The sequence below is a fragment of the Gymnoscopelus braueri genome, assembly GCF_963280865.1.
Source record: "Gymnoscopelus braueri genome assembly, chromosome: 19".
Lineage (NCBI taxonomy): Eukaryota > Metazoa > Chordata > Actinopteri > Myctophiformes > Myctophidae > Gymnoscopelus > Gymnoscopelus braueri.
Window position 1 is genome coordinate 40,964,038 of NC_137621.1, and position 72,089 is coordinate 41,036,126.

At 41.9% G+C, this 72,089-nt stretch overlaps 3 protein-coding genes and 1 pseudogene across 6 annotated transcripts; 1 reads left to right on the forward strand and 3 right to left on the reverse strand.

The window, feature by feature from the left end:
* The first annotated feature begins 7,577 nt into the window (after positions 1-7,577).
* On the forward strand, positions 7,578-10,813 carry LOC308074801 (phospholipid-transporting ATPase ABCA3-like; annotated as a pseudogene). Its single transcript has one exon. The product of its transcript is annotated as a phospholipid-transporting ATPase ABCA3-like (transcript).
* Positions 10,814-16,351: 5,538 nt separating this feature from the next.
* On the reverse strand, positions 16,352-17,458 carry LOC308074802 (fMet-Leu-Phe receptor-like; the record flags this gene model as incomplete). Its single annotated transcript, XM_080414301.1, has 1 exon — positions 16,352-17,458. The coding sequence occupies one exon, from the start codon at positions 17,456-17,458 to the stop codon at positions 16,352-16,354; it is 1,107 nt and encodes a 368-aa protein (XP_080270427.1).
* A 7,672-nt stretch (positions 17,459-25,130) lies between these two features.
* LOC308074803 (C3a anaphylatoxin chemotactic receptor-like) lies at positions 25,131-26,282 on the reverse strand (the record flags this gene model as incomplete). The annotated part of the gene is made up of 1 exon (XM_080414302.1): positions 25,131-26,282. One exon carries the CDS (start codon positions 26,280-26,282, stop codon positions 25,131-25,133), a length of 1,152 nt encoding a protein of 383 aa, XP_080270428.1.
* Positions 26,283-33,800: 7,518 nt separating this feature from the next.
* On the reverse strand, positions 33,801-54,422 carry mocs1 (molybdenum cofactor synthesis 1). 3 transcript variants are annotated; one of them, XM_080414506.1, is made up of 12 exons: positions 54,083-54,422; positions 51,446-51,581; positions 49,663-49,830; positions 46,436-46,600; positions 42,311-42,372; positions 41,039-41,150; positions 40,898-40,923; positions 40,336-40,446; positions 39,815-39,935; positions 38,272-38,319; positions 35,098-37,880; positions 33,801-34,604 (listed from the first exon to the last, which is right to left on the reverse strand). In XM_080414506.1, the coding sequence occupies exons 1-11, from the start codon at positions 54,347-54,349 to the stop codon at positions 36,754-36,756; spliced, it is 2,343 nt and encodes a 780-aa protein (XP_080270632.1). In that variant the 5' UTR covers positions 54,350-54,422; the 3' UTR covers positions 33,801-34,604; positions 35,098-36,753. The 3 variants fall into 3 exon arrangements, with proteins under 3 accessions (XP_080270632.1, XP_080270631.1, XP_080270633.1); XM_080414505.1 differs by having other exon boundaries at positions 40,811-40,923; XM_080414507.1 differs by lacking the exon at positions 33,801-34,604 and having other exon boundaries at positions 37,743-37,880; positions 38,257-38,319; positions 40,811-40,923.
* Positions 54,423-72,089: the final 17,667 nt, after the last annotated feature.

Sequence of the window (72,089 nt, forward strand, 5' to 3'; positions counted from 1 at the left end):
TGTCACGATATGGCTCTGATCGGCCGCAGCCTGGGTCTCTGTCCTCAACACAACATCCAGTGAGTATCTGTCGTCCTTGTCCCCTTTATGCCCATATTTGGAGATTCCTGATGTCATCAGTATATGCCCATATATGGGCATGCCCCCTTTGGTGCCCATATATGGAGCTGACTCATGGTTTGTTTATGGTTATCTTGTCATAGTGACGTGGTTGTTGTGCCACACATTCCTGGTCCCTCCCCTGCAAGTCATAAATGGGCAAGGCTTCTCCTTTCAGCCAGCAGCCAGCTCAGGTGTTGCTGGTCCTAATCAGCCCAGCTGGGCTGCATGTTGACCAGCTGGCTGATCTCAGACACATTACAGAGAGTGTCCTTCACAATTACCATGTGATAACCGGTCCGTATTTGTTCTTCAGGAAGAGAGGCGCGCGAGCCGCAGCACTGCAGCTCTCCTCCGGCCATGATGGCCAAGTGGTCATCCTGTCGTTCTGCCTTTCACCCTGTCCCTCTGCCTCGTCCATTAACTCTTTGACTGCCAGAGTGATAGTGTAATAGTGTCAACCCACAGCCAGAGAAAAAGAGCAATTTTTACTGTACCAAAATCATGAAATATTCTCTGTGACCTCCGTCCGGCCCTTGCCCTTATATGACCTGCAGGGGAGGGACCAAGAACGCGTGGCACAACAACCACTGCCACGTCACTATGCCAAGATAACCATAAACAAACCACTTTACAAACCATGTCTGTTTCTGTCTGTCTCTCTTTTATGCCCATACAGTGTGGGCATAAAAGGGAGACACACAGAAACAAACATCTCCATATATGGGCACAAAAGAGACATAGACAGACGGGTACTCTGTTTCATGTCATGACTTTCACATGTGTCAAAAACCGAACGTATACGTTCTCGTATTGTGAACTTGTAGGTCGGCTATTTTCAAATTGCCTATGTATAAAATTGGGCTAAAGTGTTGTATGAAATGTATGTTTTATATAATATAACAATTAATATCTGCAAAGTAACTAGTAACTAAAGTCCGGGACTTGTCAGAATCTAGTTGTATAACAAGACCAGGAGACCTGGTTCTGCCAGACCCAGAATGAAGTCCTAGTAGCTCCCAGAGCTTTACTTAATTACATACTTGTGACATAATAATGATGTCATGAATAGTTCGTGACGAAAGGGGACGAAAGGGGGACAGACTTTTTTGGCTGGGGCCGGGGGACAAAGTGACCATGCCCATGTATGGACAGACTTTTTTGGGGGACAGATTTTTTTTTGGCTGGGGCCGGAGGACAAAGTGACAGACTATTTTTTGGCTGGGGCCGGAGGACAAAGTGACCATGCCCATGTATGGACGAAACAGGTACAAAGCCTCATGTAAGCCCGACCCCATATTTTCATACAACTAGATTCTGCAAAGTCCCGGAAAAGACGCGCTGTGATTGGCCAGTATTCAGGAAGTTTGCCTTATCCCAAATGGCACCCGAGATACAGACGCCTCAGAGCCAGAGGAGGCCTTTATATGTCTATCCATAATGCAAAAGAGATACGCAAAGACCCGCCCTTGGAAACGCCCCGACTGCCTCTGAAACGCCCCGACTGCCTCTGATTGGCCGCCAACAAGAAACACGCTGATTGGCCACTTTCAAGAAACCCTCTTAATGGCCGTCTTCAAGCTTCCAGGCACTTGTCAGAAGTCAGAGTACCGTATATCCATTTTGTCACAGTCACGTAGCTGACTCCTGTAGGTCAGGAGTAGTCAACAGCAGTTTGAAAACTGACTCAGTAGACTCACCTTATGTCTACAGTATGTCTCACCTCAGGTACTATGTGTAAATGTCAGTTGGCAGAAAAAAACACTATTTTTCTTTTGTTGCGATTGTTTTATTTTTATTATTTGATTTATGTATAATTTTGGTTATTGTCCATGGTTTGTGTTGATTTCCATATTATTAGTGTGGTTGCCCTAACAGGGCAACCAGACTATAGTAATCCTTACACTTTATCATTATTGTAGATAAACTTTAGTTTAGACCGTCTCTCCTCCCACAGTTTTTATCCCCCAATGTCGTGCCATATGACCGGGAATCGTGCGCTTGTATTTTGCTAAGAGATTGGTTAAATAGTTTAATTGATATTGATTTATTAGTGCATTAAATTTCCCCATCCGCTTCAATGAAAAAGTGAAAAAACTCAAATTCAAGTATTTTTTTCTCAGAAACCGTAAAAGCTAGAGTTACCAGATTTGGAGGGGAGGTTCATAATTTAGTCCAAAATTATTGAAAAAATAATTACACTAATCGGCCACATCGTGGCGCTATAACAGCCCCCTTTACGTTTTGGCCTATAACTCTTGAACCGTAGGTCGTAAAATCAAAATTAATTTTTCCCTAGATTCCTTGGGTCATGACGCAACTCCCCATTTGCGTCAGGATCGATTTTCCGCCATTTTGAATTTTCTTCAAAACACACTTTTAGCTCCTCCTCCCACATATTTTCTCCAAATTTCACAAAAATCAGTACACATGATCTCTGGACCCATGCGATAATCTGGACCGAAACAGAATTTTGATAGTCCATACCGTTCGTCCGTAAATGGCTTCCAAAGTTAGTGGAAGGGGCTCTTACAAAAAAGGCCACAAATCACGAACGAAACGTCCAGTCAATCCCAAATTTGAATCACATGTCAAGGGTGGTTTACTCAACAAATCCCCAAAAGTATTTCCACTTTGATCCATAGGGGGCGCCACAAATGCTCAAAATGTAACCGTTTGATGCAAAAACCTTATTTTGGGGGGATCAATCCTCTCAAAATGAAACGCAAGTGATCTCAGGAGTTACGTGACAATGTAATTGGCACAGCCTCCGACGGTATTCCTCCCAGCGTATTCCTCGAGTCCCGGCGGCAGCGACCCGTGACTAGCGTCGGTGCAACCACACTCTGCAATTGCCCTGAATTGCGACGCGTCTAGTTTTGACTTAGTATTACGTGTGTTGTGTTTATTGTCTCCGCCGGAGGTGGAGAGTATGTTTTCGCTTCGTCCCGCCGTGTGTTAGCATGGCCCCTAGCCAAGCTAACATTGGTCAAGCTCCACGTGACACGTGTCAATATGTTGACACCAATGCCTTTGATTGGCTAGAGGGACGCATGACGAAATAAAATCCTATAAATAGGTGTGTCACTTCAAAAGGCCATTTATGGCTTTTGAAGTGAGGTAAGACAGGATCAATCAGTCTTGATTGGAACAGTACCTTCAAGTACAAATCACCCGTCCGTGCGTGTGTGTGTCCCTCTTAGAACACCTACCATTGGTCAAGCAAAGGCGCAGAAGGCCAAAGCTAAGAAAGCATACTCATCTACAACAGTAACACAGAAGAGGACTATAGAGTTGAATTGATCCCACAACAAGGCCGAAGTCTGACATAGATCAAACACACCAATCAACTGCTGAAACTGTTCAAGACAATGAAGATGAAGAAGACAGACAAGCATTTGAACAAACCAGTCAATTACGACGACTCCCATATGACACATTGCTTCAAGAAGAACATTTTTTAGATGCAGACACTACATATTCAGTCGCCCCTGCAGAACACCAAAAACCACGCGCATTCTACCAAGACGACCCATTCTACCAAGACGACTGGTCTGCTGGCGGAGACTTGTGCTCCGAGGAGCACATTTTCTAGTTAATCTTTTTGCCTTGATTTTAAATAGTTTTCAGTCTTAAGCATTAATATACGGGGCGCCGCCATGTTTGAATCAGTTGTTGACTAGGCAACGAACTCTGGCCAATCAGAGGCAGGCGGGCGTTTCCAAGGGCGGGTCTATGCGTAACTCGTTTGCATTATGGATAAATATACGCGGTGGGGAGCCCCATATCAATGAGTTTCCTGGTTTCCTGGTTTACCAGCGTTGCCATGTCTGCTTATAATAAGCAATTTGGGGTGTAGTTGCTTAATTGGGCTAGCTTTCTAATGTTTTTTAAGCCAGTGGTTCCCACATTTTCTCCTGTCAAGCACCCCCAGATTAATAAGTATTTGTCCGCAGACCCCTATTTGAAAATATGTGGTGCCATGGACCCCCATACAAGATTTGTGTTGTATGTGTTTCAAAAATATTCAACATATTTTACTTTTTTCCCCAATACTTTTTGAAAATAGCAGATCTACAAACTCACAATGTGTTTTGATGTGACACATTGTGGGCTTGTTGATCTGCTATTTTCAAATAGCCAAGGTACAACTGAGCTTAGTTACTTCTTCTGGGCTTGTTTTTATAGACCTGGCCGCTTGTTTCTTTTGCAAAATCTGGCAACACACTGATTACCTGTATTACACCACCTGCAATAGCCTGCTAGGAAGGAAGCAATCTGGGAACCCACCTCCAGTGGTGCGACTATGTTTTCATTCCCACTAACAATATTTCTCCACCCACGGAACACTAACACAATTTCTCCCAAAGAACATGGATCGTTTTGGCACCCGATTCGAATGCTATCAATGCATTGAATGGGGAAATAGGCGAGTTTATTAGACCTTTGAATGGGCGAAATAGGCGACCTACTTACCTACCCGCGATTTATCAGACCATTCATTGGGTGTTATCAAGACATACTGATCTACCAACGGAGATGACTTTAATAGTTCAGTTTAGGTTTCGGTTTTGGTTTCGGACCATGACGGAGGCGCAGTCACAGGCGAACTGTCACCCCGTGAAGGACCACCGAGGGAGCTAAGGCGACCAAGTTGCCGTCCTGAACGGTGTGACGTTCGCCTGTGCCTACTCAGCGCCGTTCGAGTTATGTACCGATAGGCACAGAATCGTAAATATTGTTGTGGGGACTGCTCCGCCTCCAAGTAGGTCAGTAGCTCCTGAATGAATGGTCTGATAAATCGCGGGTAGGTAGTAGGTCGCCTATTTCGCCCATTCAAAGGTCTAATAAACTCGCCTATTTCCCCATTCAATAAATTGATAGCACTCGAAGCCGGTCGTTTTGGTTATAAGCCCACTTGTTTCTATGATGAAAGAGCAAGTTAAAATGTTACTAACTTTCCGTGGTTTTGTCTGCTCCGAGGACGCTATTGTTAAATGAGTTTTGGTTTGTTTCCAGTAGGAATTGAGCGGCACACATGTAAATCCCGGCCACTACATTTGATTGGGTAAAGCGCGGCCTGCTTCCTGATCTAAAGGCACGCCCACGCCACGCCAATGTGCACGGGTTGTCAACACGGCTACCGATCTTGAGAGATTAGGAAGGAAGTGAACAGATATTGAATGAAGCAGCACACAGAAAAAAACTCAATGGCGCCCCCTGTAAGACGCAATGGCGGTGCCCTGGAGTAAGGTGAATACAGTCAGTAACCGACTCTTAAGTTCTCATGAATTCTCTCGAGTTTGGTTGTGTAGCCTGATGATGGTTGCAGGCCCAAAGGACATCAATATCCTACTTAAATACCTCCAAAAACCGAATCATATGTAATGTACATGCACACTATTATAGGTTATTACAGTTATAGGCCCTAGATCTCTACATAACTGAAACTTGCTTAAGATCCATATACACAAATACAGGGACACTTACATCACATTTATTGTCTCCGCCAGGCCGAAAGGCATGGCGAGAGAGTATGTTTTACCCCCTGTCTGTCCGTCCGTCCGTGTGTGTGTGTGTGTGTGTGTGTGTCCGTGTGTGTGTCCGTCCGTCTGTGAACAGCTACAGTAATCTCCCGCACCGTTGGCTTGATCCCAGCAAAACTGTGCACACACACTCCCTGGATGCCAATTCAGAACCTCTGACCCACATTTTTCACATGGGCCTGTTATAGCGCCACCAGGAGGCCGATTTGTGCAAAACATATTTTTTGACAGCACTCCTACAGATTTTGTCCAAACATCACGCAAATCGCTACACAGTATCTCTATAGTGATGTGATCAACACGGATCGGTCTGATTTTCCATATTCCATCCTGCTTGGCTAAGGTTGGCTTCCAAAGTTTGCAGGATTGGTCAGTTTTGAACTGAATGCCTCAAATCATGAACGCAGCTTGCTATTTCTGTACAATTTCACACGCACATTCCCACTAGGCCGAGGAAGAAATGCCACTTGAAAATGTTCAAATCAGCCTCATGGTGGCGCTATAAAAGGCCGATTTGCGTTTTTAACTATAACTGCACCGATCTGTGTGAAACTTTGCATGCATACTCCCTAGAGGCCAAGGAAAAACATCTGTTTTTCACATTAGCCTTTTATAGCGCCACCAGGAGGCCGACTTATGTAAAACATATTTTTTTAGATTAAGCCTTCACATTTTATCCAAATTTCACGCAAATCAGTACACATGATCTCTATAGTCATGTGATCAAGATGGATCTGTTTGATTTTTCATATTCCATCCTGATTGGCTAACATTGACATCTAAAGTTTGCGGGAGTAGCCCGTTTTGAACAAAATGCCGCAAATCATGAACGCAGCGTCCGATTGCGGTGGAACTTTGCACGCACATTCGCGTTGAAGAACAAACGCCACCCTTTTAACATTGCCCTATTATAGCGCCACCAGGAGGCCGATGTTTCTTTTTTATATTGCTCCTACAAACATCATGCAAATCAGTACACATTATCTCGAAGTGATCAAGATGGATCTGTCCCATTGGCGAATTCCGAACATTGCTGGCCCACAATAACCTACTTGACCTGGCGGAGACCTGTGCTCCGAGGAGCACTTTTTCTAGTTTAACATATAACACCAAATAGAGCTGGTTTTAGGTGCTTTTCACACATGGAGCGACAAAACGCCTGTTTTCTTTCTTGGATGTGTGAGGTCGCATTGCACTCCTGGTGTGAATAAACATGTTTTTGAAAATGAATCACTCACTGAAAATGAATCACTAATGGCATCTGTCGCAACCGGTGCGAAAAAAACAACAACAAAAAATGTTGTAAATGTTTTAGATGTGTGCTGGTCTTTTGAATTTTTAACTTTTTCTTTTTCTGTTTTAGCCCTATACCTCTTTAGCTCAAGAGACTTTACCTTTTGCCAATCCTGCCATAGTGAATAATAACATTGCTCTCAATGACTTGTTGGCCTAAAAACAGGTTACACAAAAAATTATAAATAAAATACGTTGTGGCTGTGTGTTCAGTCAAAGTAGTATTTCTGCATGAAAACGTTTTGATGTCCTCTGAAGACAGGAGAGAAGTTATAGATAAGAGTTATCCTCAAGAGGACTGGAGAACTGGTGATTCCTCTTCATGGCTGGCTGGCTGGCTGGCTGGCTGGAGAGAGAGAGAGAGAGAGAGAGAGAGAGAGAGAGAGAGAGAGAGAGAGAGAGAGAGAGAGAGAGAGAGAGAGAGAGAGAGCTTAACAAGGCTTCTGTTCAAACATAGAAGTTGTGGGTGTGTCAGTTGTGCTCAAGTACTGTATGGACATGCCTGACGTCACAAGAATACTGGCATCATCTGTGATGTCAGTCGGCTAATAATGCTTATTATCGATCAAGTGACAAGTGAAACATATTTCCTTACACCATTAACAAGAAAGCGACAATTACATAAAGGACGGCAGACCGATGAGTCTCACGCAGCAGCTTGGTTTGCTGCTGTGGAAGAACTATGTGCTGCGGAAACGTCGGATCCTGGTGACTGTGTTGGAAATTGCCTTGCCTTTGCTGTTTGTAGGCATCCTCATTTCTATAACTAATACTAATGTACTAGCTTTTCTGCCACTAATGCTGGTGCTCAGCTTCAGCTACACTTCGGGCAACATGGTGGGGGCCGTGGTGCAGGAGAAGGAGAATAGGCTCAAGGAGTACATGCGCATGATGGGTCTCAGCAACTGGCTCCACTGGAGCGCCTGGTTCCTCACGTTCCTCCTTGGCCTCTCCATCTCCGTCTTCTTCGTCACTCTGCTCTTGTGCATTCATGTTAAGGGCCCCTCGGCTGTGGTGAGCTACAGTGACCCCACTCTGGTGTTTGTCTTCCTGCTGGCCTTTGCTGTAGCCACCATCAACTTCAGCTTCATGATCAGTACCTTCTTCTCACGGGCTTATGTAGCGGCAATAGCAAGCCCCTTTATCTACATCTCGACCATCTTGACTAGCATTGGGCGGCTGTGCCATGCCGAGAATATATCTGGCTGCCTTATTTCCAACGTGGCCATGACTATGGGAGCTGAGCTCTTTAAAGAGTCTGAACGAAATCACACAGGAATCCAGTGGTCCAACCTGTTTGAATCTGTGAACTTTTTCCGTGAAAATTATGTCATGGACAAATCATTGTCCCTGGCCCAGGTCCTGGGGATGCTGCTGCTGGACGCCTTGCTGTACGGCCTGGTGGCGTGGTACGTGGAGGCCGTTTTCCCTGGTGAGTACGGAGTACCGCTGCCGTACTACTTCTTCATCCTGCCCTCCTACTGGCGCAGCAGCCCCCGCGCGGCTCCCGTCAGTGGGAACGAGGAAGAGGAGGTCGCTGGGAGCGCTGTGAAGGGTGAGTTCATGGAGGAGGAACCGACCGGACTGGTCTCCGGGGTCAAGCTCAAACATCTAACCAAGGAATTCAAAGTGGGCAACGAGACGCTGCAGGCTGTACGGGACCTCACGGTAAACATGTTTGAGGGACAGATCACTGTACTGCTGGGTCAAAACGGGGCCGGAAAGACAACCCTGCTGTCCATGCTGACCGGTCTGTTCCCGCCCACCAGTGGACAGGCTTACATCAACAGTTATGACATCTGTCACGATATGGCTCTGATCCGCCGCAGCCTGGGTTTCTGTCCTCAACACAACATCCTGTTTGATGACCTGACTGTCAGCGAGCACCTGCTCTTCTACGCACAACTGAAAGGCTTCCCCAGAGACCGGATCCCGGCCGAAGTGGATCACATCATCGGAATCCTAAACCTGGAGGACAAGTGCCATGCCCGCACAAAGACCCTCTCCGGTGGCATGAAGAGAAAGCTGTCGGTTGGCATTGCCCTGACCGGAAGCTCCAAAGTGGTGATGCTGGACGAGCCCACATCAGGCATGGACTCCTCGGCGCGACGCGCCACCTGGGACCTGCTGCAGGGGGAGAAGCACGGGCGCACCATTGTGATCATCACGCACTTAATGGACGAGGCAGCGCAACAGGGCGACCGCGTGGCCATCATGGCCAGAGGAGAGCTGAAGTGCTGCGGCTCGCCTCTCTTCCTCAAGAACAAATACGGACCGGTTACCACATGGTTATTGTGAAAGACGCTCTCTGTAATCTGTCTGATATCACCCATCTGTTCCACATGCACGTCCCTAACGCCACGCTGGACAGCAACGTGGGAGCGGAACTCTACTACATATTGCCTAAGGAGAGCACCGACAGGTTTGAGTTGCTATTTGCTGAGCTGGAGGTGAAAAGGGAGAAGTTGGGCATCGCCAGCTATGGAGCTTCTGTAACCACCATGGAGGAAGTATTCCTCAGAGTAGGGAAACTGGTGGATTCCAGTTTGGACATCCAGGCCATTCAGATGCCCGAGCTGCAGTACCAACACGGAAGGCGCTCTCAGCAGAAGACCACAGATGACGCCGGCAGCACCAGTGGAATGACGGACAACACAGACCTCACAGACAGCCGGATGCTCAGCTCAGAGGATTTCTCCAACATGAAGCTCAACACAGGGCTCAGATTATTCATGCAGCAGTTCTACGCCATGTTCCTAAAAAGAGCACTATACAGCTTGAGGAACTGAAAGGCGGTGGTGGCCCAGTTCCTGATCCGCCTTGTCGTCCTGATGGTACTCCTCGTCTTCATGGCGTACTTCAACATTGCGGGCTACCACACCCTGGCTACGGGCCTTGTGATGGTGGACAACGCACTGTTCAAACTTGTGGCAGGGCCCGATGCTTCCGGCAGTTTGGGGACTCTGCTGGCCGTGGACCGGCTGTCTCTATCCATGGGGAAAGGAGAGTTCTTTGGTCTGCTGGGCTTCAAAAACCGCCACCTTTAAGATGCTGGGGACGAGAGCATCACTTCCGGGAGTGCCTACATTGATGGACACGGCATCCTGAGCAGCATCAAAAAAGTGCAGCAGGGCATCGGCTACTGTCCCCAGTTTAACGCTCTTCTGGACCACATGGCGGGAAGAGAGAAGCTGCGTATGTACGCCAGGCTCAGGGGAACCCCAGAGAAATGTGCGCCTGGTTGTGTGCAGAACGTCCTCAGGTCGCTCGAGCCCCATGCTGACAAACTGGTCGGCGCTTACAGCGGCGGCAACAAGAGGAAGCTGAGTGCAGGAGTGGCTCTGATTGGCAGGCCTCCGGTCATCTTCCTGAACGAGCCATCCACCGGTATGGACCCCGTGGCTAGACGACTGCTGTGGGAAGCCGTCACGCGTGCCAGTGAGTCCGGCAAGGCCAACATGGAGGAGTGTGAAGCCCTGTGCACAGGCTGGCTGTTATGGTCTACGGTCAACTGAAGTGTCTGGGCAGTCACCAGCATCTGAAGAGCAAGTTTGGTGGCGGCTACACCCTGCTGGAAAAGGTGGTTGGCAAAGGTGGTGCACTACGTAGAGGTGGACCTGGAGGAGGAGAAGGAGAGCAACCTGCAGCGCTTCAAACATGTCATTGAAAGCACCTTCCCAGGCTGTCTACTGAAGGATGAGCACCAGGGCACGGTGCACTACCACCTGACTGACAAGGCCGTCACCTGGGCACAGGTGTTCGGGACAATGGAGGTGGCCAAAGAGAAGTACTGTGTTGAAGACTACTGTGTGAGCCAGATATCGCTGGAGCAAGTGTTCCTCGGCTCTGCCCGGTTCCAGCACTGCACAGAGTAGGCAGGACGGTATAATGGAAAATATATGAAACTAGAAAAAGTGCTTCTCGGAGCACAGGTCTCCGCCAGATCAGGTACGTTATTGTGGGCCAGCAATGTTTGGAATTCGCCAATTAAGATGGAATATAAAAAATTCGACAGATCAGTCTTGATTACTTGACTATAGAGATAATGTGTACAGATTTGCAAACGTTTTTTGCAAACGTTTTTCTTTGGTGAGTGCGCATACAACATTTTACACAGATCGTGCAGTTATAGGTAATAACAAAAATCGGCGATGGTGGTGATTTGAAAAATGTCAACTGGCATTTCTTCCTCGGCCTACTTTGGGAATGTTTGCAAAATTTCACGGAAATCGCTGTGTTCATGATTTGAGGCATTATGTTCGTAAACAGAGAACTCCTGCAAACTTTGGGAGCCAATCTTAGCCAATCAGGATGGAATATAAAAAATCTTCAAAAGTTTTGTTAAATGAGTATTAAGAGATACTGTCTACCGATTTGCTTGATGTTTGGACACAACCTGCTGGAGTATTGTCAAAAAATTGTTTAGCGAGTGCGCATGAGCAGGAAGATGGTGTAGACGCACATTTCACCGGCTCACACTAACAACGTTCAAATTCCAACTTTTGCCCTGTTTATTTATCTACAAAGTTACTTTTTTGTGACTAAATCGTTGTTGAAACCATTAATCAACCTGCACGATGACTGGGGGAAGATCAATGAGTAGCAAACAACAACCCTGCGCTTGCAAAAAGTCGGAGGACGACAACAGTGAGGCGGCCCCTGTAACAATGGCGGATATATCTGCATTACTTGACCAACACAGAGCGGCGCTTGCTTTGGATATTAAATCAGCGTTTGATACTCTGGAGAAGAAATTAGATGGCATAAAAGCCACAGCCGACAACCAGGGTCAGTGTATATCAGATCATGAATCTAACGCTGAGGCAATTGCCCAACGTCTTGAACAGCTGGAAGCAACTAATACTGTGCTACAGCAGGACAACACATGGATGAAAGCTAAACTTTGACGTAGTAGGAGACAAAACATTCGCACCGTGGGCTTGCCAGAGTCGCTTGAAGGACCGCGACCAACAACCTTTTTTTCTCACAACTGCTTGTGGATGTTTTTGGAGACCAGGGCCCTATTTCACGAAAGCAGAATTAGGGGTTAAGCCTGGATTTAACACCTATCCTGGCTTAATTCAGCCAGGATTTGCGATGAATCAGTTTCATGAAAGCTAAATTATCTTGCCAGATTAGCTTAGCCAGTTCACCCTGGATAAGTTTATCCATGCCTAGATTTCACGAAAGAAAATTGACGCAATCCTACCTTAGTTACCATGGCAATTTAGCTGTGAAGTTAGCCTGGTCAGGACCAGGCTAACAGCCAAGCTTAATTAATCCAGTGCCTTGTTCTTCAAGTTTTGGGAAATAGCTGCTAGTCCAATGACTCCAATCGTAAACCAATGACTTTTTCCACAGTTAATTCAACACATGTTTGTATATGGACTCATTTTAATGACCCTGCATTAAAATAAAATGAAATAAATACAATAAGATATAATCAATTTAATTATATTACTGAAATAGTGTGTGACCATGAATCATAACTGTTTCACAATGACTCATGTGATATGTCATTGTCACTCTGTTAACACTATAGTTCATATTGTTGTTATATGTTTGATAATATATTACAGATTTTCTTTTATAGTATAAGAAATGTCTGGCATATATATATATATACAGTATATATATAAATATATATATATATATATTACACACACACACAGAGGGGGCCTCACTCCTTCTAGGAGTGACAACGGGTCATTTTCAAAGCTTACCATGGCTTGTGGTGAGGCCAGGGTAGACTGGGACCTCTCCTTATTCCAGTAGCGTCGGCTGTTCGTTGTCAACACTGGCCTCCTGTGACGACATACTCCTATACATGGCTACACTGTTAAGGTCAGTGTAGAGTTCTGTCTAGGCTAGAAGACTTTCCCTATTAAAACAGGTTGACTAGGAGCTGACCCCGTTGAAGAGGGCAAGGAACGGCAGTGAAGGTTCGTAAAGGCTCTGGTAAACTAAACTAGAAAAAGTGCTGCCAGACCCCTAGTGGTTGAAATCTGAAGCTTTTGATTGGCCAAGCTTCGCGTGACGTTTTAGGAAAAGAGGTCTGTGGTCGATACTGCTGTGCATTCCAGTTTTAAGCTCCCTTGACACTCAGCGATGTCAGATATGTCAGCCATGCCCAAATATGGAGTTCCGGATCAATCTTGCCCAAGGCCACTGTTCTCAGACTGGAGTCTAAGTTCTTTGATTAATGAACTACAGTATAGCAACCTGATACAGATGCCGTGAAAGGCCTTTTTAACAGCCACCCCAATTCCTTAGGGATATCCGCACTCATGACTTATGGGTGGACGATAGGTGGGTGTCACAGACGTAACACGTACTTTAAACTATACTGTATTTGAAGGCTGCGTAGCATACAAAGCCTTCTATCTATCCTCTGTTCTTGCCCAAATATCATCAATATGAGAGCGTACCATGATGTGCCTGCAATTGCAGTGATGTCAACTCTTAATGGGTTTCTCAACGTCGGGTCCAGGCACCACCAGGGGTCCAAATGGAATCTTAAGGGACTGTAACTCAGAGTGTACAAATTGAAGCCAGAGGTCCATTTAGTTCCATTTGTACATTGTGCACTCTCAGAGTTAAATAAGCACTGAGGATTTTACAGTGTATATTGGGGTCCAAGAGATATTACATGCACCAAATGGTGGCACATCAAACAATATATATATATATATATATATATATATATATATATATATATATATATATATATACAGTCTGCCAAGTTCCCTCCCCATCACTGCAGTTGTTGATGAGACAAATACATACTTAAAGGATCTACACCATGAATTAAAAAAATATATTTAATATTTAATATCATATTGTTTATGTCCCTCAAACGTTTTTCAAAAGGTCTGAGCCTAAATCAAGCCTCAGATATACTCATTCCAACTAACTTCTCTCTGGCTTATAAAGCACTTTCACCTGCAATACCACATTGTCCTGTTTGGCACGGGGCGCTATTGAGCCAGTTTGTATAGAGCCAGTATCTCCTGGTTCTGTGTGGAAAAAGTAAAAAAAAATATATATATATTTTGTTTTTAGTTGGAACTGAAAAAACGGGAGGGATTTTACCAGACGTGACGTCACGTCTGGGTGAAAATCAGTTTGGTCTGTTTTGAGACCAATTTACAGAAAACCCCAGATATGCTGTGAAAGCCTGAGTGTTCAAACTGGTGTAGTCCCTTTAAAGCCACAAAATGCCATTCAGTTTCATGAACGGTACACAGTTCTTGTCAAATCACAAAAAAATGTTTAAAGTATTATTATTAATAAGACAGGCAGTTGTGTGGATTCTATGTTCTAATGGCCTGACAAAATGAGAAGAAATTAAAACACTACTCATTTCTGCTACACTCGATAGTTTCAGCAAAGACTTATAAACCCTATAAATTTAAACCCAATACGTGTAGGTGTGCTGTTTCACCCCTTATAAAGCATGCCCCGCACAGAGAAGTTTTCAACTGTGACACTATCAACCTCTCTGTTCAGGAAACACACAAAATGCAGAGTTCTATTTATAGTAACAACTGGAACCCCCCACAGAATTATACAGCAGTATTTATACAATGTTGATTATATCCGACAAACCTAATATGGTGTAGCTTCCCTAATGGTTAAAACACTTCAGCTAATGCCCTAGCAACGGGTCATGTGACAAAAAATGATCGACAGCTAGCTTGCAAGCCAGTGAGCAAGAGGAAGTTGTGGTTGCCAGCAGCATCAGGTTGATGATGCTGCTGGCAGGTTGTTGACTTCCTTTCCCACACCTGCGTTGTCGTCCACCGCGCTTGTTCCTCCGCTTAAGGGCACTCAGCACCTCCGGGGTCAATAAAGGCCAGGGATTGACGTCTAAGCCTATCCATGTATCTAAGCCTAACCATGTCAATGTGCATTCAATGTATGCATAGTGTGTTGGGGCCCTGAGACAGTTTCAGGCCCAGGGGCCCATGGACTCAGGATCCGGCCCCGTCTACGGTTCAAGACTTAGTCCAAAGCGTAAAGTGAAACAGTTGCACCATCTGTCGTACAAACTCTACCCCCCCTCCCCCCACAGCTTCCTCATGTCCTGACAGCTGCACCCAATGGCTGACACAGCTCTGGGTATAGGCAACCCGGCCTGGTGGAGATCTGCCCTGAATATACTGTAGGCCTTATAAATATGGCTAAACAATTTTCTAGTTGCAAATAAAGCAAAATGCAATGTGCAGCAGCATCATCATCATCATATTCCTGCCAAATACAAATCCAATGGCCAAAACAAACAAACAAACATAAAACTAGAAAATGTGCTCCTCGGAGCACAAGTCTCCGCCAGCAGACCCGTGCTATTTTAATAGCACGGGTCGTCTTGGTAGAACGGGTCGTCTTGGTAGAATGCGCGTGGTTTTTGGTGTTCTGCAGGGGCGACTGAATATGTAGTGTCTGCATCTAAAAGATGTTCTTCTTGAAGCAATGTGTCATATGGGAGTCGTCGTAATTGACTGGTTTGTTCAAATGCTTGTCTGTCTTCTTCATCTTCATTGTCTTGAACAGTTTCAGCAGTTGATTGGTGTGTTTGATCTATGTCAGTTTTCTCTAGTGCTACATAATGTATTTGATCAAGGCGGCCAATTGTTACAGTATTAAGACTTCGGCCTTGTTGTGGGATCAATTCAACTCTATAGTCCTCTTCTGTGTTACTGTTGTAGATGAGTATGCTTTCTTAGCTTTGGCCTTCTGCGCCTTTGCTTGACCAATGTTAGGTGTTCTCAGAGGGACACACACACGCACGGACGGGTGATTTGGACTGGAAGGTACTGTTCCAATCAAGACTGATTGATCCTGTCTTACCTCACTTCAAAACACGTAAACGGCTTTTTGAAGTGACACACCTATTTATAGGATTTTATTTCGTCATGCGTCCCTCTAGCCAATCAAAGGCATTGGTGTCAACATATTGACACGTGTCACGTGGAGCTTGACCAATGTTAGCTTGGCTAACAATGTTTGCTCACACACGGCGGGACGAAGCGAAAACATACTCTCCACCTACGGCGGAGACAATTAAATGTGTTTTGTACTGTATACAATTACAACTCACACCTGAATCAAGAAAATGAAGAATCAGCTTTATTGTCACAGGTTTACAGGTGTAAAGAAGTGGGTGATGTAGTTTTGCGTTAGCTCCATAATTTTGCTGTTGATTCAGAAATGGAGAAGAAGAAAAAGGAAGGAGGACAGGGAGAGGGAGGGCAGGGAGGGAAAAAAATCTACCATTAAAGAAGCACGTCATAGAGAACCTCCAAACAATACTGGTTTTAAAACTCTAACTTCAACATTTCAACATTAACTGTTTCAATCTCTGAGAATGTACTGAGAAAAAAAGCCAAATTAAAATCAATTCAAAGATAACCCTAAACCTGTGCCTCAGACAAGGCAGTCTCTGGACTGGTGGCCCCTGTGTTGGTGGAAGTGTTGGTCTGAGGCAGCTCTTCAGTGAAGGCGTTCTCCAGCACTTTTAGGACAGATCTGCAAACTTCATTCTTGAAATCCTGACCCATGAACACGTACAACAGCGGGTTCACGCAACTGTTGATATATGCCAGGCAGAAAGTTATGATGCTCACATGTTTCAGTGTTTCACTGTACTGAGTGTACCCTGCCGCCATGAAATCCATCAACCGAATTTGTTGCATGATGTGATAGGGGGCCCAGCAAAGGAAAAATGCTGTGATAACAGCTGCTATGATTTTGAAGGGACGACCTGATTGGCTGGCCAGCGAGCGATTCCTCCTGATCCGGTGGATGATGACAGAATAGCAGGAGACGATGACGGTGAAAGGGACCACGAATCCCATGAGGAAGCGAGTGATGATCATGGCCCCATATCGAAACTTCACCAACTTCACCAACTCTGCGGATGCATAGACGCCATTATCGGTGAGTGCAAAGTTGTTGCGGCACTTAATGGTGTCGTCATCAAGGGAGTATGTGTCCCTAAAGATGAAGTAAGGGGAGCTGAGAGCCAAGGCCAGTACCCAGACACCCAGACTCACACAAGACGCCTTTCTGACGCTGCGGTGGTTCTTGGCCCACACTGGCAACACCACACATACACATCTGTCAACACTGATGACCATCAGAATGTAGATGCTGGCATACATGTTCAGGAAGAGAACGGTGCTGTTCAGTTTGCACATGAATTTACCAAAAGGCCAGAAGCCGTCCAGAGCTCTTTCTGTGATTCTCAGGGGCAGGAGGGCTGTGAAGAGGAAGTCGGCCTCAGCGAGGTTGAGGTACCAAACGGTGTTGATGGTTTTCTTCATTTTGAAGCCCGTCACCCAGATGACAACTCCATTCCCCAACACGCCAAGCACAAAGACCAGGCTGTAAATGACGAGGCACACGATCTTGACAGATTTTTTTAGTTGTTCATCCTTGATATTATATTCAGAATAATCTTCAGAAAAATAGTCCTCCACCTTGACGTCCTGCGAGCCATTACGAACAGACAAATCCATGCTATAATCTCAATCGTCCTAAAAATAAAAAAAAGGTACATGCTTTGTTTCATTACACCATTTCTTAGCTGTCTTAATTTCTACCTACATGTATTATTATCCTCTAGGTAAATAAGACTATTACCATTTATGATTACTTAAATACTAGTCCACAATACAATATTTATCACTTATATATATATATATATATATATATTATTATTTTTTAAATGACTGAAATGTGTAGGACACAACTTTTCGCTTCACATTTGCGTGTCATGAAAGAAATCCTGCACACTGTCTTCACTTACAGCAGTAGTTTATTACAACGTTTTGGTCTAAACTACCTTCATCAGGTATCCCCTGATGATACCTGATGATGGTCATTTAGACCGAAACGTTGTAATAAACTACTGCTGTATAGGCCTGACCTCGATTAGTCGAATAGTCGAATAATCGATCGAGGGAGTCTGAGTCGAATGCAAGAAAACGTTTTTCAAAAATATTTTTTGCATTATTCTGAGAGATTGGCGTAATTTGTTATATTAATTAACGAATAGTTCGAAAAAATAGGATATACATCATGATTTATTGGGAGAAACCAAGCAAGTATATGTTAAATCAGACATTAAGCACCCCTACAGCCCAAATGGAATGTTCCTCTATTGCATAACATGTTTTTTGCATGATTCGACTGAGAGATTGGCAGTCGAATCAGACTGATGACTGATGCCAAACTGATGCCAATCTCACTCGAATTATGCAACAAAAATAAAAAATAAATCAGAGTCTACTATAGAAATCCTTAGTCGGGGACAGGCCTACTGCTGTAAGTGAAGATAGTGTGCAGGATTTTTTTGTGACTGTATAAAGAGAGAAAAGAAAAGCTACCTGTTTCAAAGTGTTGAAGAGATGTCAGCCAAAGAAGTGTCTTGTTCAAACTGTGGTCAGTGAGGATCTCACATCACCCTCTAGCATCCTGTGGGAGGTGTCCTATCGTTGCCGTCAGGCAGAAACCTCTTACAGTATCTCCATATTTTTCATATTTTCATTAAATTTTTTGTGTAAATGAATGCCCTACTTTGTCATACTACAGTGTCACACAAAAGTTGTAAAACAGCCTAGATCTAGATCTTCTGTTTGTGGACTTTTTGGTTCCACTTCTGAAATTCAGGCTCTGGAACAGGGGGTCTCATTACTCTAGAAGGCCCCCTTGACTTTCAGGCCCCTGGACCCGACAAGCCTGTTCAAGTGCTGCCATTTATAATTGAAAAAGCCTCTTTAGGCACCATGCTCAATAATAAATGACTATGACCAGGTGGAATGTTTTTTTTTCTTCTGCTTTTCATAATAACGGTATAACAAATAAAGATTTGTATAACTGCATTATGACAGAACTGGTTGTGGCCTGATTTCTTACTCTAGCACAGTGTTTCTCAAATGGGGTTATGTACCATAGGGGGGATACTTGAAGGTGGAACATGAAAAGAAAAAGTATTTTAGGGACCAGTCGAAATTTACATAAGGGGGGGCATGGAGGAAATGTATGTGCCCTGATCTAAAATGCCATGACCCTCCCTTTGACAAAAAAAAAATCAATGACCCTCCCCAAGTGATTACAAATAAAAGAGTAACCCTCCCCGCCTAGAAGTGTCACGATATATTGTGTCACGATATTATTGTGTCACGATATAGCCTATCGTGGTATTAAAATGTGATGATAGGTATTGTCATGTCATACTGTATCGTAATATTTTTTTAATTGTTTTTTTAATACAAAAAAAACACTTTCTTTTTTTGCCGGTGAAAGTTAGGAGTTTTTACTGTATGATATGAAATGTAAAGCTTATCATAATCATAGTAATTATTAATCATGTCCTCCATCATATTCAAGGTATTTTGGAGAGAAATGAAACAGACTCCAGTCAGTCACTTTCAGTTTAAAGCACTGCAGAGGGGAGGTGTTGTGTGTCAGCTGATGCTCGTTGACGCTCGTTAATGTGACATGCATCTGCACTCTCAAATAGGCCTACATCTAATCTAAGATTGTATTATACTGTATCTGGTATTATAGATGTTTTTTAGCTGTTGGAAATAACTAGGCTGCACTTGGTTGGTAAAGTCCAGATGACAAAAATATGAGGTTTGTGGAATTTATAGTTATGCAGTCTTATATTATATTATATTTGTTATATTAGTGTCTATCTATGTCCTCTGAAACAATGGGTTTATAGTTAGTGAGAACTTCACTTCTCCATTAAGCTTGCACAAATGTATTTATTTGTGTACAAAGCACTTTGTAATTGTTTCTAACTTGCTTTATAACGTTATTTATAAGATGATGGCCAATGTTGATGATACATGAGAAAAGAACATTAATAATATATCATATCGATATCATGCCCAACATCATGTATCGTATTGTGAAATTCTTGACACCCCTAACCCTCCCCATCAAATACAACATGACATTTAAAACTGATATGTCCAATGTTTTGCTTTCCACATTGATTAGAACATTGCTGTAGTGTAGTCAGTCTTGCTAAATGCACAGTGTATCTGTAGTAGTGGTAGCAGAATGGATAGTGTTCTCATCTTACATGTGGGAAACCCATTGAATCCTGGTCAGATTGAAGAAAGTTGAATATTTGGTAACCAGTAGTTTAAAACTTTTGTCACTCTGCCCTTTTAATTATCAACTACAGTGACTACAACTACACTGTTGCCTACATAAAACAAATTAGGCTATCAATTATGGCCTGATGCTTCTGGTTTTACTTGTGGAGCTATAGGCATCTATACACAACTGTCCATATAGATCCACATTAATCACATGCACAGAATTACTTCAAATGATTATGAATATCCAGTTATAGTAGGCCTATTTATAATGCATCTCTCCAATAACGCCTGTTGAAGTTTTGCTTAATTGTTCAACCACCATCGTTAAGACGCTGAATAGATTTGACTGGGTCGTTCACACTCGCTGTGCGTTGATGGCTTGTTAACGACCGTCATTGATTCTAAATAGGCAAGGTGTTACTTGATTTGAATTCTTTGTATCCTTTGAAATGGAGAGGGGTCATTGACCACTGTTCTGCTGTACTAAAAAGGTATATAAAAAACGGACTATTTTATCAATTCAAAATTGCATGACCCTCCCTTGGATTCAAAGTAAAATTAGCTGACCCTCCCTTGGACCAAAATTAGAAAGGCATGACCCTCCCCTATTTTCCTCCATGCCCCCCCTTATGTAAATTTCGACTGGTCCCTTACTGACTAGCACAAATGTTAATGAATAGAAAGCAATACGTATTTGCCATTATGCTGGTTTATTTTGATCATACTGACTGGACTTTTGATGTCAATATTTTCTCAGCAAAATGTAGTCGTACTTGGATTCAGAATCAATGGAAAAGGGGGACTTTCCACAAACAAGTTTGAGAACCACTGAACTACTTCACCAAAGTGAGTGATACCCACATCCACAATACTAGAGGGAGCGACAACGATCTGGTACCACCCACTTATAGAACAAACATGGGTCAATTTCTCTTTCTACTGCACTGCCACCAAAGTGTGGCAAAAAAAAATCCATCTTTCAGGTGGCCAAAGGGGGAGGTAAACTCACTTCTCCCATAGAAAGGTGATGGCATTCACCTTTTTCCTTTTTCTACTCTGTACATACAGTATGATGTTTTATATTTGTTGATATTGTATTTTGGTGTTATTTCTCATGCTATGGCTATGCTGATGAATTGAATACATAGGACCACAATGGAAACAAGTCCCCAGGATGTTTTTGTGTTATCCGGTTAGCTCAAATGTCTTACAGTACCTCGGGCTGTTTACATTTCTGTAATAAATATATATATTGATTGAATAAAGTATTCAATCAATCAAAGCATCACTGGTCTATTACCGACACCGAGCCAACTTGAATCTGCTACTCACTCGGCTGAGTTGAAATTTAACAAGAACCAGGATTCAAAGTGGAAAAGTAAACTTCAGGGAACATCCTAGGGCAGGGGTTTCCTAACGTTTCAGCTAGCGACTCGAGACCCGAGAGACACCACATTTCTGTTTTGGGTCGAGACCCAAACAGAAATGTGCTGTCTCCTGGAATCCTAACCCTACAAAAAACACAAAAATACATTAAAATACATCACTTATGCCCCATTTCAAAAACTGTGAAAATTGCTGATCTACAAGCTCTTTGCTATTTTCACTGTTTATTACATTTTTGACATTTATTTATTTGAAAAATGTATCTTTTTATTTCTAAGTTAAATTATTGTTAAACATAATCATTACTTAATTCACAAGAAGTCTACACAATTAGAGAATGTAGAATAATTGTTATTTTGATCAACGTTTGCCTGTAATCTCTCCTATTGGTACCAACATCAATACAGAGAGGGGAGAGAACAGGTGGTGGAGGTGAACAGACCCCCCCCCCCCCCCAAGTGAGCTGTCACTTTCCAGTGATTCCAGCAAATCGTTCCAGTGAAAAAATGGCAACTAAAGTAATCTAAAGTGATCTCCTCTGGTCAGTAAGAATGCATTGAGGACTCTAGCAGGGGCACTCATCCAATGTCACTTCGACTACGCATGCACCTCATGGTACCATAGCACCACAAAGGCCTTAAAAACAAGGCTCCAGACATCCCAAAATAAACGAGTCAGGCTACTGCTTGGCCTCACATCTACAACTCATTTAAGCCCTGCTCATTTTGCTAGGGTGGGATGGCTCAGGACAGAGTACAGCAAGTTGCAATAGGCCTGGTCTACAAGATACACTACACCACAAAGACAACCATGTACCAGTGTCAAACTACTTAAAAAAAACGTCAATGACGTCCACAATCACAACATCAGAGGGAGCTCCACAAATCACGTTCAAACCAGATTTGGCTCTAACAAGGGATTACATTTGTTCTACTGCTATGCCACAAAAATGTGGAATGCCCTACCAACAGTTATTAAAACATGTGAATCCTTACTCTCCTTCAAAACCGCTCTAAAAGAGCACTTACAGGCGGCTGCAATTCGGAACTTGCCCCTGTAAAAAATGTCAAAGCCTACGCCCGCCCCCGAACTGTTAACTGTACAGATTTATTTTTCTCGATTTCTACCCATATGTTTTTGCATAGTAGTGTATATTTGTCTGTCATTAAATGTTTCGATGAATTGATTATAAAGCCATTGTGCGTTCTTGGGTTTAAAATCCTTAACATACCTTGTATTGAACTGTACTTCCCTGTGCTTGTCTTTGCAAACTGTTAAGCAAGTATTCAATCAATCAAACAGCATGGAATTGTGGACAAAATCGTATCCAACGTCAACAAAAATATTCTAAGTTTTGGGTCAGAGAGGCTAAATCTCATCAAATGGTGGTCCGTGCCGAATAATTAATGGGCCTTGATATGAAAAGGGTTGAAAACCACTGGCTTAGGCGGTGGTCCAGAACCTCCAGAAAAGGCTCTGGCCGTGGCCCAAAGGAGCCAATTGATTGCCATGGCAAACCCAGCCTATAAGCTTGATTTGGCAAATTCCCCACACCTGCCATTTGATTACTTGTCTACTTTCAACAGTGAGTTTGCACCCTTCCAATCTGGGAACCCATTGCCAAATGAAAAGGAAAAACAGCGCCCTCTGCTGTTTTTTACTATCTCACTTGGCTCGGGGAGGAAGTCGACATAGCACACGTACGCAAGGAAACCGGGGTTTTGGTCTGCCTTCAGCCTTTCACTTCCGGTGGTGCGACTATGTTTTCATTCCCACTAACAATATTTCTACACGGAACACTAACATAGCATGTGAAGAGAACAGTGTAGACTAGGAACTGACTCCTTCCTCAAAGCAGCAGCTTTGATTAATGAACTAGAGTATAGCAACCTGATACAGATGCCGTGAAAGGCCTTTTTAACAGCCACCCCAATTCCTTACGGACATCTATACTCATGACTTATGGGTGGACGATAGGTGGGCGTCACAGATGTAACATAGTTTAAACTAAACTGTATTTGAATGCTGCGTAGCATACAAAAAAATCTAGTATTACAAAGGCCTGGTGTAAAGACATTACTTTGGCTTTCTATATCTATCCTCTGTTCTTGCCAAAATATCAATGTATGTAATTGCAGTGATGTCAACTCTAAATTGCATTTGCACCTATTGCACCGTTTCTCAACGTCGGGTCCAGGCACCATATTATCATTCATATTTTTCCCCATCTATTCCCATTCCAATTGGGAATTTTGTTTCCTATAAAAGCAAATAGACAGACAGTTGTGTGGATTGTATGTTTTAATGGCCTGACAAAATGAGAAGAAATTAACACTATTAATTTCTGCTACACTTGATAGTTTCAGCAAAGACTTATAAACCAAATACATTTAAACCCAATACGTGTAGGTGTGCTGTTGCACCCCTGATAAAGCATGCCCCGCACAAGATAAGTTTTCAACTGTGAAACTATAAACCTCTCTGTTCAGGAAACACACACAAAATGCTGAGTTCTATTCATAGTAACAACTGGAACCCCCCACAGAATTATACAGCAGTATGTATACAATGTTACATTGTATACATACGGATTACATCCGGATTACATCCGACAAACCTAATATGGTGTAGCTTCCCTAATAGTTAAAACACTTCAGCTGATGCCCTAGCAACGGGTCGTGTGCCAAAAAATGATAGACAGCTAGCTTGCAAGTCAGTGGGCAAGAGGAAGTTGTGGTTGCCAGCAGCATCAGGGAGCAGAGATGGCTGCAGCAGCAGACTGTTGACTTCCTTTCCAATGCCTGCGTTGTCGTTCACCGCGCTTGTTCCTCCGCCTAAGGCCACTCAGCATCTCCGGGGTCAAAAAAGGCCGGGGATTGACAAGGCCATATCTAAGCCTAACCATGTCAATGTACATTCAATGTATGCGTAGTGTGTTGGGGCCCTGAGACAGTTTCAGGCCCAGGGGCCCATGGACTCAGGATCCGGCCCCGTCTACGGTTAAAGACTTGTAGTCCAAAGCGTAAAGTGAAACAGTTGCACCGTCTGTCGTACAAACTCTACCCCCCCCCCCCCACCCCCCACACACACACACACAGCTTCCTCATGTCCTGCACCCCATGGCTGACACAGCTCTGGGTATAGGCAACCCGGCCTGGTGGAGATCTGCCCTCATAGGAACGCATATTTGTAGTATTTAGAATTATACTGTAGGCCTTATAATTTTGGCTAAACAATTTTGTAGTTGCAAATAAAGCAAAATGCCGTGTGCAGCAGCATCATCATCATCATATTCCTGCCAAATACAAATCCAATGGCCAAAACAAACAAACATAAAATTAAATGTGTTTTGTACTGTGTACAATTACAAACTCACACCTGAATCAAGAAAATTAAGAATCAGCTTTATTGTCACATCACTTTACATAAAGAAGTTTTTTGCCTAAGCTCCATCATTTCGCTGTTATTCAGAAAGGGAGAAGAAAAAGGAAGGAGGGCAGGGAGAGGGAGGGCAGGGAGAGGGAGGGCAAGGAGGGAAAGAAATCAATCATTAAAGAACCATGTCAAAGAGAACCTCCGAACAATACTGGTTTAATAACTTCAACATGTTATGTTTCATAACCGTTTCAAGCTCTGAGAATGTACTGAGAAAAAAAGCCAAATTAAAATCAATTCAAAGATAACCCTAAACCTGTGCCTCCAACGAGGCAGTCTCTTGACTGGTGGTCCCTGGGTTTGTGGAAGTGTTGGTCTGAGGCAGCTCTTCAGTGAAGGCGTTCTCCAGCACTTTTAGGACAGATCTGCTAACTTCATTCTTGAAATCCTGACCCATGAACACGTACAACAGGGGGTTCACGCAGCTGTTGATATATGCCAGGCAGAAAGCTATGATGCTCACATGTTCCAGTGTGTCCTCTGTCACCATGAGATTCATTAACCGAATTTGTTGCATGATGTGATAGGGGGCCCAGCACAGGAAAAATTTGGTGATGACAGCGGCTATGATTTTGAAGGGACGACCTGATTGGCTGGCCAGCGAGCGATTCCTCCTGATCCGGTGGATGATGACAGAATAGCAGGAGACGATGACGGTGAAAGGGACCACGAATCCCATGAGGAAGCGAGTGATGATCATGGCCCCATATCGAAACTTCACCAACTTCACCAACTCACCAACATAGACGCCATTATCGGTGTGTGCAAAGTTGTTGCGGCACTTACTGGTGTATTCATCAAGGGAGTATGTGTCCCTAAAGATGAAGTAAGGGGAGCTGAGAGCCAAGGCCAGTACCCAGACACCCAGACTCACACAAGACGCCTTTCTGACGCTGCGGTGGTTCTTGGCCCACACTGGCCACACCACACATACACATCTGTCAACACTGATGACCATCAGAATGTAGATGCTGGCATACATGTTCAGGAAGAGAACGGTGCTGTTCAGTTTGCAGATGAATTTACCAAAAGGCCAGACGCCGTCCAGAGCTCTTTCTGTGATTCTCAGGGGCAGGAGGGCTGTGAAGAGGAAGTCAGCCACAGCGAGGTTGAGGTACCAAACGGTGTTGATGGTTTTCTTCATTTTGAAGCCTGTCACCCAGATGACAACTCCGTTCCCCAACACGCCGAGCACAAAGACCAGGCTGTAAATGACGAGGCACACGATCTTGACAGATTTCTTTAGTTGTTCATCCTCGATATTATAATCAAAATAAGCATAGTCATAGTTATAGTCGTCCAGGAAAGAGCCGTTTTGCTTTTTTAGTTGTTCATCCTCGATATTATATTCAAAATAATCATCATAGTTATAGTCGTCCAGGAAAGAGCCGTTTTGCTCCATGTTGTAATCTCAATCGTCCTAAAAAAAAAAGGTACATTCTTTGTTTTATCACACCATTTCTTAGCTGTCTTAATTTATATTTCTGTATTATTATCCTCTAGGTAAATAAGACTCTTACCATTTATAATGACTTAAATACTAGTTATGTAACGCTAACAAAAACTCACAATATCATGATAACAAGACCACAATACAATATTTATCACTTATATATAATACAAAAAAAAAGAAAAATGACTGAAATGTGTAGGACACAACTTTTCACTTCACATTTGCGTGTCATGAAAAAAATCCTGCACACTGTCTTCACTGACAGCAGTAGTTTATTACAACGTTTTGGTCTAAACTACCCTCATCAGGTATCCTCTGATGATACCTGATGAAGGTCATTTAGACCACAACGTTGCAAAAAACAATTTGTGACTGTCTATAGATAAAGAGAGAAAAGAAAAGAAAAGCTACCCGTTTCAAAGTGTTGAAGAGACGTCAGCCAAAGTAGTCTTGTCTTGTTCAAACTGTGGTCAGTGAGGATCTCACATCCCCTTATAGCACCCTGTGGGAGGTGTCCTATGGTTGCTGTCAGGCAGAAACCTCCCATCTCCATATTTCAACTTTTTTTTGTGTAAATGAATGCCCTACTTTGTCATACTACAGTGTCACTCAATGCAGTTATACAAACCAGTGATCTAGAGTAGTTAGAAAAACAGAGGCTTGGTCCATCAGGGACGGAAAGACTTATATATATCAACAGACACTACCAGGGCTATCATATCTCTAGCTATCATATCTCTAGTGAGAAGAAAGGCAGCCTATGAGTCCGGAGGTCACTGGTTCGATCCCTATCCCCGACGATATGTTGAGGTGATCATGATTTGGCATTCGTAGGCTTACACGTAGTGTTTCTTGAGGTTAGGGGTATGCATAGTTTTACTGAGGTTAGGGTTAGTGAGGGTTTAAAATGCTTTAAAATGCTTGTTAATTGCATGGTCTTCTTTCTCTCAAGTTCAGTCTTCTATGTTTCGATGGCTTATTGTGCATATTACTTATCATTGCTTCTTTCTTTCTTCTCTCTGCAATCGCTGGCCCCATATTATCGCTGCTTGCAGCTATATTTGTTGATATAATATTATAAAGTTGTAAAACAGCCTAGATCTATACTGTTTGTGGACTTTTTGGTTCCACTTCTGAAATTCAGGCTCTGGAACAGGGGGTCTCAGACAGTTATTACTCTAGAAGGCCCCCCTGACTTTCAGGCCCCTGGGCCCCTGGGCCCCTGGACCCCTGGTACCGACAAGCCTTTTCAAGTGCTGCCATTTATAATTGAAAATGCCTCTTTAGGCACCATGCTCAATAATAAATGACTATGACCATGTGGAAGAATGTTTTTTTTGTTCTGCTTTTCATAATAACGGTATAACAAATAAAGATTTGTATAACTGCATTATGACAGAACTGGTTTTGGCCTGAACTTACTCTAGCTCAGTGTTTCTCAAATGGGGTTATGTACCTCTAGGGGTACGCGTAGATACTAGAGGGGGTACTAGAAGGTGGAACATGAAAAGAAAAAGTATTTTACTGACTAGCACAAATGTTAATGAATAGAAAGCAATACGTATTTGCCATTATGCTGGTTTATTTTGATCATACTGACTGGACTTTTGATGTCAATATTTTCTCAGCAAAATGTAGTCGTACAAGGGGGTACTTGGATTCAGAATCAATGGAAAAGGGGGACTTTCCACAAACACGTTTGAGAACCACTGAACTACTTCACCAAAGTGAGTGATACCCACAGCCACAATACTAGAGGGAGCGACAACGATCTGGTACCACCCACTTATAGAACAAACATGGGTCAATTTCTCTTTCTACTGCACTGCCACCAAAGGGTGGAATGCCCTGACACCATCCCTTACAAAATGTGGATCTCTGGCTTATTTCAAAAATAGGCCTGAAAATCCATCTTTCATGTGGCCAAAGGGGGAGGTAAACTCACTTCTCCCATAGAAAGGTGATGGCATTCACTTTTTTTCCTTTTTCTACTCTGTACATACAGTGTGATGTTTTATATTTGTTATATTGTATTTTGGTGTTATTTCTCATGCTATGCTGATGAATTGAATACATAGGACAACAATGGAAACAAGTCCCCAGGACGTTTTTGTTATCCTTTTAGCTCAAATGTCTGACTCTACCTCGTGCTGTTTACATTTCTGTCTAATAAAGTATTCAATCAATCAAAGCATCACTGGTCTATTGCTAAAGAAACCGAAACAGTAACACAGCACAGTCTTTCCAAGGCTACAGGATGGAACACCGACCCAACTTGAATCTGCTACTCACTCGGCTGAGTTGAAATTTAACAAGAACCAGGATTCAAAGTGGAAAAGTAAACTTCAGGGAAAATCCTATTCCTAGGGCAGGGGTTTCCAAACGTTTCAGCTAGCGACTCGAGACGCGAGAGACACCACATTTCTGTTTCGGGTCGAGACCCGAAACAGAAATGTGCCGTCTCCTGGAATCCTAACCCTACAAAAAACTCAAAAATACATCACTTGTGCCCCATTTAAAAAACTGTGAAAATAGCTGATCTACAAGCTCACAATGCGTCGCACCACAGTGCATTGTGAGCTTGTAGATCTGCTATTTTTACTGTTTATTAAATGTTTGACATTTATTTATTTGAAAATGTCTAATTTTTGTTTCTAATTTCAGAAATAAATGTCTGAAATGAAATTTCTGAAACATTTTTTAACAATATGTAAAGTACATATATGTATATGTTACAGGGTGAATGGAGAACCAGGTAGATTGAAGAAGGCGCGTTCGTTTTTACCACCCACCCACCAATTCTGTAGAAGCAACACTAGAGGGAGCCACAAGCCAGGCTTGTGCACAAACATATATGGCTGCGACCATACACACACAGTCTCACACACACACACACACACACACACACACACACACACACACACACACACAAGCGCACGCGCTCATGCTTTTTTTGGTTTATTGAAAGCAGGACTGTTAAGATACTTTTATTGTGTTCTGGCTTTTGTTTTACTTTCTCCCTGACACACACACACACACACACACACACACACACACACACACACACACACACACACACACACACACACACACACACACAGTGATCCATGAAAAGAACTATTCTGTCCCTATCGGTTTACAACTCAAACGGCGCTGAGTCGACTAGTAGAGCATCGGCCGGTCAGCGCGGGCACTCGCGCCTGGAGGCGCGAGGGCGCGCTTCCTCGGCCTCAAGCTCCACTAAGTCGGCGCGCCTCCGTCGTGGACAAGCGTGTGCGTGTGCACGCGTGTTCAGCGTTCCCCTAGCGTAGCTTCCTGGTTGCTATGTGGGGGGGAACAACAAAAGACAGGTCCGCGTCGGCACATCAAAGCCCCGCCTCTCCGCGTTCTCCTTCTCCTCCTCGGAGGAGGAGAAGGAGGACGGTTTATTTCGCGAGGAGGAGCTCCTCCTCGCGAAATAAACCTTCCTCCTTCCCCGAGGAGAAGGAGGACGGTTTATTTCGCGAGGAGCTCCTCCTCGCGAGCCTCACGTAATAAACCCCCGCCTCGCAGCGCCGCGTCCTCCTTCTCCTCCTCCTCCTCGCGAGCCTCGCTAATAAACCCTATCTCGAAAAGCCCCGCCTCGCCCCGAAGCCCCGTGCCTAAAAACAAGCGCTCTGTCTTCAATCTACCTGGTTCTCCATTCACCCTGTGACATATATACGTTTTACAGTAAACCCAAAAAAAGTGCATATTTACTCATCTTATCTTACAGTAAATGCAGGGAATCTCTGTACGTATGTATGTAAACCACGTATCTCGAGAACCGTTCGACCAACCGACATCAAATTCGCCACACACACGTCGCAGTCGACCCAGAGGGGGTGCAGTGCCCGGCGTTGAGTCAGTTCGTTAGGCCAATGGTTCTCAACCAGTGGCCAATATTTTATTTTTGTCACAGACATACAAAATAACAGGTCAATAATTTTACCAGAAACCCAAATGACTAGCCCTATATGTAAACTAATGGACATCTGCATAAACACTAGTGCCGCAAACACTGAGTCAATATATATATATTTTCGTAAAAAAGCAAAACGATCTACAAGCTCACAATGAAACACATCTGTGACGTGAGTGCTAATTCAAGAAGGTTAGAACAGAAGGGCCCGCTCTGGGCCCCAACAGTCTCATTATTGGCATGAGATCTATTTAGCCACTGCCTTTTCATCTTATTTTAGACCCCTAATTCAAATAATGCAAAGAGAATAAGTCAATATAATATGTATGATTGTGAAAAAAGTGTGATGCACATCAAACAATAATAAAAAACCTTACTTATGATTAACATACTGATGATTGCACTTCACTCGATATTTTTATATGGCAAAATGGTTGAACTTTCAGTTCCTTAGTTTATTTATTTTTCTCAGTTCTCTGTCTGCTGAAATTGTCTAGTCAAATGACGTGTGGTTTGTCCACAAGTGTCTTTCCAAGTTATCTTCCTTCACCATCACTGTGCAGTTCTTGCTGATGAGACAAATACTTAGAATAATGATGAGAGAGCTCTATCCAGTTCCATGTATGGTACACAAATATATATGGCTGAATGATTTGTGGTTTGTCAGAAAGTGTCTTTGCACGTTCCCTTTTTTCACTATCACTGCATAGTTGTTGCAATTTGTTGTATAGGCTACTATGTCTTTTGTCTCATGATGACGTCTGTCCCCAAACTCATTCAACTGATGTCTTGTCTCGTTAGTTGTGGTTGAAAGATAGTAGTAGCTAATAAACAGGTAACACACCTGTACCATATGCTGCCAGTGTCAATACTGTGTTAATTCACACTGCCCCACTCATTTGTTAGTTTCAAGGGTTGTGGTTTCCGTTAAGGTGAACAAGTATGTGATGTTGATGAGAAAGTCTTAGACCATGTGTAGGTAGTGTGATGTAAGGTATGCCAGTGGAACAATGAAAAAATTAAGGCAGCTTAGAAAACATTACTGGGTTTCAAACGGTAGAAGCATGAGAAGTAGTGTTTTAAATGCGGAAGTATTGCATTCTCAGATTTGACCACCAGGCGACAGCTGCTTCACTGTTCTACCGTGGCTCTGGGGGCTTGTTACCAACACGACATATTAATGAGCATGTCATCCCGACACTTTACGAGTCACCAAAATCATTCAAACAAATTCTTTAAAAAAACAATTGTGAATATTTAGGATAGATGTGGCACGGACATTAGTCTCGCGTAGCCAGACAACTATTCCACAATCTCTGAATGCTATATAGTCTGGAACTACAACTCCCAAAATCCGAGAGGAAACTGGCACTTCCGTTCACGAAAATATCTTTTAAAATATCTTTACACTTTACTTTTTAATTTCCATTTCTGCTAAGCAGCAAGCTAAATATACTTAGATGATTTCATTTGTATTTATATTAGGATAAATTTGTGCGACTGTAAAGACGAAACGGAAATGGAGAGGAGGCTCCACATCCGGTTTATATTCTAATCATGATCAGAGCTTCCGAGTCCCAGACTGTATGACCGGAAACATTTGAAAATTGTGGGAGACTACACAGACATGGACAAGTCTTGCCACGGACACGTTTGTCCGTGTGCGGACATGTTGATGACCCCTGCTAGCCGTTTATATGTTTTTGCATAGTAGTGTATATTTGGAAACAAGCCATAGTGCGTTCTTGGGTTTAAAATCCTTAACAGACCTTGAATAGAACTATACTTCCCTGTGCTCGTCTTTGCAAACTGTTAAGCAAGTATTCAATCTAACAGCATGGAATTGTGGACAAAATCGTATCCAACGGCAACAAAAATATAATAGTTTTGGGTCTGAGAGGCTCATCAAATGGTGGTCTGTGCTGAATAAATAATGGACCTTGATATGAAAAGGGTTGAAAACCACTGGGTTAGGCGGTGGTCCAGAACCACCAGAAAAGGCTCTGGCCGTGGCCCAAATGAGCAAACCCAGCCTATAAGCTTGATTTAGCAAATTCCCCACACCTGCCATTTGATTACTTGTCTACTTTCCACAGTGAGTTTGCACCCTTCAGACATTCTCCACACATACTGTGGCCCTCATTTATCAACGCAGCGTATAAACCGGCTTATATTTTTCCATATATTCGGCGTACACCAACGTCAAAGTCACATTTATCAACGGATCCTACACAGCCAATCCTGGCGTACATCAGGTCGGAGCTTTGATAAATCTCACGTCTGAAAACGAGCGTCATTTAAATAACACGCCCTTAAATATTCTCAAAACGCCCCGATTTTACGACATGAAGAAGAATCAGAATACGACCAAAGACATCAAAAGCCAATAAGAAAGAGTTTCCCCCGATCGCCTCGCCTCGCTGCCTGTCAAGTCACACACACACGCACACGCACACGCCTCACCTCTCTCTCTCTCTCTCTCACTCACACACACACACACACACACACACACACACGCCCAACTGTGTCTTTCATGTAATCCGTAGCGGTACAATCTTTGTCACTTAGGCTTGTAGCCTACATGAATGACATATTATGATACCAATCACATCGCCATGAATGGAATACGTTTGTATATTAATTTATTTAACCCATACCGAGCAGTGCACAAGCAGTCATGTAGGATATTCCCCGTGAGACTCGGACGGGCGGCAGTCATTCCGCGGCAGTGATTCCGCCACGTTAATAAGAGATTGGAGCGTCGGGTTTATATCCTTAACCCAGCCAGGTTGTAGACTTCGTAACTCTCTATGACATAACTCCATAACATAGGACAAGTTACTGTAAGTTTGTACACCTCACTGTCCATGAAAAGATCGTCGGCAGTCCCGACCGCGGGACTCCCGAGTCCCGACGCAAAAGCGCTCGTATATTTTGAAAATAGCAGATCTACAAGCTCACAACGCGTCGCGATGCGACCCGTTTTTGAGCTTGCAGATCTGCTATTTTAAAATAGCCAATGCAACTGAATGACTGTTAAAGCAGTTTGTTTAAATTACTTTATAAAATGTTATATTTTCACAGGGATTAATTATTAGTGTGTAGATATACATTTAGGAGTGGATTATGTGTCCAGATGCCTGTCAGACAGTCAGACAATGCTGCTCCGCAGGTCTAGAATGGAATAAACGGGCGCAGCCAACGTCAACAACTGGTCTCGACCAGACGTGAGATCTCAGTGTACGGTAGGATGAAGCCCACGTCAGGATATATTGATAAATGCCGAAAGGTGCGGTGATCTCGCTCTACGCCCATTATTTGGGCTGCACCGCGTTGATAAATGAGGGCCACTGTATATACCACTGCAGAAGGACTTTTCAGAACAGTGACCCGCCCCTATATGCCATGTCCATATAGTCCCATATACTTATAACATCAGGGATCTCCATATATGGGCATAATATATTCATGAGAATATTCATTGGTCAGAACTCAGAACAATTTAATTCTATATAAAGAATCCAGTGTAATTTCATAACAGATGTTTTATCCTCAGTCGCTCACAACAAGCATTTATACATTTGTACTCCACTGTACAAGATACCAAAATATCCAGGGTTTATATTACACAGTGAATGGAATAGAAAGTAAATAAAATACATAAACCACTTAAACCCCAACAACTGTATCGTGGAGAAAGCTTTCGCACCTCGCAGAAAATAGCAGATCGGTTGTGAGCTTGTCGAGCGGCAATTTTCAGCGAAAGCTTTCCCCACAATAACAGAAAATACACTAGTATAGAGCCCTGAGGCACTCCGCTCAACCATATGGGTTTTAAGTGGTTAAATGCCATAATCAATAAGTATAATAAGTGTTATTTGGTGATCCTAAAAAAATTATTACACATTACAGATAATTCATTTTGTCTTTCTTTTTTGTTTTTGGTGTTCACACATTGGCATTACAAAAAGTTATGAAAGGCTGTTATGATACACTGAGATTATTTATTAGCATATAGTCTATTAGTCAGTTAAAAGCTTGCAGTAAAACTTGACACATGAAAATGAGACAGGAGTGCCATCTAGAGGTACAGAGACAAACTGTAACTCTGGTCAATCCCTCTGTTTCAATTATGTTGCAGATAGATATAGGCATTAATATAATAAATCAATAATACATTCTATGGCACTGACATTACTGTTACCCACTCTGGGAAACACTGCTAAATCATGTCATATACTGTATGAGCAGAGCTGAAATCAGTTGTATTGTATTTTCTTTCTACTGTATCCTATAGTAGGCTACAATGCTACAAGCTACATAACATGAGACTATGCTATACAGCAGGGGTTTTCAACTGATTTTGACCCAGGGACCACCATCCTGACTAAAAGCAACCTGGGGACCACCACTATTGTGCGTGGTGGGTCCATCATAGACCCACCCCACACAATAGTAGTGCCCCCACCACTATTGTGTGGGGTGGGTCTATGATGGCACTACTATTGTGTGGGGTGGGTCTATGATGGACCCACCACGCACAATAGTGGTGGTGCACCACAGGGAGCTGGAGAAAATAGCTATAATATCAATATAATATCTAATAAAATACAGTGATTTTGTTTGAATATGATGGAATATGATTAGGATTACTGTGATTATGGTAAGCTCACATTTCATATCACACACACACCATACAGTAAGAACTCTTGTAAGTTATTAAAAGTAAAAATAAAAAGTTTAATTTTTTATTTTTGGGGGGCCAGGGACCACCTGCAATACCTCCACGGACCACCAGTGGTCCGCGGACCACCGGTTGAAAACCCCTGCTATACAGCATAAGATGACAGAACTTGGCAATCCATGTCACAGAAAGGCATTCATTAATGTGTTGAAAAGGCATTCATTTAATTCAGTAAGAAAACTGCATTAAAAAATAATCATATTTTAAATTACATTTTAACTGTCAGAGTTAACCACTTAAGCCTGATTTATACTTTGCCGTATGACAGTCTTGCGTGGCAAATTTAGCAGATCTACAAGCATTGTGAGCTTGTAGATCTGTTGTTTTTGCTGCACCACACATCATTTGACTTCCCAGTTCGGTGGTCATGCTAGTAGTGGATCCACAGCTCCCACAGATGTCAAGATTAACGACACGGTCTACATAAGACCAGTATCCAGGGTGGATCCCAGCCATCCCAGATGGAACAGAAGACAATACTACCGGAGCAAATGTACTTAATACATTTGGGGGTGTCTGTAAGACAGGCTGTGATTCTCTATTACATTTCAGGTGTTTTCAATCACTTTCTAGCACACAGTAGCACATTCACAATCAGTCCCACACACGGCAATCTTAAGTTATCTATTTGTTAAAAACATAACTCACTAAAATAATAACTAAAAAGATATGTCTAGGTAAAGTGATGGCGCCATAGTTTGAAGCATATTTGATCATTATTATTGCAATTTCTTTGCCAGGACAATTGTGACATGAATTTTCATATCTTCCAGGCCAGACTCGATGACAGCGTTCCACTTGCCAAATTCCACACCTGAGAACACGGAGATCGCCCTCAAAGTCAAGCAAAATAGGAAATGTTAGTAGCCTAGTAGTTAAACTCCAACTCAGAATCACCACGGTGTTCAGAACGTGGGCTTGTTTTTCAGCTGACGCCAACATTTCTGGAAAGCACATACTGTATATACTGTAGAGCAAATTGTCACATTTATTTGAAATGTGTAACAAGAAAAAAAAGGAGGGGGGGTGGGGGTTTATGACTGAAAGTCGATTATTTGAAATGAAAAAGGGGGAAATCTTTCACAATGTGTCTAAATGTGTGTCTTTTTTTTTTTTTTATATGTTTAAACAAAGTTTCGTAATGACACTTGCCAGAAGATTTTTTAAGAAGTTTTCTTAATAAGTTGATCTTTATTATTAATATCGTTAATTGCATACTTTGCCAATTGTGACATGAATTTTCATTTTCATGTCTTCCAGGCCAGACTCAGTGACGGTGTTCTAATTGATGCATGAACACCAGAGTGTTTCAGCTATACTACACTGATTCTATTGAATGCTGCCTCTACAGCGACGGCGAGCTTCGAGGATTTTCACTAACTAGTTGAGTGAAAGTCAATTAATACATTTTCACAATGTGTCTACTGTAAATGTGTGTGTGTGGGTGTTTTATACCCGTTTTAAACACAGATTACACATTTTCTTAATCACACTTGCCATTAGAGTTTTTGCTTCAGACTAACACTTGTCTTGGCCCTGTAAGAGTGTACAAATGGAACCTAATGGACCTAGAGTCCTAGACCCTAACAGGTCCATTTGGTTCCATTTGTGCAAGAGTTCATGGTCCATGGCCTAATTGCATACCAAACTGGAGGTCCTTGAAATTAAAATGTTTGAGAACCACTGATGTACAGTAATTATCTTTTTTTTGTGGTAATTGACTAGATAAAAAACGCTCAGGGTTGACGGTGGAAGTCCCTCTTTCCTCCCGTCTTGGTGACCAGCTCTATGTCCGTGATGACCATGTCGTGGCTCACTGCCTTGCACATGTCGTAGAGCGTGAGCGCCGCCACCGTAGCGGCAGTCAGCGCCTCCATCTCCACTCCCGTCTTGCCCGTGGTGCGGCAGCTCGCTGTGATCACGGCGGCGCTCCTCGTTTCGTCGAGCTCGAAGGAGACCGAGGCGTGGTCCAAGGGGAGCGGGTGACAGAGCGGGATCAGCGCCGAGGTCTGCTTGGAAGCCATTATCCCGGCTAGCTGCGCTACGGCCAGAGCGTCGCCCTTAGCCAGCTGGTTGTCCCGTAACAGCCGGAAGGCAACGGGGCCGAGGATGATGGTGGCACGCGCTGTGGCGGTTCGGCGAGTCGGGACTTTACCGCCGACGTCCACCATGGCGGCGTGACCCTGGGCGTCCGTGTGGGTCAGCTTGGCAGTGGTCGTACCATCCACCTCGTCACTGTCGTTGGGGAGATTTGGGTCTGAATCGGGCTCCGATGATATCACTTTGGCTTTGTGGTCGTCACTGGAAGATTGTCCATGGCATAGTCTAACACTGTGGTGTTTGGAGGGACTTATTTTGGCATCCTTTAGTAGTGTGCAAAACATGTTAATTCCTGGGGTCCCTGTCAAGTGTCTCTTCGTGACATTAGGACCCCAGGTGTGTGCGTACCCGAGACATCCTGTGTCAGAATGACTCGGTGGTTTTGTGCGTGTAGCGTAGTCCGCTCTCATGGTGCGAGAGCGGGTGAGAGGCAGTACATTAACGAACGGAGACGAACAGAAGTGTGCTGCAGTGCAGAAGTCGCCAGTCTCATGATGGTCTCCTTCATTTTCATGCAGACTAAGACGGGAACCCCCTCTTTCAGAGGTCCCCGAGCAGTAAACATTAGCTGCCCCTGTTGAAACAGTGCTGTCTGAAAGGCACGAAACATCCTCACCATCCAGGACTCCCACACTGCCCGAGCGGTACAGCTGAGGAGACGTGTGCTGGGTGAGGAGTGGGTCTGTAGGCGGGGAAACGGAGGGGACAGTCCCCTGGCTGTCTTGTGACTCTGGCAGAGAAAGAGTCCTTCTGCACGTGGTGCCTGTCAGACAAGGAGGGTGTTACGGAATATCATAACTTATAAGCAATGAAAGAACACAACTAATACTGTATATTGTCGCTGCCGGGTGGAAACCTTTTACTGTATGTTCAGGTTTCTGGAAATGGGGAAAAAATTAAAACCTGTGTTCCATTGGATCCAGTGGAGTTATAAGATTTAGTCACAATCTCTAATGCTATTCATTGGTTAATTTATTTTAAACCCATATACATAGCAATAGCATTGATTTATGGGTGAGGGATAAGATACAAGATACAAGGTTTCCAATCGACAGTGACTATATTCCCAGTAACATAATTTTTTAAAGTGAAGATGCAGTATATTTATCAAAGCACCGTAAAACAGCCATTTTACGTACAGCCACATCACCCACCGATGAGGATCATAGGTCTGTTCTTCATCTGGGAGATACTGTGCATGCCTGCATAGAGGAAGACAGATATTTGTAGTAGTCGTAAAAAAAAAAGTAAAGAATGATGTATTGTTTAAAACAGTGTTTCTCAAACTTTTAAATTTCAAGGACCCCCCTTAACTGTCAGAGTTACAGACTTGTAAGGGTTAAGTTAGAACCCCCTCAACAAGGGAACCCTGAGAATCCCTCGAACCCACTTTGAGACGCACTGGTTAATAATGTTTGCCAGTGCTGTCATTATTTACCATTAATCTCAAAGCAGTAATCCATACCTTGTTTTGTGTGAATAAAATAATCAACCTGTATGGTAGAGTATGTTAATATACAATAGAAATAACGATCATATACAAAGAAATGAGCAGACAAAATTGAAGCTGATAAATGGGTACTCTCTCCTGATTGCCTGAAGATTGGCCACCCAACTGAAAATGTAGTTTCTGTTTAAAGAGCTGGAGAGACGCAGAGACCCCTACTACCGAACAAACACGCTATAGCAATGATTACTATCACAACTTTTAACTTTTAACAAAACACTTTTTGTTTTAACCAAAAATATCACTTACCCTACCTTTAATATACTTCAATACCAAATATCAAGGCATCCCTTGTTGAGGACCCATTGTTGTGAAGCATGCTCTTTGTGTTTAAGTGCTTCTAATTCACCACAGGTCATACTCTTGAATCTTTTTATTCAAGCCTTTACTGATTCTTAGATCAGTATGTTTAATGCATTTACTAACACTGGGACACGTGAAGGGATATGCTGATGAAGCAGAATGTCTAAAGCCCGATTTATAGTTGCGTGCCAAATATTGCTCATCTACAAGCTCACAACGCATAGCACTGCGATACGATGTGATCCGTTGCGAGCTTGTATATTATCGGCTATTTTGTGAAAGTATAAATCAAGCCTAAGACCATCTAGTCAGTGTGTCATATCCAACTCTGTGCCACATCAATCTTCATTCCTTTACCGCTACCGGCTATGCGGGCTATGCACCTCTGCTCCATAAAACGAATGAGTTCCTCTTTAGACAGTCACACGGCTGAGGTGATGAAGCCTGCTGTGCATTATTTATTCTTTTGTGGTTATGCACACTGTTGAGGAAACTTACATGACTGTCACTGCCTATAATGCTGCGACCAGCTGTATTGTAAGAGCATGTGACAATAAACACCTTGAAACTAAACTCCAATAAAGAGACTGAAAGAAACTAAGCCATGATGACATTTTGAGACGAGAACAGTGAAGAGACATTTTGAGACGAGAACAGAAAAGATCAACAGAGACTGAAAGGAGAAAAGAAAAGATGAGATACATTCTGAAAACCGCATGATTTATGGCCTATTGGAATCATTCCACAGGAAAATGCAGTGCACATCAGGTGACTCTCACAGGACTCAAAGAAAACTCAAAGAATCTATTTTTCACCTCCTTCTGTCTCTTACCACCAGAGGTATGGACTACATGGCATTCTCTGACCACACATACACACACACACACCTGCATGCTGTTTCTTCTTCCTGCCCACAGCAGCGCCGATGATCTGCAGTAGCTCCTCATCCGGCGCCCCGGAGCGCAGCACATCCCTGAGTGACACCTCTGAGTTGCCAAACAAACACACCTGGGTGAAGAGACAGAGAGAGAGTCTGAAACATACAGCAATGCAGACACAAGGGAAGAGACTGTTCCAAGTAACCACTTAAGCCCTATATCGTCGCTGTCGGGCAGAAACCTCATACCTCCATGTTTTAACTTTGTGTTTTTTTCCGTAAAGTAACGCCCCACTTGATCATACTACAGCAAGCTTCAAACGCGGCACGAAGCGACGAGTTTTGAGCTTTTAGATCTGCTACTTTTGAATTTGAATCCTGAAAAGTAACAGTTTTGGACAGAGACGATATAATAATAGTAATGTAATAGTACTTGTAGACCTGCTGTTCTCACTATTATTGAAGATTTTTGGAAGACTTGGGAGAATTTACACACACACACACACACACACACACACACACACACATTACCTTGAGGTTACCGTCTGCAGTGATGCGTAAGCGGTTGCAGGAGCCACAGAAGTGGTCGGACATGGAGGTGATGAAGCCCACCTGACCCTTGAAGCCTGGCACTTTAAATGTCTGTCACAGGAAGGAAAACAAAGAAGGGAGTGAAAAACATATTGGTTTTGAACATTTTAACTACATGAAGACCTTATTATTATAATTATTGTAGATTATTATCATATCATTATTGTTTTTTTTTATGTATCCCAGACAGAGACTTTAAACAGAGAGACAGGGGAGAAAGGTGGGGGAGAGAGGGGATGGCATGCAATAAAGAGCTTCACGTCATATTTGCACTTAGGTCAGCTATGAGAAGGACTATAGCTTTAATTACGTGGTATAGACCTTTAATTAGTTAATAATTGGTAAAAGATGTTATTTGGGCTGCTATTCCAGCACCAGATTTTATTCAGATATTCGGTCCGACGGTGGCTCTGACCTTGGCCGTGTCTGTGTGTGCAGTGGGAAGCATTTCCAGGGTGGGCCACTGCTGTCTTATGTGGTCTAACATTTCCTGGTAGCTTACCATCTTCTTGAAGTTCCACTTGTTACCTGGAAAGCATATAAGCATGGAAATATAAAGGCAGTTCACAAAATATATAGACAATTATTTATTGCCAAAGTTCATAAATAAAACACCCTGTTCCACAGCTGATATTTTACTCACCATCAAAGGGCATGTATTCGATGAAGCGCACGTCCAGTGGCTTCTTCTCCGTCAGGGCAACAAAGTCCAGCAGCTCGTCTTCATTGAGGCCCCGCATGATCACAGTGTTCACCTGCAGAGGGCAGTAACACAAGATTGGACTACTGCAATGTCTCTCAATGGCAGGTGCGGGTACCACCAGCGGTCCAAAATGGACCCTTATTATGGGTCTCTAACTCTGACAGACTCTGACCCTTGCGGGTCCATTTGGTTACATTTGTACACTCTCAAGAGTTAAATTAACACTGAGTATTATACAGTGTAGATTGGGCTCCCAGAAGAAAAAGAAAACTATCAAATGGGGGTCCGTGGTCTAATGCATATCAAACTGGGGGTCCTTACACGCTGAAATTAAAAATCTTGAGATTCACTGGACTAAACTGTACTGGAGCCTCCAACCATCACTGTAAAATCCTCAGTGCTTTTTTAACACATTGCCTAACAAGAACGCAGATATGCGTTCTTTCAAATCCATCACTTGCCTAACAAGAACGCAGATATGCGTTCTTTCCAAACATTTTTTTTTTTAATTCCACAAAAGGGGCTCTAACACAACTTAGGAATGATCCCTCGCCGCTCAGAGAAGGAATGGGCTGATGTGAAGTCATCCCAAAAAACGCCATTTCCGTCCGCTCCAATGTTAGGATTTGTAGAAAAACACTTCTAGCTGAGATTTTTTTTCCCTTAATTTTTAACGGGTGATCGCTCCCTCCCCCACCCCCCGGACACTCTTTGTTTACTTCCGTGTACACAACGTGGCTTCCACGGCACTTCAAAGATTGTCAATTTAAGGTAATAAACACTGGCATGGGGATAAAAAAACGATGTTTTAATCTCTCAAAGTTACAAACCCGTAAGGGTCCATTTGACTGAGAAACAGTGGACTACAGAGTCCTAAAGTAGTGTGTATGTAGGACACAGCTGCTGCTTTCATCGCTCCCATTGCATGTTAACAAGGTTAAAAACTAACAGTACCACCCTGTCTAGGCAACATTGGCCTAAGGATTTTAGAATCCACACACACAAATTCAAATAAATCATTTCATTTAGCTTGTTACGAACGTATTCTAGGTCCTTAAATTGCAACACCATTCCCTTGATTTGGGAGATGTTCAGTGTGCAGTTGTATCCTGCATTCTTCAAGACAAGTAATGTGAAACTTTATATGAGTGAAACAGAAAACAGACATGAAAGGGTGTGTGGGGGGGGGGGTGCGTGCGTGCGTAATGCTACCTTGACTGGGTTGTAGCCCATCTCGATGGCCTTGTCAATGCCCTCCATGACCTTGTGGAACCCTGAGAAAGAGCAAGTAATTTCATGGTAACAACTCCAACTACAGGCTTAAATTGAGTCCATGTACCATCATAGAACGACGCCTTGAATAATATTTCGCATATTTAGCATTACACTTTTCTTTGGGTTTATGAGCTCTGTATTATAAAAATCTTTATTTGACCAATAAAAACATTGAGGCCTAAGTCTCTTGCAATGCAATCTTTTGCGGTACAGTATTTCTAGGCAAGAATGGCTGTGTGAGAAAGGGAAGGCTGGTGAACGTGTAGCAAGCCATAAAACTCAACAGATAAGAGGGCTGTGGTGAAACTGTCACTGAAATGTACCATGACCTGAAAGTGACTCTTAACCATTTTAACCTTGGGTCCCTATTTTTGGCATGTTATTGTAGGCAAAATGTTTTGAAAAACCTTTATTTTTATGCCGTCTCTGTTCCGATCACTTCACAAATGCTGTTTTTGCTTAGTTTTGTCTGCTTTATTTCACTTCATCATTTAATTTTCTTTTTGATTGCTACACAAATCGTATATTTACCATTAACCCATTTTGGGCGGGAACCTATTTGTAGCTATACCTTTCAGGACGGGATATCTGTCTGTATATAGCAACATACATCTGTTTTTTAATAAATATTTGAAGTTTTTCAGAAAACGTAAGTGTTTTTAGAATTGGCCTCAGGTCTAAATGGGCTCTCTCTATTGCACACTTGTACTTCTCTATTTCTTGTCACTTTGGACAAGAGATGCACATTGTCATAGACCTGTTATATAAACAGCCATTCCTTGCAAACCCTCAGTTGTAATCAGAGCAACATAACAGTAAACCATCAAGGTCTGACTGGCAAGGTGTGGTTCATAGAAATAAGCTTTTGTTTAGATGAAAACACAAGAAGTTGTGTTTTCATCTATATTAAAGCTCATTTCTGTTAGTTGAATCGATATTCCAGCACACCCGAGGCTACGGTTGCTGCATTTCTGCCTTGCATGACTTCTCACAACACAACAGCTGTCAAATGACATAATGAGAACCTAAACAGCCAGCCAAAATGCACTATCCGTAAATTGTGTACTAATTTGGGTAAGCTAGATCAGTGGTTCTCAACCTTTTCAGGCCTTGACCCCCCAAAATAATCATATTTGAACTGGGGACCCCCCAACCTGACAAGCACTTGAAATGGAGTAGTGGCTTTTTGTTTGACTCTGTTCCAGAGATAAATATTGTGAAAATAGCAGATCTACAAGCTCACACCTCGCAACACGGGGCGTTGTGAGCTTGTAGATCGGCTATTTTCACAATGTTTGCCTCTTTCTTATATTATTTTATATTATTCTTTCTTATACAATTTGGCCAATGTTTGACCAGTTTTTATAGTTTAGTTTGTTGTTTACCCCCAAATCATGTGGGGACCCCCTGGGGGTCCCGACCCACAGGTTGAGAACCACTGAGCTAGATGAGAGTCATCTAGCTAGCAGAAGACACATTTTAACAGGCCACATAAAGGGTAAATGGACTGCATTTAATATATAAAGCCTTTCTCCAAACACATTCACACCGGTGGTGGAGGTAATCATGCAACACACCAACTTCGCAACTCAGCCAGGAGGAGCTGGGGATTGAACTGGGAACCTTCCGATTTCAAGAGGACCACTCGACCTCCTGAGCAATTGCTGCCTTCAGTCCCTCAGTGGCATTTTAAACACTCAACACTCTACCAAAAACATCCTAGTGGAAGAGCACTGGCTACGGTCTTTTTCTTTATTTCTTTTTTCTGAGCACAGCTAGGACTGTCACAATTATTTGAGATATTCACAATTATTTAGCATATTTGTCAGAATTGTGTATGTTCATCTGCATAAATTCATCTGTTGGAAAATGTCCATACATGTTCAAACTTTTTTTTTTTTTATCCACTATAAAAATAAATAAATTAAGTCTACAATTATAAATGATGGCCTGTTTTGGCCATAGTAAATTATTTATTGTGATTATTGGTACCGCTCATTTCTGTGTATGTTTCAGTTATTTGTCATATCTTCCCTGTGCAGATATGACAGTTATTGTTTCAAAAGCCTAAAAAAGGCAAATAATTTGGATTTGTATGTTCCAATCTTCAACGCTTAAAGCACAATTAAAAATCGTTAATCGCAATTATTTGTATGACCATTAATCGTCAAGTGAAATGTCATGATTGTGACAGCCCTAGGTACAGCTAATGCTGTCACTCTCTAGTTCTCCCCTTCAGTCTCTCCCTTTCTAATGTCACACAGTGCATCAGTCTTCCAGACACGTTACCGCCCAGAGCTCTGTCACTCTGTCAACTCCTTTCCACCCCTCTGGCCCCCCACTGTGCGATAAAAGCACTCATGCTCTTTAAGTAAATTAGTGGGTTGCACCCAGTTGGCAACTAGAGTACGAGTATTGATTTTAGGCAACAAAAGTAAAGATCTGCTGGTGCCAGGGTTATAAGCGGAAGACGAAAATACCATTGGCAGAGCTACAGTATGTTAGACTTTACGCTTTGAAGACTAAAGCTCCTTACACACCGGGGGCGATTTTTTCATGCGAATAATATTTTTTTTTAAATATAAAGTCAATGCAAGCTTCCATGGAGCGAAAAAGCGAAGCGAAAAAGCGTCTTTTAATCATTCGGAACGAGTGCGAATTTTGCATTTATTTGCATAATCGCCGGTGTGTAATGACCTTTATTGTTGTAGCCGATTGTTAGAACAATCTGACTGTATGCTAATGAACTCTTACCTTGGAATGTGATAAATATAATATACAATATTCAGAGATGAGACATTTTAATTAATATTTAAATGCACTCAAGGCTGCAACAATCGATTATTTTCCTTTATTGGTTACTTGTCCGATTAATTAAAGCGTTTTTATACATCGTAATGTTTTTTAATATATCAACAAATCGATGCGAAACAATTCAAACTGACTTTTTATAATCAACTAAATTGGTTGCACCAAAATATCTAAAATAGGCAATATTCAAACTCACTATGCAAACACATCAATAGACGTTGTGAGCTTATAATAGATAGGCTATTTTTTTAAGGTTTTGGGAGAATTTTTTTATATCCCCCAGATGGATTATCGTGTTTGTGCACGTGTGTCAGTTACAAACTCAGTACTCTTCCCCCACCTCTCTAATCTCTTCATCCAGTGAGTACTAACTAAGATGTGTGTCAGTATGTGTGTGTGTGTGTGTGTGTGTGTGTGTGTGTGTGTGAGACAGAGAGAGTGACTTAATTTTGTTCACTTACTTGCTTTAATGTACACGCTAACAAATCCTGCTACTTATTTCATTACTACAGCGTGTTGAATGTCTCTCTCTCGTGCACGCGTGCGCATCAGTTACAAACTCTGTACTACTTTAGTGGCAGCGGTGGCCTAGTGGTTAGAGGGGCGGCCTTGATACCGGAAGGTCCCTAGTTCGATTCCCCAATTCATCACATCAATCATGAATCACCGCTGAATAGCCCTTGAGCAAGGCTTCCATGCAGGGCCTGGCTGTAAATAAGTGTTAACTTAGTCCAACACCCTGGGTAAATAACAAACTTTGCTTTGCTTACTCGCCACCTACCTTATCTCTTCATCCAGTGAGTACTAACTAACGTGTGTGTGTGTGTGAGAGTTACAAAGTCAGTAGCCGACTCCTCCCCGCCATGCCTCCGTTCTGCCAGTCAGCTACTAAGGAACGGTGTGTGTGTGTGTGTGTGTGTGTGCGCGTGCGTGCGTGCATGCGTGCGTGTGTGTGCATCCCCTCACAGCTTTTGTCCGTGTCTGTCCTCAAAACTGTGTGAGCACTGTCCTTTTTATACCAGCGACCCCAAAGTTGCAAGTAGTATATTTTTCAAATAAAGCATACGTTGCTTAACTTACATAGGATAGAATAAACACTCTACTCTAACACCAAATGCTACCTCATACACGTGCCCGAAGGGCTTGTACTTTTTCTAGTTTAATTAAAATGATTAGTTTGATTAAATGTTGCCCCCCTACATTGGAGGCATTTGGCGCTGCAGCAGTCCACTGCCTTCCACACTGCCGTACCTTTCCTTCTGACGATGAACTCAAACTTGGCGGGCACCAGGGAGTCCAGGCTGATGTTGATGAGGTCGAGGCCCGCGTCCTTCAGCTTGGGCAGCATGCGGGCCAGGTTCATGCCGTTGGTTGTGACCGCAATGGTCTTGAGGCCCTCCAACTTCCTCAGCTCCGCTATCGAGAAAGAGAGAGAGAGAGAGAGAGGCAGCACAGCAGTTAAGGTACAGATACGATATATGAGTCAATTAAATCAAAACCTAAATAGCTGATCTACAAGCTTACAAAGTGACACGTTGTAAGCTTATAGATCAGTTCTTTCTGCTATTTTTGGATGTATGAAAAATATGTGTAGGAAATGATTATACAAAATGATTGTGAATATCTCAAATATTTGCGATTAGGCGATTATGTAATAATTGTGACAGGCCCACCTATGCTTAGGCAAAACCGAAGCAAACACACACAATCACAGTGTGGTTACGACATGACAGAATACACTGATATGGTTGACAATGTCGACAGTATTATCAGTACAATAAACGCCCCTACAATGTTACTGAGAAATATAGAATACACAGAGAGAGAGACTGCCAACTACCTGGAAGAACAAAGAAGACGACAGAAATGACTGCGGTGGAGTCTGGCATATCTGCTCCATCTTTTTAATAACTGTATCACTGTCATGGTGAACTCCATGTGACTCCACTTACAAAGACACACACACGATATACCCATAAAGACCACGTGTTGGTTCTACCTAACAACACAAATAATCCACTTCACTGAAGTGTCTTTCCCACTAGGGCTGGGCGATATGACTTCAAATCAATATCACGGCTATTTCAAACTTTTGCCTCAATTATGATATGATTAATGAAAGAAAATAGCCGATCTAGATCGGCTATTTTCACGATGTGTATTTTACGCCACTGTAGTGCAGCCAAGTATAATACAGAGTTAAGTGGTTAATACGACTTATCGATTTAGTAAAAAAAAAAAAATCAATGAAGAAATAAAAAAATAATTATACATATAAAAGAATACACTGCTCTTTGATTAATCGATTAACCTACAGGTGCAAGATTAAGTCTGTTACTGGTTCTAAATATCGGTTTTGATATATATAGCCCCCCATATAGAGTCATGGGAGGTCCCAGCGGGGGATCAGTCAGGTGACCGTGGCAATTTACTGCTGATCCTCACATGACCAGCAGTGGCTTCTATCTGCTGGAACATTATCATTGGATAGTAATTAGACCTATTTGATCCTGCGGGGAATTTCCAATTTCAGCTCCACCCAGCTGATTGGGGGGGGGGGGGGGGTAGTTAGGTGTTGGGACGGTGGGAGTCTTTCTCAGAGACGCCTCCACGCGTTGCCGGGGATGGAATCTGGGACCGTCTGTTTCTCAGGTGGCCTCTCTACTCGTGCCGCTATGTACCGCATCAACTGTTGGAAAGTAACTAAAGTAATATGTAACTTAAGTCTGTACACTATCCCCACATCTTCCTATTTGCATTAATCATGCATTCGTGAGTGTGATCTTATTGTGACCCAGATCAAGCGATGAATTAAGATGGTAGGATAACACGTCATAGGACCAAACATGCAGCCGCGGCGCAGCGAATCCATTCCACCCTTGCACCCTTTAAACTGAAAGAATGCATGGTGGGAACTCTGCTTTAGTCCTTGTGACACTTACAACAAATCTAGTCCACAGAGGGAAGCAAGTTTATGAATCATTGATGGCCTTTGGTTCCTGAACGGTCATTTGTCGGAAAAGGCCTGTCACAACATTCGCCTAGTCATAAAGTTAAACTCACGAAAGCCATTTATTTGCAGTGCAAGCTGGCCAAGTGTCACAACAACATAAATTAATGCGCAAAGCAGCTTTCAACTGCCACTGGTAAAACAGATAAAGAACCTGCAAAATCGAGGCATGGTTAGTGTTCTTTTTTATTAAGACACTCCTTGTTATCACACCAAACCCGAGATTATGGTAGTTTAAGTGACAGACAGGTGACACACTATCTACTGTACACACAGGTGGACCGACCTGTCGAATGTCATCATCGAAGAGTGTACTTACAAAAGCATGAATCTAACATTGTTGACTTTTCCATTGTGCACTGGAGTTATGGAATATCAAGAATAAAAGTAAATATATTTCACCCTTTACATTAGTGGCTCAACACCCAAAAGATACATTTGTTGTTTCCCCACGACACAAACTAAAAAAAGAATACATTATGAAGCCCCATATAAAAAATTGTGGAAATAGCCAGTCTACAAGTTCACATCTATAAGCTTCGCGCTCACCATGACTCAGCCATAACCATATAAGGAGTTCCCAATGCAGCTACGCCCAAATATGGAGTGTGTTGTCTAACCTCAATGTGTTGTCATGGCATCAGGCGCAAACAAATCAGTCAGCTCCATATATGAGCACAACAGTGACATTTTAAAAACAATCTTTTGCAATAATAAGAGCAAAAAAAGGGGAGTACCGCATACTGTCTTCACTAACAAAAATAAGTGAAGACGTTTCGGTCACTCTGACCTTCATCAGGCATGCCTGATGAAGGTCAGAGTGACCAAAACGTTGTAACGTTGTGAAGACAGAATGCGGGACTCCCCCCTTTTTTTGCCCTTCAAGTTCATTACTCCGACGCACCGGTCCACTCAGTAGGTGTGCAAAATGACTTTTTCTTCGAAATTATAATTTTAACTCTCTGAGTGCCAAGAACGAGTTATCAAAATTTTTTGGAAAAAAATGTTCAGAACCCAAGATATCGTGATCCGAAGATTTGCTGCTCCATTCACTTCTTGTTTAACTTATTACTGAAAATGGCTGTATCTCGGCTCCTGAGCACTTTCTTTTTACTATGTATTTTTAGCCCAGACATCTTTTTTCAAAAGGCAGAAAATTAATGTCAACGAGGTCGCGATGACCTCGTTGATTTGTGAAACCACACAGTATAACCCTCAGTGATTAGCAACCATCAGGGGATCGATCATAATGGAGATAAATATTCTGTGACTACTTGAAAAAAAGGTAAGAAAATCGAAAAATCTCTGGCAGTGGGGTAAACGCGGCCAGAAATAAGTCTGGCACTGAGAGAGTTCAAACATTTAGATACCTTAAAAAAAAAAACTGATATTTACTTGCGACCCATAAAAAGCTCTTTGGCCTTATATCAACCCCACTTTTTTCCTCGTCTCCAAAATAGCACCGTACCAATGATATCCAGCACGTCGGGTCTGATGAGGGGCTCTCCCCCCGTGAGGCGGATCTTCTCCACGCCCTCCTTGACGAAGAGGCGAGCCAGAGTCAGCACCTCCGTGGCGGTGAGGAGCTGGCTGCGTGGGGTGAGCTTCACCCCCTCCTCTGGCATGCAGTACTGGCCTGAGAAAGAGGAACAGGACTTTAACCACATGAACCCTAGTACAGTAGTTCTGAAAAAAAAAATCGTGTCAAGGACCCCCAAATTGAGATTTGGCTGCGGACCCCCACCCCTGAAAAGAGTTTGTGCCAGGGACCCCCCAGAAGAGAAGATTTATTTAAAAAAAAAGAATCCGATATTGACGCGCTGTGAGCTTGTAGATCTGCCGTTTTTGAATAGCCAACATATAAATGGATGAAGTGGTTAAAATGATTGTGATGCTGATATTAACTACTGTTGCTGGGGACCCCACGTTGACAACCAATGCTCTAGCATTCCTATTCTGGGCACGTCATTAACCCATTAAGACCTGAAGCCGAGTCTACATGTCTCCTAGATCCCAACAGTATTCTGAAAAACGTATGTTTCTATATCAGTGGTGCTCAATCTTTTTCATGTCAAGGACCCCCCTAAAATTATATGTATTTGGCCGCGGACCCCCATCTCAAAATATTTTGTTCTAGGGACCCCCAGAAGCAAAGATTTGAGTTAAAGGTTTTCGCTTTAAGAATATATATATTCAAAGATTTGCACACATTTTCACGATTTTTCAAAAATAGCAGATCTATGAGCTCATAGCGTGGCACTCGGTGCCGCGCTATGAATTACCAGATTCACAAGTGTTGTGACTGTGAGCTTGTACATCAACTGTTTTGCTATACGATGTCCAATGGTGTATATAGGGTTTAAGAGGTTAAAGAATAGCATTCAATCATGCCTTTTCTTTCATTTTCTTCTGAACCCATATGAGTTTGATGATTTGAAGATGATCACCCTATAGCAGTGGTTCTCAAACTTTTTCATGCCAAGGACTCCCAAATTGATATATGTTTGGCCACAGACCCCCATCTGAAAATGTTTTGTGCCAGGGCCCCCAGAAGAGAGAATTTGTGTTAAAGTGTTTTTTTCAAAATTTCTCAAAGATGTTAAAGAATAGCAGATGTACATGCTCGCAGCGCTGCACAAAGTGAGCTTCAATGTTTATATGCTATTTTCTTAATAGCCAACGTATAAAATATGGATAAAGTGGTTAAATGATTGTGACTGTATTAAAGGGATACTTCACTCTCGGGCCGGGGACACATTTAAAAAAAATATTAAAAATAAATGAAAAAAGTTATGGAAAATTCATGGCCCCCTCACGACACGCAGTGTCCTACTAATGTGTGAGGGGGCCATGAATTTTCCATAACTTTTTTCATTTATTTTTAATATTTTTTTTAAATGTGTCCCCGGCCCGAGAGTGAAGTATCCCTTTAACACATTTTGCTGGGGACCCCCTGGACCACCCCACTTTCAGAACCACTGCTATAGGCAGTACAGAAAGGAAAAGCGTAGCCAGAGCCAGACCATCTACTGATAATCTTAATTCATTACATGGGTTTGGACGACGACGACGACGACCTAGTACATTCCCAATCTGAAGGACCAGCCTACAGTCTGTGCATTGGTTCAGCGATGCTGTTATTTATTACATTTCTAAATAGTTTCCACCCAGTTTTAGGCCATTCATTGAATTTAGATTTCACCAGACGTTTCAGTGGGCAGAGAACTCTGATAAGGCCTAACGTTACTTACAGCGCAGGTTGCATTTCTCTGTCAGGGAGATGCGGAGGTAGCTGTGTCTCCGGCCAAAGTTGTCAGTCAGGAATGCTGAAAAGGGTGTGTTGTCCTCGTCTAACCTCCGTCTCCGACTCCCAGGGGGAGCCAGTTCCTGGGTAAAAACATAAATAATGAATGAAGGAAAAAAAAGGTTATGAAAAATATTTTTCTAGCAGTTTTTTTCTGACCTACTCAAATGGATAGATGTACACGACATGGTTAAGAAGCTTCGCCAAATCGACAGGCTAAGAAATCGACAGTTTTCTGCAATCCGTTGCAACAACCCTAAAGGCAGCATTATTCTTTACTGTTCTGTTCATTTTACAGGCAAGCTTGTCGATCCACTTAATGCAATTGCAGTAAGGCACAATTTGTGCCTCAGTGTGAGGCTGAATGGGGCAGAAAACAGATAAGGTACGCTAGCGAATTTGAATGAGCTTTTGCTATGTGAGTGACGCTTGTGGACCTGAGACCTGAGTCAAACACAGCTAACTAACGAGACAATCCGCTAAGGCCACAGTTACTGAACAGCAACAATCTTTGCCCTGTTAACTGTATTGTATTTTCAGAAGCACGTGCTGCACGTACTTCTGAAAATAACTTGGGGACTGATGATAATAAAAGGCTGCTTTAACATTAATTCAGCAGGTTAAAGTCTGGTAAGACAGTCTTGATGCCTTTGTGTGTTTTTAAACTTGAAACTTTTTCTTAGCTGTGTATAGTTGGGGAGGGGGTCTCTTATCATTGATCAGAATTGTATTCATTTAAAAAATATATATATATGTAAGCACTTTGAGATTTGTGTAAAATATAAAGTGAAATAAAATATATTATTATTAGTGCACTCGTCTATAGGTATGTGGCCGATACGTTATGATTCCCGCTCTCTTTTCCCTGTATACAAAAACAATAACTAAAATGTAGGGACTGCGTACTGACTGGCCACTCATTTTCATCATGAGTCTACTCAATCTATGGTGTTTATGAATTTTATCATTGACAGCCGTTAATGAAACTTTGGAGACACCCTTACTGTACATGTTGTGAAATGTCCTAGCAGGTCATTCACCCTGAAAGCACTGAAAAGCAGTGAGCTGCATACTGCAACTGTCTGTCCGCCAGGCTAAACTAACACATAACTAGGGCTGTCACGATTATGACATTTTACTTGACGATTAATTGTTGCTCAAATAATTGCGATTAACACTTTAATTGCATTTCTGTCGTTGAACATTGGAATATAATGAATACAAATTATTATTATTTTTGCCTTTTAGGCTTCGTAAACAAAAGTCATGATATATATTTTTTTTTTATGTTTGAAACTATATGAAAATTTTGCATCATGGAAATTATGATTATGAAGATTATGCCAAAAATAATTGCGATTATCTCAAATAGGCAATTATGTAATAATTGTGACAGGCCTTAACTGTAACTACTGCACCAAATGTCATCCACACTCTAGGTCAGACTGGGTGAAATCACGCAGTCGTTCACGTTCAATCCTGGTCATTTTGTGGTGTAAATAATTGTTTTACAATATATGCTGATATATGTGGGTACCATGTAGAAATTAATAACCTCCCTCCCATATCTTATGTTATGGATTTGAACAAGAGCATACAACTAAGACAAGACAGTTTCTCTAATAAGCCAGCTTAGTAATATATATTTGAAAATACACAAGATTTGAAAATACACACTTTGTTGACCCTATTATGGTGAACGATCATCAGTTTTAAATGGTCCAGTTTGTGGTCAGTTACACCAGTACTGTCTCAATGGGTCCTGGAAAGAAATTATTATGAAATTAAATAAATGTCTCAAAAAGACAAATTCAGTATTATATGTAAGGCCTTAAACTGCTTTTATGTTAGAGAGGGTCCCAGCCAGGGGGTCCCCAGCTAAATGACAGATAGTTAGAAACCAAACAGACCCTTATGAGTGTGCAAACTGTTATGAGTTAGATATATTTTAGCCCTGATACATGACTGTCATATATTATATTATATGACAGTCATATATATATGACAGTCATGGATGAACTTCCACATAGTGTTGGCACCTTCTCCCTTTTTTGGCCCGTACATCTAAGTTCAGATTTCAAATATAAAGAGCTTAACCCATGGCTACGGATGTTACAATTCTGTACGGGTCCTCAGAAGTACCAGTATATTCCATATTGTTCAATAAAAAGCATTTTAATCCGATCGGTGGCCATTGTATCCGTATTTTCTCCATATGTTTTTAACTACGCGACCCTATCGGTTGGGAGGTGTATTGCACTCTGATACATCGTAACTATGATAAAATGGCCACCGATTGGATTAAAAAGCGTTTTATTGAACAATACGGAAGATACGGGGTACTTCTGCGGGCCCGTACATAATTATAACATCCGTGGCCATGGGGTAAGCACTTTATATTTGAAATCTGAACGTTTATGTAGATGCTCGGACCAAAGACGGAGAAAGTGCAAACACTATGTTGAAGTTCATCCACGACGGTCATGACGACAGACGACCGTCTTGGATCCACGGCTACCATAAACGATGACAAGAGTGAATACATCGAGGCAAGTGCTTTATATACTACTAAACTAATAATTACCTGTGTTGGCCTAGTTTTCAATGCTGCGGTGAAGTTGGGAAGTGATGGACTCGGGTCTCCATGACCATGAAGTTCTTCATTATTGTCCGGGTGCGTAGCACTGTCAGTCCTCTGAATGCTCCCAGTCCTCTGAATGCTCCCAGTCCCGCTGGGTGCCAGCAGTCTTCCCGCATGTGTTGTGAACTCCCTGCCGCTGCTGCATGCACCTCTCTGTCTGGATATGAGGCGACAGCACAGCATAGTGCCGTGAGACGCCATGCTAGACATGCAGTGAAGTCCCAGACCCCCCCGGCCCCCGGAGTTGTTGTTTGTTTCGCAAAAGCTGAGAGCTGGAAGAACACACTCTGTCAGTCAGCTCAGTCAGGACACTCTGCAATGCAATTCCACACAACCGTTCACCCAGTGTTGCCATATGTTGTGAGACGAATAAGCAACCAGGTCTAGGAAAACAAGCCCAAAAGAAGCATCTTTCAGTATAGGCCACACATGAGCACTTTAAACCAACCATCCGAAAAGCCAAGGTAACAGGATAGGTGGCACTATGGGCTATATGTACAATATATATGTACAATATACATGATTAGAACATGCTTAAACATTCGACAATTAAGGTCTAATATTTCTACAATTACTACAAATTGCTACACAACCTGTATATCCAGTCATTTTGGGGCATCAACAAGAAGTTGAAGGATAGAATTAAGTCTGATAATGATGTACCGTGCATGTTCACATCATGTATACTTTACATTACTTAAGACAATTTTTAAAATATTATTTTGTAACATTTTGGACAAAATAGCCAATTACCAAAATTCTCCCTGGCCTGTACCCTGGCACAAAACATTTTTATGAAAATATTTGAGAACCACTGGTTTAAATCATAATTTAAACATTTGAAATCAAGCCTAAAAAAAGCAAGTACACTTTAGTAACAAACCCCAAAAACCGCAACTACCAATTTTTACAGCAACTTTACAGAAAAATAAGGCCAAAGTGGCTTATAATAAGCCGAAATGGCAACACTGCCATTCACCTCCTGGGAACAGGGGGCGTACACACCCCGCCATCCAATCGTGACAGACCACAGCAGTCCTACTGCCCTCTGGGTAATGTAGTCATACATCAATGGTAGTCATGTGCTTGGTGCGGAAATGACAGAGTTGTAGTAATATTACCTAACGAGTATTACATCAACTGTTTATTTTCTCTCTCGGACCATAGACATGTGTCTCGGACTCTCATGTTGATTGAATTACATACAAATGATGCTGCAAAACCAAGAGGTGATCCTTTCCCCCCCCATTCCTTCCTTTTCGTTTTCCTTTTGCTTTTTTTACAACTTTCTTTTTTTTCTTTGACGGTTTATTATGTTAACCCACTTCATCTACCCCCCCCCCCTTGTTTGTGTGGAGTGGGGGGGTTAATCGTCAACATACATTTTAAAGTTCAGTCTCAAAAACATCATGTAGGTCGGATATCTCTAACTCTTTTGGTGATTTGCGCGCCCCCACAATTGCTGTCGGCTACCTCTTCAGACTTCAGAAAGATATTTATATAATAATATAAAAATAGATTATGTTGTTAAACAGAACATGATACAGTGGTCGCATGAAGACAAACATGTTTGGGGAGTAAATTAACAAAAGGGAGAAAAGTAGGTGTTACCCTTTATTTATCCACCAGATGGCGACACAGGATTATTGATTGTGCCAGATTCAAACCTGTGATTCAAACTCAAAACCCCCTAGGGCCTAGGCAGTAGTTCTCAAAGTGGGGTTCCAGGGGGTCGCCAGCAAAATTAATGAATATAGCATCAAAATCAGTTAAACCGCTCTAACCCTGTATTAATCACATTGGCTATTTGAAAATAGATCTACTAGCTCACAACTGAGATCTGCTATAAATATATATAAAAATGAATATATTTTAAACAGATCCCCATACAACACAACTCTTGTATGGCCGGGGATTCCTGAAACAAGATGTTTTCAGATGGGGGTCCACAGACAAATACATAACAATGTGGGGGTCCTTGATTGAAAACTGCCATAAGGCAGATGTTGATGTCTGCCAGCATGGCCTTCTCCCCTTATCCGAAATGATTTGCTTACAACGAGATAATCTGAAGATGCAGAGGAACCACAGCAGGCCTTTGAGTGGTAATTCCATTATTCCATGTGCTTTTATTTACGTCATAAATCCAGAGACAAGATCTGTCACCACCTTTAAGAGAAAACAAAACACTGGTGGTGACCCTTTTGTGGTGTCCTCCTGACAGCTTTCTTGCTACAGAGAGACGTGCCATATAAAGTCATGCTCAGGACAAAGGGTTTGTGGTCCATTAGGGATAGAAGGCCATTCATAAACATTTGAATTCCAGTCTAAATCTCAACCTCTGGTCCCACTCAGAAGTGTGTTCAACTGTGAAGCTAATATGATGTCGTCCTTTGAGCTCTAGTGGTTTATAAAGGAGGGTAGACAAGCTGCTTCTGCTTGTATTAAAGGTGCAATTTTGTCTGCTCATGTCTTTGTGTCATCAGTTCCAATTTAACTTGTTAATCCTGTATTCTATATGAATTCTATCTCCTGATTGGATGTAATTGGTATCCCAACCTGAAAATGCATTTTATGTTCACTAAAGAGCCGAAGAGATGGGGAAACCCCTGTTATAGCAATGATTACCATGGGAATATAGTAGCCTGGTTCCAGACGAATCTGCCTTTGCAAAATCGCATCGCACTTTAGCCCTCGGCAGATTACGCAGTGTGTCGTGTGATATTGTCTGGCCACGCGAGGCTAGGAATATAGTTATTTAACACTTATTTTAACAAAGAAATATCACTTACTAGAGTACCAGGGGGTCCCCAGCAAAATGTGTTAATGTAGCGTCACAATCATTTTAACCACTTTAACCATATTTTATACTTTGGCTATTCAACAATAGCAGATCTACAAGCTCATAGCGCAGCACGATACAAGTGAGCTTGTAGATCTACTATTTTTGTCAAAATCTTTGAATATATACATCTATTTTTTACAACATTCTTTACTCAAAATAAAAAATCTTTGCGTCTGGAGGTCCCTGGCACAAAACATTTTCAGATGGGGGTCCGCAACCAAATGCATTTCATTTTGGGGGTCCTTGACATGAAAAAGTTTTAGAACCACTGCTCTAACACACTGCATTAGGTGTTGAAAATGATGAAATGGCTGTTTTATCCAATTTCCAGTTCCTTAATTATATCTCCTCGTCATCATCACTAAGTCAAGACCCTGTCTAATGTCTTCCAGGGGAAAGGATGAAGGACTCATGCAGCAGGATGCCTGTCATCATCTCATCACTGATGGAAAGTAACTAAGTAAGTGCATTTACTTAAGTGCTGTACTTAACCCCTTAAACCCCATATGGTTGACCGGAGTCCCTCAGGGCTCTATGCTAGTCTCGTTTCTGTTTTTGTGGGGATGGCTTTCGCTGAAAATAGGCAATCGACATTCGACAAGCTTGTTGATCTGCTATTTTCTGCGAAAGTTTTCCCCACAATACAGATGCTGGGGTTTGAGTGGTTAAGTACAATTGTGAGGTACTTCTTTACTTGAGTATTTCCATTTTTGATACTTTAAACTGCAACTCCTCTACATCTCAGAGGCAAATATTGTACCTTGTACTCCACTTCTACGCTTATTTGACGGCTTTAGTTACTGGTAGTTACTTTGCAGATTTAGATGATTAATACTGTACAAAGCATGCATTAACCACTTAATCGCCAATTTTGAACTCTGTGAGCTTGTTGAGCTTGTGAGCTTGTAGATCAGCTATTTTTGAAAGACTTTGACATATTTTGATCAATTCTAGTATTTTTACTTTGGTACTGTGCGTATATTTTTTAATGCCAATCATTTTGTAATTTTACTGAAGTAAAAATGTGAATACAGACTTTTTCTTGTGACAGTACAGTACTTCTTCCCTCACTGCCTGTCATCCTAATGTTAGCCCTTAAGCCCCATGGTGACTATCAGGTCAGTGCCAAAGGGTTATATATTGTGCCTGCACATTAGTATTCATAAAGTCCTTTCTTATTTTTGTCAACTGCAATAGCTTGTAAAATGGAATGCCTCTGTGTGTGTGTGTGTGTGTGTGTGTGTGTGTGTGTGTGTGTGTGTGTGTGTGTGTGTGTGTGTGTGTGTGTGTGTGTGTGTGTGTGTGTGTGTGTGTGTGTGTGTGAGAGAGAGAGAGAGAGAGAGAGAGAGAGAGAGAGAGAGAGAGAGAGAGAGAGAGAGAGAGAGAGAGAGAGAGAGAGAGAGAGAGAGAGAGAGAGAGAGAGAGAGAGAGAGAGAGAGAGAGAGAGAGAGAGAGAGAGAGAGAGAGAGAGTGAGAGAGAGAGAGAGTGTGTGTGTGTGTGTGTGTGTGTGTGTGTGCGAGTGCGTGCAAAGAATTGCAGACCTACAAGCTCACAACTTGTCAGGTTGCGCTGCATTGTCGGCTTATAGATCTGCTATTTTCGCAGAGAATAGGGATGCTTGGGTTCATTTGGTTAATAATAAGGTACAGTGTATACAGGATTGTCTATCGTTTTTACGGGGGAGGTCCAATTGGTTTTAATGGGTTGATTATGTTAGTGCTCCAGGTGTTGCACATTGATTTACTCCCCCCCCCCCCCCCCCGGTCTTATCTGTATTTAGTTGAAGCGCATCATTGTTCTATACAATAGTATCAATATGGGTGACAAAGCAACCAGTTTATAAAGGATTGAGGGCTCACAACTCTTCTATGCTCTCGAATAAACTTTGGATGAAGAGTTGTGAGCCCTCCTTTATAAATTGAACTCTTTTACAGTTTGGCTCAGCACCAAAGACAGGGGGATGTGTGTAAAATCTGTAACAAAGCGATCAGGCCATAAATTCCTACTGCCTTGGTTGGTGTTTATAATCTACTGAAGCACCAAGGCCTGACATTCTTCAACAATGTTTTTTATTGATTTTTTTTAAACTATGCGCAACCAACACATACAAACTATACTGAAGACATACAGTACTGTATTACAACCATCCAAAAAGGGCACGGTGTAGCCTTGTGACATCTGTCACAAGAGAGTCTGAGTGCTTTTATTAATTACCTAATAGGTTAAATCAAAGCCCCGGGACAATTATTTTGTACAAACATTGATTATGGAAATTGATTAAGACAGCAGTTGAGCCCAAACATGCCTCGTTGGCTAACGCTTCACTTGGTTTATTTATGTGGATAGGCTATTGATCATAAAAGTTATTGATCAGATATTGTGACCACACCGCTGAACGTATACAGGGCCATCACCCCTGTGCTATATAATATACAGCATACTGTAAATTATATACAGTACAGTACTACAGTACTACTATACCACAGTACTACTACTACTACTACTACTACTACTACTGTAGTATATACAGTATGCTTTCTCTCTCTGCCCACCCTCCACTCTGCTTTATGAACCTGAAGTCAGTGGTGTAAAGTAACTAAGTACATTTACTCAAGTACTGTACTTAAGTACTAATATTGCAATTTTGACTCACCTACAATTATTTCACATCTTCAAATAAGCCATATTTTATACTTTAGCTATTCAAAACTAGCTGATCTACAAACTCAGCGCGTCACATTGCGAGGCGTTGTGAGCTTGTAAATCTGCTATTTTAGAAAAAGCTTGTGAAAACTTTCTTATAAAGTATTGTTTGATCATGCCAATTCTTCTGAACTTTTTCTCAAGTCAAATTTAGAATACAGACCTTTTACCTGTACCAGAATGTTTTGACATTTACTTTTAACTTAAATAAAAAAAAGAGCACTTCTTCCACCACTGCCTAAAGTAGATTCAGCACCACGGCCAGTTCTGGCTGGTCAGCAGAGCATGAAATAGCAACGGAATGATGAAAGCATGTTGATTCATCTTTGACAATTGCCATCCACTCACTCACACAGTGGAGTTATTGCAGTTCACAGTTGAACATTGCAGAAATATTTTTCGTTTATTTAGATTGTCCTGGGCACTCGGGTGGCACAGTGGTAAAGTCACTGCCCACCATCACGGAGGTTGTGGGTTCAAATCCACCGTGGTGCACCACGGTCTACACGAACACAACACCGTGTTCGGGGGAGGGAAGCCGGTTCTGAGTGGGGAGGGTGTTAATGGTCATTGCACGTACTCCTACGGGCTGGGGGCGGCACCTGTCACCGGGGAGTGTTGGGCGAGAGGAATAGGACGAAGGCTCTACGTCCTCCTGGTGGGGGCTCCTCACTGGCAGGTGAGTCAGTAGGATACGACAGCAGTGACAACACATAAATGTGCGTGGGGAGGAATCAATTGGCACAACGACTAAATTGGGGAGAAAAAGATTATTGGCTACTCTATATTTTAGGAAAAAACTAAAAACCTTTGTCCTGCCCCCTCCTTCTTATATCTGACACACACTGGGACCCACATATGTGCAACTTAAGCACGCACACACGCACGCACGCACATACACGCACGCAGCGATTTTAAACATCTTAACCACTTAAGTTCTATATATACAGTACTCTATCTCTATATAACATGTATGACGAATTCATACATTGTGCTTATACTATATATACGACAATAGCCGATCAATAGCCGACAAGCTCACAATGCGTCTCAATGCAACGTGTTGTGAGCTTATAGATTGTCTATTTTTGGTGCGTAACAATATCATATGATGGAGTATCAGGCTTTAGACTCTGAAAATATAGGAACTTCGGGAGAATGTGCATTATCAATTGTCCTTTGTCGCCTCCTTTTCTGCGAATACTTTGCGGAATATTAAATAATCCAAACAAATAATTATGAACAAATGTAACGAGAAAAACTAAATTATGGAGAATCAGTTCAACCAAATACTAGTACAAATGAGAGTTCAAATGTATTACGGGTAGCATGTTCCTTTACTAGTTGTGCTGAAACCATTGTGCAAAAGAGCTGTGTGTATTGTAAACAGTAGTGTGTTTCAAATGCTACACAATATGTCCCATGTTATTTATTGGCTGCACACCTGCAACGAATCCTTGCAGTGCTACCAACAATAATGCTTACAATAACAGGCAACTAATGTTATGTAATCTGTGGGCGTTGGCATGTTGGTTGGCATGACAGTGGTAATTATACTGTCATGACACAGCAATTAAACAGAGGTATTTAAAGACAGAGCCTATCTTGAAAGTGATACCTTCAATGATAGGTTCACTTCCCACTCTCGTCCAGCAGTGTTCTCTCCTACACACAGAAAAATAAGGGTTCTTAAATGTTTTTTTAAAAGGCTATTATGGTTCCACGAAGAACATCACCTACTAAAGAACCATTTTATTTAGTGAATGGTTCTCCATGTTCCTCATTTGGTTCTAGAGAACCAGGCACCCCACTAACCCATAAAATACGCGGCGCCTTATCCCTTGTCCCTTATGCCTACTTAGGCATTTTTATTTTATAAAAAAAAAAAAGAAGCCGATCTACAAGCTCACAACACTTTGATGTAGATCGTCTATTTGGACTATCTCTAAATGTTGTTCAAAACAATAAAAAATGCCTAATAAGATTAGGCATAAGGGATAAGGCGCTCTGCAAGATAGGGCCCTGCGTGTAAAAGAGGAAAAAAGTAGCGGACCAAATGTAGACCCCTGCAGGACACTGGTCGATGAAGTATATAGGGTTTCAGTGGTTAAGATTGGCTCTTTCTCATTAACATAAATTGGTTCTTTAAGGAACCTTGGTCTGAAAGGTTCTTTCTGCAACCAAAAATGTTATTCTATGGCATCACTCAGAAGAGAAGACCCAGTTTTGGTTCCATTTGGCACCGTTATTTATCTGTGTGCATTCTGTGTGGGCTCACTGGGCTGTGATTAATTTGCATATGGATAATACCAAATGGTGTCAGGCTGCTAGAGGAAATGCCCTGCATTAATTACTGTACGCTTATTGTGTTCTGTCTGTGGATTTGTTTTCGCAAGTACTGTGCCCAGTAATGACAGCCTTTCATTTAAAGGTGAACTGTCAAACCAAACGATTTCAGTTCTGGTGGTGGGTGGTGGTGATTTTATTATTTTCAGATAGCCTCTTTTTTTCTAACATGCCCTTTGAGTTTAATAGCAATGAGAGAAAATATCAAATCTTCTGACAATAACATTTGACAAATGAGGGAAACGGCACTCTTTATGCACATACTTAGGACTGTAGGTGTAATGACTGATAGGTAGATCCACACTCTGACAGAAGTTCATTCTGTGAGTTGCAATAAGATAGGGAAGCTACAGTATGTACAGTAGTCCTCAACACATTGCATCTCTGTCGGGTGGAAACCTCACATGTCCAAAACTGTTAACTTTTCAGGATTCAAATTCAAAAGTAGCAAAAGTAGCAGATCTACAAGCTCGAAACGTGTCGCGAATTGCGGATCTGCTACATTTAATACTTTTGTTTGATGCTGTAGTATGATCAAGAAGGCTAAGGCATTAATTTACAAAAAAAAACACTAAAAAATATTATGGAGGTAAGAGGTTTCTGGCCGACAGCGACGGTATGTTTTTTGGCATTTCTGCTTTATTTCGATAGCGAGTGAGAGAGGCAGACAAAGAGCAGGGGAATAAATGACACACAGCAAACAGTCGGGGAACCCGGGGACACGCTGCAGAAGGCTTTTTGTGCCCATGTATGTGGTATATGCGCCTTAACCATTTGGCTATCGGGTCACCCCCAAAGCACTGCATTGCTGAAGAACATCAAATTGTGTTTACTAAGTAGGCATAGATGAGCGTATTTAATTTTGATATTTTATGCCTCTGCCGGTGAAAACCATGGCCTGAGTCAGTATGATTTCAGGTTGTCCGTATCTGTCTGTCCATAGCTATGCACATACGTCCCATTTTTGTGAACGCGATATCTCTCCCTAACTCCTTCAGGGAATTTCTTCAAATTTGCCACAAACGTCCACTTGGACTCAAGGATGAACTGATTAGAATGTGTTGTGGAAAAAAAAGCATAAAACAGCGCCCAAACCAACCAGATATCCTGCAAAACAGACACGACTCTTCACTGGATCTTTGTGGGAATCCTTCATAACCATTCCCTTCAGGCTTAAATTAATCCCAGCAGACCATCGTCACCAATGTCACCCTTCTCAGTTTCCCCGTTATCCGAGTATTGAAAATTGAATACCTGATGAGGGGTGAACACATTCTCTTGTTCTCAAGAAATAGCCCCCCCCCTCCGTTTAGGTATCAAGTTTGGCAATAGGAGAAGAGGAAATTGAGGAGTTTTGACACTTCAATGGCCTTCTTTTAGAGCCAGTGCCCCCGACAGCTAAATTATTGATCATATATGAGCAGCTCTGTAAAGATCCCATTGTCACTGCTGAATGGTGACCTTTCAAGAGCTTTCCTTTCCCTGTCTGGGGTCTGGTTCCCTGCTAGCACTCGCTTTGTTTCAGGTACCGGCTTTGTGCTCCTTGTCGGCCCCCTGCTCAATCACAGCTAGACCACTCGTCCATCGTTGCTGTCGGGCAGAAACCTCTTATCTCCGTATTTGAACTTTTTGTGTTTTATCGTAAATGAACGCCCTATTATACTACAGTGTCACATGAAAGCGTCAAAAGTAGCAGATCGATCCTTGTCGATCTGCTACTTTTGAAATGTTTTTATTTGAATACTGTAAATTAACAGTTTTGGACATATGAGGTTTCCACCCGACAGGGACGCCGATGTTTTTTTGGAAGCGAGAGAGGCTCTTTCAGAGACTAGTATTTCCGGGCTCCAAAGCTGGAGTTTCTTGATGTCTCTTGACCTTTTTTTCTGGCTCTTTTAAAAAGAGCTTCTCGGTCAATAATGCATGTTGTCTTGCAAAATGCCACGGTCGGCATGAGGGTAGGCACTGTACTAAGCAGTCTTCTAACGTACACAGTGAGTGAGAGCGCGCATTGCTCAGCGCATCTCCTACTGTATACGAAATATAAGCAGGGCCCTCTTCCAAACTCAGTGCTTTGGGCTTTAACAGCCCTCTCATTGGCTGGTAGGGCTGATTGATTGACTGGTTATCAGTGGTGTAAAGTAACTGTACTCAAGTACTGTACTTTAGTACAATTTTGAGGTATTTTTTACTGTACTGGAGTATTTCAAATTTTCAGTACTTTTACTTCTACTCCACTACATCTCAGGGGCAAATATTATACTTTCACTCCACTACAATTATTTGAAAACTTTAGTTACTAGTTACTTTGTAGATTTGGATTATTATTACAAAACATACATTGAGCACTTGAGCCCTATACTTTGGCTATTTGAAAATAGCAGATCTACAAGCTCACAACAATGTGTCGCGAGGTCTGCTATTTTCAAAAGATGTGTATACATTTTATACATTTGAAAACTTGTGAAATGGGACATTCTGCATAATGAGTACTTTCTATTTTTGGTACTTTAAGTACATTTTGATGCCAATACTTTTGTAGGTAAAGTACATTTTAAATGCCAGACTTTTACTTCTAACTTCGAGTATTTCTACATTGCAGTATTGATACTTTTACTCAAGTAAAAAAAAAAGAGTACTTCCACCACTGCTGGTTATGCTTAATTCATAGACATAAGACAAAGTATAAATCAAAGCCTTTAAAATTCCCTTTGATTTGACTGACCTCTTGGATCTATTCTACAGTAGAGGCCAATCCCCTGAGAGAGCTCTATAAAGAAGAAAACCTTTCATAATAATATTATAATGCAGCACAACCTTTTCCTTTATGACTTGCGTATTCCTATGACACATGCCCTGTATATTAATGGTTCTCAAAGTGGGGTCCGGGGACCCCCAGAGGTCCTTTGGGGGGTTCCAGGGGGGGCCAACAAAAGTAGTTAATGTAGCATCACGATCATTTTAACCACTTTATCCATTTATACGTTGGGCCGTTGGCTATTAAAAAATAGCAGATCCACAAGCTCACAGCGTGTCACTTCATGCCGCGCTGCAAGCTTGTAGTTCTGCAAAAAAAAAAAAAAAAAAAAAAATCTAAAATGTATCTAAAATATGTAAAAGTGTCCAGAGATTGTTGTAACTCTGAGGACCCCCTTGGGGTCCCGGACCCCCTGTTGAAGACCCATGGATTAGACTGCAGACACCTGTAACGAGGATATAGTGTACAGCTCCTCGTTATAGTGCATGCTCATACGTCTGTTGCACACATTATATACAGTACAGCACAGCTTGGTCATATGCTCCAGATAGCTCTGTATAACCTATGCTACAGCAATTCCACAAGCCCAGAAGCTAAGAGTTTCTCATTATTTTTTCATCCATGAACATAAGTCAGTAAACCGAGAGAGGCTGTTGAGTAATTAGCACTTCTTCAACCATAACAAATCCATAGCGAATGCAGCTTTTCCACCCTTTTTTTTCCTTAAAAAGAAAAGAAAAAAAGACTAAAAAGGATAAAAAATAAATCAAGTTTTTTTACTACTGTATATACTTCTACACTACATCTCAGAGAAGAATATTGCAATCTATTTACGCCGCTACAATTATTTGACAACTTTTAAATACAAAACATGCATTGTATTATTAATTAAGCCCTATTTTACACTTCGAAAATAGAACATCTACAAGCTCACAACGCGTCGCATCGCAACATGTCAGATTGTCAGATCTGCTATTTGCAAAAAAAATTTACAAATTGAGTTTTTAAACTTTTTACTTATATGTGAAAAGTATTTTTATATTGATACTTTTACTTAACCACTTATACCCCAGCATCCTTATTGTGGGGAAGACTTTCGCTGAAAATAGCCGATCGACAAGCTCACAACACGTTGCAGTAACTCGCAGATAAATGAACACTGAGGAGTGTTCCCTGAGGGACAACCATATAGGGTTCAGGTTAAGTACTTCTTCCATCACTGGCTGTAGCAGTGCGCTGTTCTTCTAACCCTTCTCTGAGGACAAGCCAGGGAACTCAATCATTTGGTTGAGCTGGCTTCTTGTTCACATTCCATATGTGTCTCGCAACTGGCTCTTTAAAATGTCACTGACTGCATTGCAGAAGTGTTCCGAGCATGCAAAATCTGTTCTAGAGGGAGATGGGATGCAGTTTCTTTTGATCGCTGCACGTTTTATTTTATTTTTTCAAAATGTTTTATCCCACGATTTTTGGGACCCATTTTTTCACCCAGTGCCAATTGCCTGAGCTGTAATCCTGGGCGCTACTCTCCCTCTGCCAGCCTGGGGAGAGCCCCGAACTGAGCTCCTGCTTCCTTCAATGCATGAGGAGTGAGCAGGCCTCTTCTTATCATCTTATCACTTACAGTATAGAGGGAGTTTCCTTCAAATTAAACTTTTCCCATAAGCTATTCTGTTGTTGTTTTTTTCATCACTGATATCAGTGTCTATAGTGTACAAAAGTGCCACAACAAAGGAAAAGGAAAAGGCAAAACGCAGGGTGTTTTAAGAGCATTTGTGGTGCATTCATGCGAGATTAACACCATTGTATGCCTGACCAGTAGTTTGCATTAGTCACTGAGAGACTGAAAACTCTGCCATTCAGCCTTATCTCAGGTGTTTTATCCTCTACACAGCAGGGCTACTCAATTTAGCTTAGGGGCCACAGAGAAAAATACAGCCGTGTCTGAGGGCCTTAACCGAACACACATATATGCTATTGCCCATGGACGTGCTGGCCACTGGGAAATTCGGGAAAATTCCAGAACGGCCGCGCCATTTACGGGCCGCCAGACGGCTGGTGGGCCACCACAAAAAAAAAAAGAAAAAAAAAAAAGTTTTTTTAGCTCCCGTTTTAGGATTATTACGGTAATTTCCGGGTCGCGCGGCCCAATTATTAGTTACGTTACTGTTGGGCTGGGACGTTTTTCAGCAGTGGTGTAATTTACATAGGGTTGCTGGGTTAAAACGCCCCCCCCCCCCCCCCCCCCCGTTGACAAAACGGTGGGCCGGTTCGGAAAATCCCAGAGCTGAATTTTGGTCCCAGCACGCCCCTGCTATTGTCCAACAGCAGCATTATGTAGGAGGGAATGCCACAACACAAGAGCATACAAACTTAGACACAGCTATTGGGACAGACAACTGATGAATTTAAAGGATGTGTCATGTCATAATTCTTGTGAGATTATTATGTATTTATTGTTTCCTTGATCTGTGTTTCCTTTTGATTTGGGGCTGGGCATTGTTCATACTTATACAATCACATGGAAATGGACATGGGTCAACAGTCACGCCAGCTCTTTATCCTCTACACAGAATGTCAGTCGTTTAAAGACAAGATTCTGAATAAAGTTCTGTACTTCTGTTGGCTCTTATGAGGAGACTAAATGGAACTTTAAGAGCTGACGTGTTGAGAAGCTCACCAAACTTTTCCAAAGTGTTGTTCTAAGCATTTTATTAATTCTCCTTACAGATGGTTAGAAACTCTGGACCGTGGAAGGCGGATGTTAAACGCTGCCTTCTGGAACTTCCCAGCAGAATGATGAGCTTGGTTATTTGAACCAAGTGTTTTTTCTTTTTATAGTTCTGCAAAAAATAAAAAATAAAAAAAAATCTAAAATGTATCTAAAATATGTAAAAGTGTCCAGAGATTGTTGTAACTCTGAGGACCCCCTTGGGGTCCCGGACCCCCTGTTGAAGACCCATGGATTAGACTGCAGACACCTGTAACGAGGATATAGTGTACAGCTCCTCGTTATAGTGCATGCTCATACGTCTGTTGCACACATTATATACAGTACAGCACAGCTTGGTCATATGCTCCAGATAGCTCTGTATAACCTATGCTACAGCAATTCCACAAGCCCAGAAGCTAAGAGTTAAAATCTTGTTAAACAAATCAAGCAATCAATCAATCAATCAATCAACTTTATTGTCACAACACAATTACAGTAACGGTGAGGTGAAACTCTTCTTTATGCAGGCTTTCACGTTAGCAGCTCAAGGAGCAAAGGAAAAGAATTAGAAGCAAAGAATGAAAAACAAAATGAGCACAAAGAGCCTGAAAAGGTAGCATGTTAAAATCAGTATCTGGTCATTTAAAGAGGTCCTAAATCCCATGTAGTGCATTCAATATAGTGCTTGTCAGTATCATGTTGCTTAGAAGCAGTGGCGGAAAGTAACTAAGTACATGTACTCAAGTACTGTACTTACAGTAAGTACATTTCTTTGGTATTTTTATTTTACTGGAGTATTTCTGATTTTCAGTACTTTTACTTCTACTCCACTACACCTCAGAGGCTAATATTGTACTTTTACTCCACTACAATTATTTGAAAACTTTAGTTACTAGTTACTTTGCAATTATCTATTATTATATTATAAAACATACATTAACCACTTTAGCCTTATTTTATACCTAGGCTATTTGAAAATAGCCGATATACAAGCTCACAATGCATCACGACGCGTTGTGAGGTTGTAGATCTGCTATTTTCAAACATTTTAGTACTTTTACTTTTGGTACTTTAAGTACATTTTGACACCAATACTTTTGTACTTTTACTCAAGTAAATTTTGAATTCCGGACTTTTACTTGTAACGGATAATTTCCATATTGCAGTATTGATACTTTTACTTAAGTAAAATACTGAGTACTTTTTACACAACTGCTTAGAAGTCTGAAATGGCCCTAATCATTCAATAACAATAATTCATGCCATTCATTCGGTGTCTGATGATATTACGGCATGATGTCAGAGATGGAACTGATGCACTGACAAACTATGCGGGCATCTGCTGATGATATAAAAGCATCAGCTACAAAACTGCTACGTCCTGGTTGAACGGTCAGGAGGAGAGATATTTTAAGGCTGGAGGAAAGTGAACTGCGGGGTCAAGCGGTACATATCTGTCAGGATTGAGTTCAGCAATGAATGAAGAGGATTAATCTAAATAATTCACATGCTGACTACCTTTTCATTAATCTATGAGAGCTGGAAAGTGCTTAAACTTCGGCAGTGGTTAATAATAGCTCCTCTGAGAACTAGAAGAGGGAAGAGAGCTTAAGATGCAGGAAATCAAATCAATCTGAGAGTCTGTGGGTAGAGGTATAACACATGTGAACCTTATTATTATGTTACCTTTATTTGACCAGGTAGCCAATTGAGATCAAAGATAAAAAAATTTGAGCGAGACCTGGCCAAAATGGCAGTATTAAAAATAAAGACAAACCTAAAAGAACACAGAAAGACAAGAACATTAAGAAGACACGTGATTGGGATGGGAGGATAGATTAAGGGTAGGGTGCTAAGAGCCGTTGACACTGAGCACTATAACTATAACTATAAAAATATAGCTTCTAAGTCGTTCTAAGTCAAGTTCACACCAACCATAAAAAAATCACACCCAGTGTGAAGTGGGCGGTGTGGTCATCACAGTGGTCATCACAGTGATGGAAGCTCACTTCAAAAAAATATTGATTTTTTGAAGTGCATAGTCCTATTTATAGGTTATTAATGTCATCATGTGTCTCGCTAGCCATTCACAGTGCTGAATAGAGTCAGCCAATAGAGTCAGCCAATCACAGTACAGCTAGGGGTGTACTAATGAGCCACAGTACAGAGAATGAGGTGTCCCAACCCCACTTATAGGGGCGGCTACACCCCCAAAAACAACAACAATGGTTAACGATATAGTTATCGTTATAGTTATAGTGCTCAGTGTGAACGGCCCTTTACTGGGGAGAGAGGATCACATTAATGAAATAAATAAAATGACTAAAATATGAATACATTGACTGCTTTACAGTACAACATCAACATTCTCCCATCTCATCCTTTAACATGCCTATAACTCAAGCTTTAAAATCAGAGTAATGAAAGCCTGAAGTTTCAGAGTTTGTTTAAGTTCATTCCAGGTGGAGGGAACAGAGATTGTTTAAGTTCATTTCAGGTGGAGGGAACAGAGAAAACAAGTTTAAATTGATATTTTTTCCTTCAACTTTTTTAATAGTGAAAATAGCAGATATACAAGCTCACAATGCACCGCACTGTGACACATTGTGAGCTTGTAGATCCGCTATTTTTGCTATTTTCGTGCGACACTGTTGTACGACGAAGTACTAAATAGGGCTAGACAATGGTCAATTATAAAATACATTACATTGATTCATTGAAACAAATTATGAAACAAACGTGCTTCTCGATTATTTGACTAATCGAAAAATTAATCGATAGAATCAACGTTAAGAAAAGAATCGTTAGTCGTAGCAATGAAAGCTGTAAGATAGTTTTGATGCAATAGTGCAGCGATTCTCAAACTTTTTCATGTCAAGGACCCCCAAATTGATATGCATTTGGCCGGATTGGCCGCGGACCCCCATCTGAAAATGTTTTGTGCCAGGGACCCCCACAAGAGAAGATTTGTGTGAAAAAAAGACAAATCCAATACTTTCAAGATTTTTTTAAATGTTCAAAAATAGCAGATGTACAAGTGACACGCTGTGAGCTTATTATATCTGCTATTTTTGAATAGCCAACGTATAAAATATGGATAAGGTGGTTAAAATGATTGTAATGCTGTATTAAAACATTCAGCTGGGGACCTCCTTATGCACTGGACATGGACAGTGGAGGGAGATGTTGCATCATGCTAAATAGATTCTCTATAAAACTAGGTCACTTACAGTATCTTGTGGTCAGTGGAGAGTACACTGACAAAAATGTGCTACAGCACAATGAATAATGATGCATGATGTTTGTAAGAAAAACTCGTGCCAAGGACCCCCAAATTGATATATTTATATTTGTTCGCGGACCCCCATGTGAAAATGTTTTTTTTTGTGTTAAAACAAATTCAAAATTATTCAAAATTGTTCAAACACTTTCAAGATTTTAAAAAAATGTTCAAAAATAGCAGATGTACAAGCTCGCAGCGTGGCACGAAGTAGATGCACTGTGAGCTTGTATATCTGCTATTTTTAAATAGCTACGGTTACACATTTTGCTGGGGACTCCCTAGAACCCCTCTTAGGACTCCTGGGGGTCCCCGGACCCCACTTTGAGAACCACTGCCATAGACTTAATCCATCATTGTCAAAATGTGGGTGAAATAATACGAAACAACACTTTATAACAACTAAAAAGCGCTGTTTTGCCAAAGCTCTCAAAGTCAAGGAAAAAACATTTCTATATTATTGAAACGCATTGATCCCTGTACAGTATACTGTACAATATACATACAAGGTATTGTTACGTATAAACATGTAAAACAAAACTTTATACGTTATAACGACTTAAAAGATCTGTTTTAGGCTACTAAAGCTCTCAAAATTAAGGAAAAAACGATTAAAATGCATTGAACCCTGCAGTCTATGAGACATGTTTCAGGAATCTTTCAGTTTGACTAACTTAGACTTTGGTGGAAACTCTTGTTTTTAATGATCAGGCTTATTATTTTTTAATTGGCATGATCAATCTGACCTATACAGTATGCAGTCCATGGGAAAATGTAACCTGTGCTGGTTCACTATAGGATCATGACCGTAGTCATTGATCCCAGAAATCCATAGCCATGACTCATGCGCATCTGTAGCACTGCAGCATATGACCAAGAGCCTTTACTCCAAATCCACTATGTTTTTTTCCCCAAAATCTGATGTTCAAAGTGATTTTACAGGCTGTCCTCTCCGCTCATTCCGGTGCATAGTTTTGTCCCTGTGTTCTTGCAGTGGGTCTCTTGTGGCTTAACACCCACACTCTGGCGGAGAATTGATAACAGCTCACGGATTAACTTCACAGAAAGCTCTGTGTTGTGCTGGGAGGCCCCCATTTCCCCGAGCTACCACATGAAGTCAACAAAGGACAATGGCGTCTTCTAATAAGCCTAACGCTTGCTGTCAAAAGAACCACACCATTAGAGGATATATTGATTACCATTATCTCCCACTGTAGTTACCCTCTGTGGAAAGTACATACTGTAGTCCTTTTTCATAGCTGTGACAGTCCTGCCGACATTCACTGAGCCATTAATCTCAACTA

Excerpts from the sequence above, each read along its gene's own strand:
- mocs1 (XM_080414505.1), bottom strand. The coding sequence starts at position 54,349 with ATGTCTAGCATGGCGTCTCACGGCACTATGCTGTGCTGTCGCCTCATA. Across the intron at positions 49,831-51,445 it reads AGAGAAATGCAACCTGCGCT|GCCAGTACTGCATGCCAGAG; the intron begins GTAAGTAACGTT and ends CCTCTTTCTCAG. Across the intron at positions 40,924-41,038 it reads CGAATACATGCCCTTTGATG|GTAACAAGTGGAACTTCAAG; the intron begins GTGAGTAAAATA and ends TATGCTTTCCAG.